We start from the raw sequence: 72,089 nt of genomic DNA, 5'->3' as shown, positions 1-72,089 counted from the left end.
ATATGCTGAGCCCTGTATATTTCAATACAAGGAGCAGCGTAGGAAAGGCGGATGTGTTCAGGGCATGGATCAACACCTGGAATTATGACACTAGGATCTGGCCACTGGGGACTGGGACAGGCTGCTTTCTGGCAAAGGTGTGCTTGGTAAATGGGAGGCCTTCAAAGCAAAATTTTGATAGTACAAAGCGGGTGTGTGTTTGTCAGAATAAAAGGTAAAGACAGAAACTGTAGGGAACCTTGGATTTCAAGAGATATCGAGACCCTGGTGAAACACAAAATGGAGTTGGATAACGGGTATAAGCAGGCAGATTCTTATGGAGTATAAGAAATGCAAGAGAATACATAAGAAATAAATCAGGATGGCTAAAAGAAGGCATGAGATTGCTCTCGCAGAAAAGCTGAAGGATAATTCTCAGGGATTCTAGAGATAGGTTACGAGCAAAAGGATTGCAAGTGACAAATTCGGTCCTCTGGAGGACCAGAATGGCAAACCACATGTGGAAGCAAAGCAGATGGGGGAGATCTTAAATACTTATTCAACTCTGTTTACTGCATCTGTATTTACTAAGGAAACTGGCATGAAGTCCATGGAATTAAGGGAAACAAGTAGTGAGATCATGGAAACTGTACAGATTGAAAAGGAGGAGGTGCTTGCTACCTTGAGGAAAATTAAAGTGGATAAATCCCCAGGACCTGACAGGGTGTTCCCTCGGACCTTGAAGGAGACTAGTGTTGAAAGTGCGGGGGCCCTGGCAGAAATATTTAAAATGTTGGTGTCTACGGGTGAGGTGCCGGAGGATTGGAGAGTGGCTCATGGTGTTCTGTTGTTTAAAAAAGGATCGAAAAGTAATCCAGGAAATTATAGGCCGGTAAGTTTGATGTTGTTAGTGGGTAAGTTATTGGAGGGAGTACTAAGAGACAGAATCTATAAGCATTTGGATAGACAGGGACTTATTAGGGACAGTCAACATGGCTTTGTGCGTGGTAGGTCATGTTTGACCTATCTATTGGAGTTTTTCGAGGAGGTTACCAGGAAAGTGGATGAAGGGAAGGCAGTGGATGTTGTCTACATGGACTTCAGTAAGGCCTTTGATAAGGTCCCGCATGGGAGGTTAGTTAGGAAAATTCAGTCGCTAGGTATACGTGGACAGGTGGTAAATTGGATTAGACATTGGCTCAATGGAAGAAGCCAAAGAGTGGTAGTAGAGAATTGCTTCTCAGAGTGAAGGCCTGTGACTAGTGGTGTGCCACAGGGTTCAGTGCTGGGTCCATTGTTATTTGTCATCTATATCACTGATCTGGATGATAATGTGGTAAATTGGATCAGCAAATTTGTTGATGATACAAAGATTGGAGTTGTAGTAGACAGAGAGAAAGGTTTTCAGCACCTGCAGAGGGACTTGGACCAGCTGGAAAAATGGGCTGAAAAATGGCAGAAGGAGTTTAATACAGACAAGTGTGAGGTATTGCACTTTGGAAGGACAAACCAAGGTAGAACATACAGGGTAAATGGTAAGGCACTGAGGAGTGCAGTAGAACAGAGGGATCTGGGAATACAGATATAAATTCCCTAAAAGTGGCATCACAGGTAGATAGTGTCGTAAAGAGAGCTTTTAGTACATTGGCCTTTATTAATCAAAGTATTGAGTATAAGAGCTGGAATGTTATGATGAGGTTGTATAAGGCATTGGTGAGGCTGAATCTGGAGTATTGTGTTCAGTTTTGGTCACCTAATTACAGGAAGGATATTAATAAGGTTGAAAGAGTGCAGAGAAGGTTTACAAGGATGTTGCCAGGACTTGAGAAACTCAGTTACAGAGAAAGGTTGAATAGGTTAGGACTTTATTCCCTGGAGCGTAGAAGAATGAGGGGAGATTTGATAGAGGTATATAAAATTGTAATGGGTATAGATAGAGTGAATGCAAGCTGGCTTTTTCCACTGAGGCAAGGGGAGAAAAAAAACAGAGGACATGGGTTAAGGGTGAGGGGGAAAAGTTTAAAGAGAACATTTGGGGTGGGCTTCTTCACACAGAGAGTGGTGGGAGTAGGGAATGAGCTGCCAAACGAGGTGGTAAATGCAGGTTCTATTTTAACATTTAAGAATAAATTGGACAGATACATGGATGGGAGGTGTATGGAGGGATATGGTCCGTGTGCAGGTCAGTGGGACTAGGCAGAAAATGGTTTGGCACAGCCAAGAAGGGCCAAAAGGCCTGTTTCTGTGCTGTTGTTTTTCTATGGTTTCTACTCAGGAGGTGGACAAAGAGTGTATGGGATTGTGGAAAAGCGGCATTAAAATCGTGGGCCCTGTACAGATTAAAGAAGAGGAGATGTTTGTTATCCTGAGGCAGATTAGGCTGGATAAATCTCCAGGGCATGACAGGGTGCTCCCTCAGACCCTACGGGAGGCAAGTGCAGAAATTGTCAGGGCCCTAGCAGAGATAATTAAATCATCCTTAGTGACAGGAGAGTAATCAGAGGATTGTAGGATAGCCAAAGTTATTTCACTGTTCAGCATAGAACATAGAAATCTACAGCATATTCCAGGCCATTCAGCCCACAATGTTGTGCTAACCATGTAACTTACACTAGAAACTGCCTGGAATTTCCCTAGCGCATAGACCTCTATTTTTCTAAGCTCCATGTACCTGTCTAGGAGGCTGTTAAAAGACCCTATTGTATCTGCCTTGTCCACCGCTGCCGACAGTGCATTCCACACACCCACCACTCTCTGTGTAAAAAGACTTACCCCTGACATCCCCTCGGTACCTACTTCCAAGCACTTTAAAAAGATGCCCCTCGTGTTAGCCATTTCAGCCCGGGGAACAACTTCTAGCTATCCACACGATCAATGCCCCTCATCATCTTATACATCTAAAAAAGGCTCTAAGCATAAACAAGGAAATTATACATTGCTTTGAGGATTTGTTGGAAGTATTCAAAATTATGAGGGTATAGATAGGGTAAATGCCAGCAGCTTTTTCCACTGGTGTTGGGTGGGATGACAACCAGAGGTCATGGGTAAGTGACTTCCCCATTTATACAACACAATACAATACAGCACAATACAGGCCCTTCGGCCCACAATGCTGTGCCGAACACTACTTACTTTAGAAATTATCTGGAGTTCCCCATAGCCCTCTATTTTTCTACGCGCCATGTACCTATCCAGGAGCCTCTTAAAAGACCCTATTGTATCCGGCTTCATCACAGTCGCCGGCAGCCCATTCCACACACTCACCACTCTGTAAAAAAAACTTACCCCCTGAGGTGATATCACGTGTCAGGACGTGACTGGACAGAGTTCCCAGCATGCGCAGAAATGAAGAATGATCGAGAAGCCTGGCAGTGTAAACCGTGGTTTTGTTGCTGTTAAATTAAAGTTCAAGTCTGCCAGAATATGGTTTGTTATCAGTAACCCACGGTAAGTATAAAGAACACAACACCCCTGATATCTCCCTCGTACCTATTTCCAAGCACCTTAAAACTGTGCCCGCTCTGCAGATTTTCTCTTGTTTGTGACTGGAGGCTGAACAAAGGTGATTTTCTCAACAGCTGATGTAAAAGATTTTGTTCCCTTTCTCCGAGTTCCCGATCCTTGCATTTAGACAGCTGGAGCTCAGCTCTGTCTGAGAGATCCATCGGTTCCCATTCCCTCATCAGCCGGAAGCTCCCCGGGGCCCGTGTACGGATGGTGGGGCTGAGAGAGAGGGAAGAGAGCAGGACTGTCCCGGGATTGCGGGTCACGGAGTCCGGAGCTCACAGCAACTACCCGAAGTCGGTGTTGAAAACGCCCGCCCGGTGAGACCCCCAACCCGGAGATCCCTTCTTACCTCAACCGATCCTCCTGAGGCCCTCTGTATGCTGTGCGCATGCGTGCATTCGAACGTCATCAACCCAGACGCCTGCGCATTTGATCGGCGCTTCAGAGGCAGCGAAACTTTAGACGCAGGGTTTTATGGGTAATCACGGTGCCATTAACAGTTTCTGCAAACACCGGTTTCATGTCCATATCTCAGTTTTTTTGTGTGTATAGAAAATTCAGCAGCTGTTTTAACGCAGAAAGCGGCTGCCATAAGCAATATAGTCAATATCAACGTGTATCTAATGCCAAAGTACAATCCTCTTACAAATACAGATATGAAACACAATAGATTCTGCAGTTGCTCGAAATACAGAGACGCACACACACAAAATGCTGGAGGAACTCTGCAGTTCAGGCAGCAGCTAAGCAGAGGAGTACACAGTCTAGGCATGCTGAAGGGGCTCGGCCTAAATGTTGTCTATTTATTCTCTCCACATTTGCTGCCTGATCTGTTGATTTCCACCAGTAATTTGAAAAAAATAACCAACTTTTTTTCGATCAAGCAGTTTCCAAATGTTTCTGATCTTTCACTTGTTGCCACATCATGCTGGTCTCATTTCTCTTCCTCCTCGTAAACTCCAGACCCCATCTCTCTCTTGAGACCCAGAGCCCTGAATCAGGCTGGCAACCCTTTGGTTTCTGACTCTGCACACTCGCTGGTCTGCTGCCAAACTTTAGAGGTACATTGCAACAACCCATCTGTCTGAAGCACAGTCCTTTGAAATGAGTGAAAATGACCCAAACATTGAAAACAGCAGGGAAGAAAGAGTTTAACCAACTTCGTCCTGAGCCCTGGGGAAAATCAAAACCACAGTGAACTCATCGTCTTATGCAGACTGGAGAAAATCATGCAGGAAATTCATGCAGGTGTATAGGATGATTAGAGGCATTGGTCGTGTGGATAGTCAAAGGCTTTTTCCCAGGGCTGAAACGGCCAACATGAGGGGGCATAGGGTTAAGGTGATTGGAAGGAGGTACAGAGGAGATGTCAGAGCTAAGTTTTTGTTTAAACAAAGAGTGGTGTGTGTGTGGAATGCACTGCCAGCGACGTGGCAGAGGCGGATAAAATTGGGTCTTTTAAGAGACTCTTAGATAGGTACATGGAGATTAGGAAAATGCAGGGCTATACGGTAGGGTAATTCGCGGCAGTTTCTAGAGTAAGTTACCCACAACCTCGGGCCAAATTGTCTGTAATGTGCTGTAGATTTCTATGAAGTTTATAAAGTTTATGAAATTCAAGGGAAGTCTCCTATCCCGCGCAGTGGTGACTGGCTGCAATCTGTCATCACAGGGAGGGTGAGAGGGGAACGGCAAGGATAGATTTTCATATACTGATATGGAACAAAAACATGGGCAGGGACCAGACGGGCTGAGTGGCCTCTCTGGTGTACATTGTGAGTGTGGTAGAGACAGTAAGTACCTGAGACACGGGATATGACAGAGAACTGATTTATCTTTCAAAGATCCACAATATTAAACATCAATCTAGTTTAAGGCTAACATCAGCAGAATAGATTCCTCCAATGCTCAGTGACCAGGGTTCAGTCCTGGGTGCGATGAGCAGCCGCAAGAACTGCAGAATCTGTCAGTAACAATCCCTCATGAACCTGCAGCTGCCTGCAGTCACCGTGATTTAACACAGAGCTAATTTGACCTTCCTCCCTGATGTGAAGTTGCTGGTGTTGCAGCAGCTGGGATGATTGAGTAAATCTCTTTACTCACTCCGGACAGAAATGTGGTCTCTATTTATTGTGAACTCACCGGAGCATCACAAGGTGGGTTAACTGAATGAGTCCCTTCACACACACGGAGCAGGTGAACGGCCGCTTCCCAGTGAGAAGCTGTTGGTGTATCTGGGATGTCCCACTGGATCCCTTCCAAAATGAGAGCCAGTGAATGACGTCACACTGCTATAACGTCATGGCAATGTATCCAATCAGATCACGGACATGGACACGTGATCGGGCTCTCCTTGTAGCGAGTGGGGCGCTGTCTTCTCCAGCATCTCCGTCTCCACATTCAAGGATCGGCGGCATTCAAGCGCTGGTGAACTGACAGATACAGCGGGACTAACGTGCTGTTGTGTTTGAGTTTCCCATGCACAAATCCTTTGCCATTTCTGCCCTGTTAATAGTTTACAAAGCACGTCAAGTGGGTGAAGGACATTTCAGCTGGGATAATTTTAGTCTCCTGGTGACGTCTGATAGAAACTCTGTCACAGCTCAAAACAGTTTGGAGGAACAACACCTCATCCTCTAACTGGCCACAGTTCAGGCATTCCTGCACAATATCAAACTCTCCGCAAAGCAAAGGGAAAAAAAATCAAACACCAAATGTGCAGAGAGAGAAATATCGTGCAAGCAACTACAGTGCACGAGCGTGCACGGCCACGAGACAGTCGTCACTGTTGTCTCGGTTCAGCGCAGAGACGAGTAAACCGGGGAGGGGTTCAGGGGAGCGAGGGAGTGACGGGCGCGCTGACATGTGGCGGGAGGGGAGGGGATGACGGAGAGCGGGAACTGTATAGGGGAGTGAGGGGTTGTCGGAGACGGCGTGGGCGTACGGGAGGAGGGGTACCGGAGGCGGGGGATTGTTTGTAGGGATGGGAGGGTGCGACAGATACGCTAAAGTGTATAGCGAGTGGAGGGGTGACGGAGGCTCTGAACTGGAAACGGGAGAGAGGAGTTCACAGAGGCTGATTGCGGCGCAGGGCAGGTAGGGGTGACGGAGTTGGGGAGGGCTGTGGAGGCGGGTGGAGGGTATGCGAAGTGGTGTAGCGTTGGTAGAAATGGTGGAGAGGGGCGACGGAATGTCCATCTCTCACCGATTTTCCTCCCCTCTCTAGAGGTCGATAAAGGATACACACACAAGTACTTCCAACCTGAAATGTTTGTTGCGCTTTGTGGAGACCCGCTGCTGACTCGCATTGAAAGGAAACGACATGGGGAACGATTGTCTAGTTCGATAACTCTGCATCCTATCCCAGAGAATCCTCCGCAGTAATGTGCATATCCCTGACGTGAGGTGGGTCCTTACCTTCCAGGATCATGCACCCGGCTTCTTCAATGCTGTAATAACTTTTATCACTGGCTTTCTGGGACATTGTTTGTGGTTAGAGAGAACACAAATGCATTGCTGAAGTCCCCAGTAGTGTCATCTGCTGGGTCTCTCAATAACGTGCAGTGTAGCCCCCCAGGCTCTGGAAGATTATCCACCTTAACTCTCTTTAAGAGACAGGGCACGATCTCCTTATTGGCGCAGTACAAATTTAAAAGGCATTTTCGATACGTACAGGATACTGAAAGTTTAGTCACAGACTTTTCCAGTCGGGAAAATACCCTTCAGCCCAGGTGCCAAAGCGATTGAGATGTACATTCAAGCTGATTCCTTCTTCAGAGGAGATGGGTCAGACGTAGGCAGACGAAACGAGTTTAGGTCGTCACCTGGTCCACATAGAAGAGCTGGGCTGAAGGGCCCGTGTGAATGTTAAAAGGGAAGGATCTCGTCCGAAATATCAAATCTATATATCTCAATAAATCCTGGCTGACCTGCTAAGCTTCTTGACATCCACCGAGATGCAACACAAAGCGTGATAGGAAGTCATTCCTGCCTGTGGCCATCAAACTTTACAGCTCCTCCCTTGGAGGGTCAGACACCCTGAGCCAATAGGCTGGTCCTGGACTTATTTCCTGCATAAATAATTTACATACTACTATTTAACTATTTATGGTTTTAGTACTATTTATTATTTATGGTGCAACTGTAACGAAAACTAATTTCCCCCGGGATCAGTAAAGTATGACTATGACTATGGCTATGACTATGACTATTATGCATTCTGTTCTGGTTAGCATTCGGTAGAAAAGATGTTTTGTGCTGGAAGACTGCAGAGGAGATTCACCGGAATTGCTGGGTAGATGTCATGGGGTGAGATCGGGTTGTGTTGATGTCTGGTGTTAATCTACAGAGGGACCTCGGGATCCAGTTCACAGCTCCCTGACAGTGGCTGCACAGGATAACGGGATGGTAAAGAAGGCGTACGGCCTGTTTGCTTTCAGTAGTCGCGGCACTGAGTTCCAGTGTCAGGTTGTTATGTTGCAGTTTTATGAATCACTCCGTGAACCGCATCTGGCCTGTCAGAGGAAAATGAGGATGCTTTGGACGGTGAGTAGAAGAGGCTTATCAGGGTGCTGCCTGGATAAGGGGAGACTGGGCAACCTAGGGATGTTTTCTCCGGAGTAGCGGACGCTGAGAAAGGCCACACAGAAGAGTCTGGGAATATGGGATGTACAGACAGAGTGGACAGACGGCATCTATTTTCCCTGAAGGAAGAAATGTCTATTGTCAGAGGGCATGCAGTTAAAGTGAAAGGGGGAAACCACATCACATGCAAGAGAAAACCTTCCGATGCTGGAAATCCAAAACAACACACACACAGTGCTGGAGGGACTCAACAGGCCGGGTAGCATCTATCGAAAAAAAAGTGCAGTCGACGTTTCTGGTCGAGACTCTTTTACTCCTTTTCCGCACTATTTATTTATTTATTTGTTTATTTGTTTGTTTATTTATTATTATTTTTTTAAATTTCGTGTCATTTAGTACCATTTCCGTCCACTCCTGCTGTAACGCTGACTCAGAATGTTTAAAGGAGATGTTCTTTACAAGTTGTTTTTTTCATTCTCATCGTGGCGGGTGTCTGGAAGGATTGCCGAATGTGATGGTGGAGGCCGATTCGATGGAGGTTATCAGATACCACATGAAAGTGTAATAATGGAAGGATGTGCACCTTGTGTAGGCAGAAGGAACTGGTGTAGTTAGTCATGAAGTTGTCAGTTCGGTTGGTTCAGAGTAACGCACTGGGCAGGAGGGCCTGTTCCCGTTCTGTACTTTTCCATGCAGGCGACACCACGGCTGTGCGACGCGTTGCCAGGTGGTTCGGGCGTTGGGCTCACCACCTGATGGTCGTGGGTTCGAGTCTCGGCCAAGGCAGCGTGTTGTGTCTTTGAGCAAGGCACTTAACCACACACCGCTCCAGTTCACCCAGCTGAGAATGGGTACCGGCAAATGCTGGGGGTTAACCTCACGATAGACTGGTGTCCTATCCGGGGGTGGAGGGGGGGGGAGTACTCGTACTCTCAGTCGCTTCCCGCCACAGAAACCGGCATAAGCACCGGCCTGATGGGCCACAGGGCTCGGGACAGACTTTAATTTTAACTTTTAACACCACGGCTGGCGTACTCTACATCTCTGGTCGCCCGCCTCAGGCAGGACGTGATTAATCTAGAAAGGCGCAGAAATGATTCACGTATTTGGATGCCGGGACCGGAGGACACGAGTCAAAAGGATACTGTACAGTGATTGTGCAATGATCCCAACACCGGGGGCGATGCAACATCGATTCTCCCCTCCGCCACCACAGGCCTTACAGTCAGATTCAATTGTAGGGTGATGTTAATGGTGGCAAATGACACAAATAGTCTATAATGAAAACGGAGTGACATAATTCACAAACACCGTCATTGAATTGTTGTGTTCGCAATAAAAGGTGGTGCATGACGAAATGACCAGAGTGTAAGGGAATTATTTTTAGGTTTCCTCAAAATGGAAGTAAAGGTCTGTAGCTAATTCCCTAATGCTCAGAAAAGTCCACGGAAAGTAATAATTTATGACGTGACGCAAAGGGATCTCCATGACAACGGTCAGTAGATCCGCCGTTGCCATGTCCACCAGGTAGCGGGTGGTGCAGGTAGAGAGGCCGAACTTTCCACGGGACAGGATGACAATCGTCACTAAATTCACCGCAGGGAGAGAGAAGGGAACAGACACTGGGCTTTATTGAACACGTTCTCCGGGAATGGATGCAGGTTCGCGTTTCAACCAATGGTCAGGAGTGCTAGTGGCCTTGAGCAGCTCCCCATTTAACAGGAAACACGGATCAGGCTGTGTCCGAACTGCCTTCTTTATTGTGGAGATAAGACGATTTGTGGGTAATCGTCAGGAACAACCACGATCAGTATTCATCCCGCTTCCAGTTACTGATGAGGCCAGTTTCACTGTTATAACCTTGACGGCCCAGGCCCTGAAAACCCAGCATCCGAGAGAGGGATCTGGAGCGAAGCAAAACACACAAAACCCCAGAGGAACTCAACAGCTCAAGCAGCATTCATGGAATAGAACGAATACTCGAGAGGTTCCGGACCGGTCTGAGAGGTGAAGCAGGAACAAATTAGTAACCAGATGCTGAGCGGCTCCAGTAATGGATTAACTCCACGGAGCGGTTCTATTCGATGATCCGTGGACACTGGTTCAGGGGATTAGACCCATTCTTTAAACCAACGGCAGTGGGATCTGACTGCGACAGACTTCACAGGGAGACGCGAAATATAGGTCGAGAGGAGCATTCTAATCAATAACACAGAAACCGTGAACATCACAATGTGAAACCTTCCCAGTCACGCCGTCACGGAGAACCGCCCGTCCCCAGGACTGGAACGAATCTGGAGACGGTCATACTGAAGCCCTGCTGGTCACTCCTTCCTGAACAGCTGCCTGACCCAACACTGATACAACAGTAGGCAAGGTCCCACTGTGTAGCTCCCAGTCACCGCTTCCCTGTGAACTTCCTGCTCAAAACACTAGGGAAGTTTTAGACAATAGACAATAGCCAATAGGTGCAGGAGTAGGCCATTCGGCCCTTCGAGCCAGCACCGCCATTCACTGTGATCATGGCTGATCATCCACTATCAGTATCCAGTTCCTGCCTTATCCCCATAACCTTTGATTCCGCTATCTTTAAGAGCTCTATCCATCTTTCTTGAATGCATCCAGAGACTTGGCCTCCACAGCCTTCTGGGGCAGAGTATTCCACATATCCACCACTCTCTGGGTGAAAAAGTTTTTCCTCAACTCCGTTCTAAATGGCCTACCCCTTATTCTTAAACTGTGGCCTCTGGTTCTGGACTCACCCATTAGCGGGAAGATGCTTCCTGCCTGCAGCGTGTCCACTCCCTTAATAAACTTATATGTTTCAATAAGATCCCCTCTCATCCTTCTAAATTCCAGAGTATACAAGCCCAGTCGCTCCAATCTTTCGCCATATGACAGTCCCGCCATCCCGGGAATTAATCTTGTGAACCTACGCTGCACTCCCTGGATAGCAAAAATGTCCTTCCTCAAATTTGGAGACCAAAACTGCGCACAGTACTCCAGGTGTAGTCTCACCAGGGTCCTGTACAGCTGCAGAAGGACCTCTTTGCTCTTGTACTCAATTCCCCTTGTTCTGAAGGCCAGCATGCCATTAGCTTTCTTCGGCCGAGAGCTGGACAGGTGATAGGCAAAAGGGGATACGAGAGGATCATGGGACAGGAGGTCCGGGAAGAAAGACAAGTGGGGGAGGTGACCCAGAGGATGGGCAAGGGGTATATTCAGAGGGACACAGAGAGAAAAAGGAGAGTGAGAGAAAGATTGTGTGCATAAAAATGAGTAACAGATGGGGTACGAGGGGGAGGTGGGGCCTTAGCGGAAGTTAGAGAAGTCGATGTTCATGCCATCAGGTTGGAGGCTACCCAGACGGAATATAAGGTGTTGTTCCTCCAACCTGAGTGTGGTTTCATCTTTACAGTAGAGGAGGCCGTGGATAGACATGTCAGAATGGGAATGGGATGTGGAATTAAAATGTGTGGCCACTGGGAGATCCTGCTTTCTCTGGCGGACAGAGCGTAGATGTTCAGCAAAGCGGTCTCCCAGTCTGCGTCGGGTCTCACCAATATATAAAAGGCCACATCGGGAGCACCGGACGCAGTATATCACCCCAGTCGACTCACAGGTGAAGTGATGCCTCACCTGGAAGGACTGTTTGGGGCCCTGAATGGTGGTAAGGGAGGAAGTGTAAGGGCATGTGTAGCACTTGTTCTGCTTACACGGATAAGTGCCAGGAGGGAGATCAGTGGGGAGGGATGGGGGGGACGAATGGACAAGGGAGTTGTGTAGGGAGCGATCCCTGCAGAATGCAGAGAGAGGGGGGGAGGGAAAGATGTGCTTAGTGGTGGGATCCCGTTGGAGGTGGCGGAAGTTACGGAGAATAATATGTTGGACCCGGAGGCTGGTGGGGTGGTAGGTGAGGACCAGGGGAATCCTATTCCTAGTGGGGTGGCGGGAGGATGGAGTGAGAGCAGATGTACGTGAAATGGGGGAGATGCGTTTAAGAGCAGAGTTGATAGTGGAGGAAGGGAAGCCCCTTTCTTTAAAAAAGGAGGACATCTCCCTCGTCCTAGAATGAAAAGCCTCATCCTGAGAGCAGATGCGGCGAAGACGGATGAATTGCGAGAAGGGGATGGCGTTTTTGCAAGAGACAGGTTGAGAAGAGGAATAGTCCAGATAGCTCAGGTTGGAGGAACAACACCTTATATTCCGTCTGGGTCGCCTCCAATCTGATGGCATGAACATCGACTTCTCTAACTTCCGCTAAGGTCCCACCTCCCCCTCGTACCCCATCTGTTACTCATTTTTATGCACACATTCTTTCTCTCACTCTCCTTTTTCTCCCTCTGTCTCTCTGAATAAACCTCTTGCCCATCCTCTGGGTCACCCCCCCCCCTTGTCTTTCCTCCCGGATCTCCTGTCCCATGATCCTCTCGTAACCCCTTTTGCCTATCACCTGTCCAGCTCTCGGCTCCATCCCTCCCCCTCCTGTCTTCTCCTATCATTTTGGATCTCCCCCTCCCCCTCCAACTTTCAAATCCCTTACTCACTCTTCCTTCAGTTAGTCCTGACGAAGGGTCTCGGCCTGAAACGTCGACTGCACCTCTTCCTATAGATGCTGCCTGGCCTGCTGCGTTCACCAGCAACTTTGATGTATGTTGCTTGAATTTCCAGCATCTGCAGAATTCCTGTTGTTTGCTTTTTTCAGTGCCTGCTGTACTTGCATACTTGCTTTCAGTGACAAGGTCCCATCAAATCCCTCCTCGTCACCCCTTCCAAGAGAGCCACCTGTCTCTAGCACTGGTACAACTCCGGGCAGGGTCCCACTGAAAGCCTGGTTGTCACACTTCGCTGCACATCTACCTCTCCCCAGCACTGATACAACGCTAGGCAAAGTCCCACTGAGTCCCTTCTGGGAGAGCTGCCTGCATCCAGCACTGGGCCAGCTGTAGACAGGTGGTCACCAAAGAACCAAGTGTTTTCTCCGGTCAATAACTCATAAACAGTCAACGCCACAATGTAATCACACTTACTCAGACATTCCGGTGGCGCTGCCCGTCCCCAGCTCTGGTACCACTCCGGTCAACGTGCCACTGAATGCAAGAACAACATTGGAGTCGATCCCACGGGCCAGAGGAGAGGCAGAGGTTTAGTTTGTTATGTCAATAAATATGAAAATTCAGAATGCTGATTTGACAGGATCGATATCACTGACTGATATTACTGCAATGACGGAGACTGAAAGCTTGTAAAACGATCATCAACAGTTTCACACCGGTTAACACACAAAAATACCAAACATGAATTGCTCTGCTCACTCGCCAGGAACTCCAATGACGGCAATGAACACGGCCAATGTTTTCTGCACACTCTCGTACCTGTCCAGCGTTGTAGACATTGTCTCTGTCCAGTGATTTGTCCCCCTTTGCTCAAACGATCTCCCGGAATGAAATATTCAGACAATACATTCCTGGGGTTTTAATACCATTCAGCGACTCCACAGGGACACATTCCAACAGATGTAAAAATAAAGATTTTAAAATTATTTATAATTAATTATTTATTAATTATTTACAGTCTTGGAGGGGCAGGTCCAGCTGCAGCTTCTGCCGGTGAATGTTGTGCCGGGCTGTCGATGCGACCCACGCCGATCTTAGCAGCTCCCTCCTATGCTTGTTCTGTCGCTGCAAACAGCGGCAGCGGCGTGAGCTCTCCAGGGCAGAGCTTGGGTGGAAGGTATGGAGATCTTAAGATACCCAGTCGTCAAGATCTACCCGCACCCCGGTCTCACCGGTGTAGTCCAGAGCAAAGCGAAGCACTGTGTTTCTACCGGCTTGGCTTCAGGAGCTGCCGGACGGATGTCCTGTGACGCCCAGCACGTTAAAGGCGTCAGTCCGGATTTTCTCTCTGGGTTTACACCCGTCCCCTTCGTCCTTCCGGGGCTGCCACAATCCGGTGGGGTAATTACATATAGCTGGGGATTTGGCTCACGAGCACCAGGGCGTGTCCACACGCCGGTGGGCCTGCGTGCTACGAGTGCGTGGGCCGAACCCTCACCGTCTTCTGTAGTCCACCCCGGGACTGAAGGGTGTTCAGGTTTCGTGTGTGGCCAGTGACAAGAACAACATGGGGCTAGGTCTTGGAGAGGCAATGTACTTGCAGGAAAAGAGTTACACATTCAACTCTCCTTTTCGTGAGACTGCTAGTCAGTGACGGAACCACTACTTGACACAAGACTATAAGCCGGAAGATCAGAAACAAACCACTGATTCTGATCCTCCATTTCATCATGGCTGATCCATCCTCCCTCTCAGCTCCACTCCCCGTGTCCCATCACGCCCTGAATAATCAGGTATCCGTCCACTTCTGCCGTACATACACGCATTGCCTCGGACTCCAAAGATTTGTCACTCTGACTAAATAAATTCCTTTTTACTTCCGTTCTAAAAGGCTGGTCTAAGATACTCAGCACAAGAACTCGCTTTTCTACATTCACTCTATCGAGGCCTTCCCCGCTTTCTTTTCTTCCATGGTCTTCTGTCTTCTCCTATCAGATACCCCTTTTCCAGCCCTTTATCTCTTTCACTATCCAACCTCCCAGTCGTTTACTTTACATCCTGCCCCTCTCCGGGATTCAGCGATAAACTTCCACCTTATCCTTACTCCTTCCCTTTCTCACTTTCATACCGTGACATTCTGCCTTTCTATCTTGTTTAGATTAATGGTCTCGGCCCGAATGGTCCACCGTTTACTCGTTTCTACAGTTGCTGCCTGGCCTGCTGAGTTCCTGCAGCACTTTTTTTTTGTGTTTCTTGGATTTCCAACATCTGCAGACGTTATCATGTTGCTTTTAAACTCATGCGTACTTCAGTTACCCTCTTCCTGTCAGATGGAATCAATCTGACCATTCTCGTTGATCTCGCTGTCACAGTCCGGTCCGTGGACTCCGGACTCCAGATCTTCCGGCTGTCCCTTGTTTCAGTTGTGCTTAATTACAGGCACCTGATGCTCGTATTGAGGCTGGGAATATAAGTGGCCCTGGGTTCGTGTGTGGTTGCTGGTTTGTATTGTCAGTATCCCGTCCTCGCCTCTGTGGGGTAAGTCAGAACGACTTTGCCGTTACCCTGCGGTGGGATCTGTCCCTTCCTGTCCTTGCCTGCGTTGGGTAAGCCAGGCCGTCTTTGCCATTACCCTGAGACTGGACTGTTCTCTTCCCTTCCCCTTCCTTGGGAAGCCTTGCCTGAAACCTGTGTCTGGAGCCTTGCCGGCAACCTTGTCAAGTTCTATAACCGGAGCGAGACCGGAGCCTCGCTGTGTCAAGCTAAGGAGCTGTCTATTGTTGAGTTGGAAATCTCTCTCTGTGTCCACGCCTTCGCTAGGTAGGTCCGGCCATTTGCCGCTACCTAGTATTAGGAACCGTCTCGTCGTGTTCAGCATTTTGTGTATGAGTCCCGTCCTTACGTCCTGTTCCCAAGGAGGGGTCTGGCTCTGTGCTCCATGTTTCTGTCTCTCAAGTCCAAGGCTCCGTGTTCCTGTGCTCCAGACCTAGGCTCTGTGTTCTGCGCTCATGTCGTCCCAAGTTCAAGGCTCGGCTGTCCTGAATACCAAGTCAAGGCTTCGTGTTCTCGTCCTGTCCATGTGCGTCGTCCTGTATTGGAGCTCCCTCGTCCTGCCCAGGAGTCCCTCATTCTGTCCTGTAGCCTCGCCTAGTTCTGTCTCCCAAGACAACGTCATGTCTTCGCCTAGTTCCCGATGTCCGAGCCCGAGTCAAGACCCAGTATCTGGGTCCTTGTCCAGCCTCTGGCTCGGAGTCCAAACCCAAGCCTCGCCATGTCCTCGCCTCGAGGATCCCAAGTCTCGTCATATCTTCGCCTCGAGGAACCCAAGCCTTGTCATGTCCTCGCCTCGAGAAATACAAGCCTGGTCATGTCCTCGCCTCGAGGAACCCAAGCCATGTCCGGTCCTGTGGCCACGTCATGTCCTCGGCTAGTTCCGGGCTCCGAGCCTGAGTCAAGTCCCAGGTTCTGGGTCCTTGCCCAGTCTCTGGCTCGGAGTCCAAGCCCAGGCTCTTAGTTCCCAGTTTGTTGTCCTGGTCCGGCTTACCTAGCCAAAGTCCTAGCCCAAGTCTGTGTTCCTGTCCCATCTCCTAGTCTGAGTCCAGTCACGCGCCTAACTCTAGTCCCTAGTCCTGTCCTGTTCCTAGCACTTCAGTGTCTGTGTCTTCATCTGGGTCCGCTCCCAGCGCCCCCCCCCACCCCTTTATGACTCTTGCTCATTAACAAGGCATTGTCCCCCACAGAACTGCAGCTCACTTCAATTCTTTTGATTGTGTTCTTGTTTTTTTTTTCTCACCGTTTTGTGCAACGCGAGTCAATTGTGCGTGAAAATCTCAGTAGATGAGCAGTTTCTGAGATACTCAAAATACCCCGGCTGGCACCAACAATCATTCCACGGCTGAAGTCACTGAGAACACATGTTTTCCACATTCTGTCCTTTGAAATGATCAACAACTGAACTTCTTGACATGCGGCATATTTTTATGCATTGTGTTGCTGTCATTGGATTAACCAGTTATCATTAACGGGTTCGTGTACAGATGTGCCTAATAGAATGGTCACTGTCTGTATTTCCCATTTATACAATACCTCCCCCATCTCGAATATGAACACGGATGGGATCTAGGCCTAATTATTGCAATTCCCCCTGTTTTCCAACAACAAGTTGTCTCTGACATGTCAATGTACCAAACACTGTGATGGTGGTGTGGTGTGGGAGTCACTGTTCCCTCTGAGCTCCACGGGTGCGCGGCCGCGCTGTGACGTAAATGCTCCCGCGCACGTGGCCTCTGTTGCAGCGCGGATGGAATTGCGAACAGCTTGAAAACACTTCCGAAACGTGAAAACTTCCCTTTGCTGTACTGTATTTTATACTACCTTCAATTGATAAATAAAATCGAAAATATGTGATTTATTTACATTTCCTTCTAAATATTCATAAACGACACACTGAAAGTGCCGCACAGCTTTCAGGCCCTGTAAATGTTTCCTGTTGCGAGCAATGGTTGGTCCACGCCCCTGTAAAATAAAATAGAAAGAGGGAACTTTGAAGCCTACACAACGTTACAACCTATGCACATTAATCACGATTAACCAATAGATTTCAATAAGTTTCAGCACCAACGAGAGGGAATACGTTACTACCAAACGAGTTCTTAAAAACTCCTCCTCTCCGCTAGACTGCAGTTCACCCCTGAACAAGGCGCAGAACCTGGTTAGCTCGACCCCCACTACCCACAATCAGGTCTCTTGAAGGCATGAGAACAGATAGTGGATTGTTCTATGAGGAGCTGGCAAATATCACAAGTCCTGGTTATACTCAGGCATACACTCTCTGACGAGTATTGATAATGGCACCCGTGTTATAAACACAATGGCAATGGCAAACCACTTCTTAGAAAAAATTGCCAAGAGCAATCACGGTCCTGGAAAGACCATCTTCGCAACCTCATACAACAAGGCACGTAACGACAACGACAACAACAGTACATTACCGAACTTTCAATTGCAGAAGGGATACTAAGGCGAAATAGGACGGACAAAACTGTTTGACCCGGATGATCTATGGCGTCAAGGAAATAGTAAAGTAAACACAGAATAAGTTCATTTCGCCTCGTTTGAATAAGAGATGAGTTTCAAGTAGTTAACAATACAGAATGAATGTGGAACAGCGAATGCTCAGAAATCTGATTACAGTAATTTTTGATGATTTTCCTTGAAAATTCACTGCGAATGCTTCCACAATCTCCTCAGCCGCCATTTGCAGAAACATCGGGTGAAGTCCATCTGGTTCAGGTGAGTTTTACAACTTCGGACCTCACAGCTTCCCAGTCACTTTTTTCTTAGTCAAGGCAATTTCAACACCTGTCACAGATGCGTACGAATTTAAACATATCCCTCGTGATTTCCACAATGATGACTGACACAAAATACTTTGTAAGTTCATCCGCCATTTTTACTTCCGCCAATGCTACCTGTCCAGCGATCTTGTATTCACTCTTGCCTCTCTTTTAGTCTTTATATATCTCAAAACAAAAGCATCCTCTTTTATATTACGGCCGTCTTACCTACAAATTTCTCATTATTCTTCTCTCCTTATTACTTTTTAGTTAGTTGTTACAGTTGCTTTTTTAAAATCTGCCCAATATTTTTGTTTCTCACTAATTTTGATTACACGGTATGCTTTCTCTTTTGCTTTATTTTTGTCTTTTACTTCCAATACTGGTCACCTTGCCTCATCCTCCTTTTACACCGTGGATCTTGGCATTTTTCTGAACTCTGAAGTAAGTTTGAGAAATTATGGGAATATTGACGAGTGGAACTGTGGGAAATTCGCTCTTAAAGGAATTAACGAATTCCTTCAGCACATTGGATCAACTTTCTGAGCATTTCCAGCGGGAACCCAATGCAGATGAATATGTTATTGGAAGCGCTGTACTTTCCGTGCAGTATCGCACCAGGGGGAAAGCTCCTCACCGCCCCGAATCGACTTCAGCTCTATGCTTCTTGCAGCTGGAGTCGGACCCTTCCGCATTCTGTGCTTCAGTGTTCCCGGACCGAGGGACTGAGGTTCGCATTATTTACTCCTTCACTGCTGGGGCCGTCACTGTCAGTCCATCCCGACTACCCTTCAGTATGTAGGTGAGTGGGTAATTCGGAAATCTACCCACATCGCCAATGAAAATTAAGGGCTGGAAAAGAGGTGATTATTCCATTATATAGACTGTTGCTGAGATCTAATGTGGGTCACCTCATATCCGATGCTGTTTTCTTCACGTCAAACGGATGTCGCAGTTCAAAGGATTATTATTACATTGGTAGCTGGTTTGTTTGAATTTTCTTGTGAGGACATGTTTATGAAACTCAACATGTTTTTGCAGATTCAGTAGAAACAGAGTCAATCTATTTTTTTTGCGTTGTTACTGGATGAAAGTCGGATTTTTTTTTCACTGCATTCGCAGGTATTAGATAAATGATGGAAGGCGATGGTATTCGCTGCTATTTAGATGAGTGAGAGGAGACTTTATCTGCTTGTTCAGATAAATGAGTAGAGCGGTGACAGGTTTTATACAACATATGAGACATCTTGACAGGAATGTGGAGAATTTGTTTGCTGCTGCAAGGGGAGCTGAAACTGGTGAAGATAGGTGAGATTATTTTTACGAAGTGGGGCTAATGTGTCTTTGAATTCTCTTCTTCAAAAGAAAAGAGAAGCAGAGTTTTTTTCGTGTTTAATTCCGCAGAGCACAGATTCTTGACAGGCAAGTGAGTGAAGTGTTGCAGGCTGTGGCCGGTTTGGGCCGCTGAGATCACAGTTCATTTGTGATGACAGAATCACAGAAAACAGCGGAACAGAACTGAGAGTCCGAACGCCCTGCTACAAGTCAACAGGGCCAGCATCAATCTCAGACAAACAGGCCCTGTGTAATTAATGTTTACATCGTTTTCTATTAGTCAATGAGGGGAAACCGTTGATGTATACACAAAGTAAATACGCTGTCAGACAAATTCACCAGCGGGAAATGATCCAAATCTCATCTGATGGCGCTGTGATCCTGCAATTTGTTTCCAGTCAGTGAGTAATAAACTGAAGGAGAAGGGTATCCTTATCTTGCTAACCACTTTGACTGGTAGTTATCTCTGGGAGATGGTAATCTTGGCACAGCCGCTCCCGAGTTGTCCATTACCCTAATGTTACAACGGCGGACAACTGTTAACGATCGCATTTAAATGGGCCAACTTAAAATCAGAGCAGGTCCAGGCTACGGGGGCACAGTTAAATCTGGGAAAGGGAATGTCCACTGTTCAAAAGAGAACATTATTCCAAATTTATAATGTTTCATCAGAGTTGAGAGCGCCCTTCCTTCTGCTGTCTCTGTGCAATAAACACAGCGATCTTTGCCCTGCGCTGTCGCTGGAGTTTATAATTTGACAATAAACTGATCCCAAGGTGAACAATAACTCAAAGCGACAGCACCAACCGAACGGAACCGGGATGCGGGTTGTGATTCCTCTCTGGAGATGGTTAAAATTCGCGCACTGAAGTATTAATTCTGGGTCGGACCACAAGTTAGAAAGACTGATTCAAGCAAGATGAGTCTTTGTGTGGTTTAACTCAAGTGTTGTGGAACAAGGTTTGGCGTTACATGCCGAACAGGGTGAAGTTCAGGTTTATGAGCGTGTTTTCAACTGAACATTGCTCAGCGTGTGCCCATAAAATTCAGATACTCGGATTCGCTGAAACCAGAGACAGGAGTTCTGCATCAGGTAGGAACAAGGAGTGTATTCGGCAGTGTTATGGTGTTTCAATAAGCCCACTTGTAACGGCAGTATTTCTAATATTTCTACCATATGAATATTATCATTGAAATTGCGCGGCATTACGGATCTGTGTGCTCGATTATTCTGTGTATGTGTTTTTTTTTAGGGAAGACGAGGTAGATCTGGCAGTGATATTTGTATTAACAAATATTGTGGTAATTCTCACTGGCCATAAATTAAAATAGCAAATTCTGCACTCGTTTGGTACTTTACTATGAACCTCCTGTACCTAATAATGTGGCCACTGAGTGCATGCCCGGGATCTTCTGCTGCTTTCCCCGTCCGCTTCAATGCTGACCACTGCGCTGTATTGGCTGGTATTCGATAAAGACGGGGATTTTATTGTATTCGCTGTTATTTAGATGAAGGAGAGGAGATTTTATCCACTAGTGGTTAGATAAATGAACTGAGCCTTTGCTGGGGACACTGAACATCACGCGGAGACTAGACAGGAATGTGGAGAACATGTTTGCTGCTGTAGGGGGAGATGAAACAGGTGAAGATAGATGAGGTTATTTTACTGAGGTGGAACTAGTGTGTCTTTGGAATTCTCTTCCTCAAAGGGAAAGAGAAGCAGAGCTTTCTTTCAATGTGTTTAATTCCACTGAACACAGATTATTGACAGTCAAGGGAATGATTTGTTCCAGGCGGTCGCAGGGATGTGTCACTGAGATCGCAGTGCGCCTGCGATCATAAAGAATGGCGGAACAGGACAGAGGGAGCGAATGTCCTATAACTATTTCAACATGCCAGCAGCGCAGTCTGAGAGATCAGAGAAAAAGTGAATTTAATGTCTGGTGTTTCTCCATCGATCTCAGACGAGGAACGGTTGATGTATTTGTAAAATAAGTGCGATGCCAGGCAAATTCGCCATCGGGAAATAATCATAATTTCTTATGATTCTACTGAGACATGGTAGCTTGTTTCCAGAAAGTGAGTAATAAACTGAAAGGGAAGGGCGTTCTATCTTGCTGTTGAATTTCACCGGTTGTTATCTCTGGGAGTTGGTTATCTCGGCACAGTTGCTCCCCAATCGGCCCATTACTGTAATGGTACAACTGCGGCCTTCTGTTAAAACTGGCTTTCTAAACAAGCTGACATTGACTTACCTCCTTCAGGCAGCACTTACAGAATGCCCAGTGTTAAAAAAAAAACTCCAAATGCATAATATTTTACAAGAGTTGACAGCGCCCTTCCTTCTCTTCTCTCTGTGCAATAAACCCACAGCGATCTTTGCCCTGAGCTGTCGCTGGAGTTTATAATCTGACAATAAACCGGTCCCAAGGTGAACAATAAATTAAAGCGACGACACCAGCAGAACCGATCCAGGATGCGGGTTGGGCTCCCTCCTGGGGCAGATCAGATTTTCGAGACAAAGGTAATCATTGCATGGCGCACTGAAGTAGTACTTTTGGCTCGAACCACATGTTAGACAGGCTCATTCAAAGAAAATGAGTCTTTGCGTTTTTCACTACAGGCGTTGTGGAACAGGGTGCGGCGTTACGAGCTGAATAAACTGACGTTCAGGTTTATGAGCATGTTATCAACTGATCATTGCTCAGGGTGTGATCACTTACTGTTAGGGACATAACATTTAGATGCTTGGATTCACTGAAAACAGACTCGGGGTCCAGCACCAGCTAAGAACAGGAACTGTACTGGGCTGTGTTATGGTGCTCTAATAACCCTATTCGTCACGGCAAGTATTTCTGACTTTTCTACCGTATACATACTATCAGTTGCTCTTCCCGGGGAAGCTGAAACAGGTGAAGATAGATGAGGTGGAACAGTTTTCAAGGGAAAAGACAAGCAGAGTTTTTTTCCCCAATATGTTTAATTCCGCAGCGCACAGATTCGAGAATGACAAGGGAGTGAATTATTCCAGGCGGTCGCAGGGATGTGCCACTGAGATCCCAGTCCTGTTGTGAATGGCAGAACAGGACTGAGGGGTGAATGTCCGGTTACTAATTCAACATACTAGCAGCGCACACTGAGAGATAAGAAACGCAGTGAATTTAATGTTTTTTTTTCCCATCGTTCTCTGAGGAGGAACGGTATAAGTATTTGTAAATAAATGCGATGCCGGTTGATGTATGTGTGAAGTAAATGGTTTGCCAGGTAAATTCGCCGCCGGGAAATGATCATAATTTCATACGATTGCTGCTGTGACATGGTAACCTGTTTCCAGTCAGTGAGCAATAAACTGAAGGGGAAGGGCGTCCTTATCTCGCTGTCGACTTTGGCCATTTGTTATCACTGGGAGACGCTTATTTCGGCACAGTTGCTCAGTTACTGTAATGGTCCAACTGCGGACAACTGTTAAAAATGGCTCTTTATAAACAGGGTGACCTTGAAGTCAGCTCCAGGCAGAGGGAGCACAGTAAAATCTGGAGAAAGGGAATGCTTCCTGTTCAAAAGACATTATTCCAAATACATAATATTTCATCAGAGTTCAGAGCGCCCTTCCTTTCCCTGTCCCTGTGCAATAAAACCAGGGCGATCTTTGCCCTGAGCTGTCGCTGAGGATTATCATCTGACAATAAACTGGTCCTAAGGTGAACAATAAATCAAAGCGACGGCACCAGTGGAGCGGACCAGGAGGCGGGTTGTTCTTCCTCTCCGAAACAGTTCAAATATTCGAGAGAAACGTAACCTTTGTACCGCTTGCACTGAAGTATTAGTTCTGGCTCGGACCACTTGTTAGAAAGACGCGTTCAATCAAAATGAGTCTTTCTGTGGTTTAACATAAGCGTTGTGGAACAGGGTGCGGCGTTACAAACTGAATAGGCTGAAGCTGAGGTTTATGAGCGAGTTATCAACTAAACATTGCTCAGCGTGTAATTACTTACTGGTAGGGCCTATGAAATTCAGATGCTCGGATTCGCAGGAGTCTAGCACCAATTAAGAACAGACACTATAAGCGGAAATGTCGTTGTGTTTTATTACGGTAGTATTTCTAGTGTTTCTACCAGTTCAGTATTGTGGATTAATGAATTCGTGTATTTTTTTTTATTCTGTGTTTTTTTTTAAGCAAAGACGCTGTGTATCTGTCAGTGATAAAATAAAAATCCCAGCAAGAAAACACACCGGCAGTTTAAATAAATATGGAAGGCTACTCTCAGTGGGCATTTTATTTTGTCCATCTTGTAGCTAATGATGTGGGCACTGAGAGAGTGTTCGGGGTCTCCTGCTGCTCTACCCCGTCCACAATCAATGTTCGGCGTTCAGTGACGCCCTTCTGCACCCCACTGTTGGACGCATGGTTATTTCAGTTACTGTCGCCTTCCTGTCAGATTATATCAGTCTGGCCAATCTCCTTGATCTCTCTCATTAACAAGGCGTTTTCGTCCGCAGAACTGCCGCGATTTTGTGCGTGCAAATCCAAGGAGAAGGGCATCCAATTTGATAACTTTTTCGCTGCTAAAATAAAGAACTATATAAAGGAAATGTGTCATATAAACAGATAGTATTTAAAATGATTAGCAAACTGAGGAACATCTGTAGCGGCCAAGTCTAACCAAACCAAGTTGTCATTGCTGGCGACACCCACGGACTTGATATACTTGTATGACGCGCCCTCGGCTCCAATAAAGGTTGTTTCAAAAGTCAAAGGTATGTACTCGATCCTTTATTAGCAATCAGCAAACGTACAACCTTGAAGCAAAGACGCGTACAAGTACACAAGTGTAACCTCCGCGTAAACGAGCCGATGATTACAGAAGATACGCCCCCCGGCTGAATACTGCGCCGAACAAAGCATAAATATGTAACTGATCCCTTCGCGTTTACCCCCCCCCCCCCCCGATGTGACCAGTTACCATAAAAAGCATCATAAATATACAAGGCAGAATACAATGCAGATAGAGAACAGATGCATGGCTCCTGCACACAGGCTCAGCTCTGATACAGGGTTTTCCACCTGAAATATTAACAGACTGTCTGTTTCGTTGAATAATTCTAGTATTTGGTTTATCTATTTTAAATACGTTTTTGTCAGCTTGCTCTTTTGGATGCATGGCGGGTCTACATTGTGTTTAACAAGTGTCATGTAACTCTGATAATAGCCATCTGAATCCTCAAAGAAAGCTTGACCGGAGTTTAGGCGTTAATTATGGTATAAAGTCCTGCTGGAGAAACTATAGTGCTTCAGGACAAAATGTCGCGAAGTTGTGGGTGATTTTGCGTTGTTCAGGATGTCAGAGGGTTTCTATATAGACTCAAACCGTATATTGCCAGAAGCGTCAACGCCAGGCGATGTTAAACTGAAATGAGACGGGGAGAATCAGGTGTGACTGAGAAATCTGTATAATTCAGTGACAAGAGGAATAGATGTCCCATTGGTCACAGAAATGTTTCACCCCACACTGCTGTAACAGCTGTCCATTATTCACTACAGCGCCACCAGTGGTAGGAGGACCAAAGCAGTCTGCTCAACCTGTCTAACCATTCCATTGACACATCACTCCCGGTCCAAGACACAGGATTGGTTCCTAAAACAGAAATGCCTACAAATTAGCGAACAGATACCCTGGAGAATCCTGGCCCAGTGTACAATCCATGGAGAGAGTGGAAATGGGCATTGTGTGGCTGTGGGTAGCTGGACGTGGGTAGGTCAGGCCATGTCGAGTGTTCGGTGGATAGGCCCAAGATGGTTGGAAGAGAGCGACTCAGTTAAAGTGCTCTCATTTACACCTCAAATAATATCTGAATATTCTGTTAATTTTGTTTGTTACAAAGCATAAAAATCTGACCAGAACTGTCCTCAAAATGGATAACGGAGCGAGCAGTGGAGGAGTTCCAGTGATGTCAACATCGGGAAAGGACACGGGTATGTTGGCGAATTATTTTAATTTATAAATATTGCCTTGACTACGTGTCTGGATTTAATTCAATATCGGCAAGTCACAAAATATTTGTGAAAACTGAGCAGAGATGAGAGAGAGAGTTACTATCTCTGGGGGAAACACAGTCACATGTGGAAGGGGTACAATTACCGTCTGCTCCTGCTCCTCCAGAAGATTGAGATACACATTAAAACAGTGAGGTGTTCCAGAGCACAGGAATTCTGCAGATGCTGGAAGTTTCGAGCAGCACAAAGACACACAAAATTTTGGCTGAACTCAGCAGGTCAGGCAGCATCCATGGAGAGGAATAAACAGTTAACGTTTCAAATCAGGACCACAGGGAATAGAAAGTAATCTGACAATATCTAGAATTTCTTGTCCCTTCATTTCCAGTCTGATGAAGGGCCTTGGCCCAAAATGTTGATTGTTTATTCTCCACCGTAGATGCTGCCTGGCCTGCTGAGTACCTCCAGAAATTTGTGAGAAATCCCAGAGATTTTCCGAGGAAGGGGTTGACCAGAATTGCAGACAGTAACCCAGGGCAAAGCAGTGGTGATGGGCAGTACCAGGAGAGTGATGGTGATGGGTTACTATATTCTCAGAAATAAGCAGAGTCCTTTCCAAACACGGAGGTATATTCCCGGGGACCCGAAAGAGCAGCCTTCCACAGATGGAACTATACCCCTCCCACACACCCGGTGCCCCCCAGCACGCACGCCCCCGGCCCAAGCCCGTTCCTCTCCCCCCCCCAACCAATGTATATATATTCGGACTGTATTTGGTGATCTTGTGGGCACGAGGCCAAGTGGTTAAGGCATTGGACTAGTGACCTGAAGGTCGTGAGTTCGAGCCCCAGCCGAGGCAACGTGTTGTGTCCTTGAGCAAGGCACTTAATCACACATTGGTCTGTGATGACACTGGTGCCAAGCTGTATGGGTCCTAATGCCCTTCCCTTGGACAACATCAGTGTCGTGGAGAGGGGAGACTTGCAGCATGGTCAATTGCCTGTTTTCCATACAACCTTGACCAGGCCTTGACCAACCCTGGAGAGTGAAGACTTTCCAGGTGCAGATCCATGGTCTCGTAAGACTAACAGATGCCTTTATTATTTAGTGATCTTCAGGTTCCAGGGAGAAAGTCGCTGCCCAATATGGGGTCGGTAATGTCTTTAATTTTCACCATTGTGCTTCACAGGTCCGAGCTCAGCGATCACCGAGCTCCTGGCAGGCTGGAATGATTCCCAGCTGCTGCAGCTGACGGATTTCTACCGGGACAGGCTGGAGCAGGCGATGGAAGGAGGGGTGCACGGAGTGAGCCTGGCGTTAACGGCCGAGAATCAGTTCAGTGGAGAGGAACATCGGGTGAGTGGGAGGGAGAATGGATTTGAATTTCCACACATCACAGATGGGTGTCGGAACTCTGACTCAGCGGATAATGAAGCATAAAAACAAATCAGAAATGAATATATATAATTATTAAAACTGTGAATCTGAAGAAATGATTAAAAAAGGTGTAAACACTCCAGTGGCGGCTTAATGTTCAGAGCGAGGGGAGCAGGTAACAATTGTATGAGGTTGCAATAAAGGAGTTTAAATGGAAATATGGCAGGAACTTTCATTCTGGGAAGACTGTACAGCGTGACGACAGGATGTCAGTGAGAACTGGGGCATTATTAATGGATGGCACAGGAGCTCGAATGTGTTCTGTTCTGGGTGCAGATGATTCCGTTACAATCTGTAACTGCAAACAGTGTGAATCGGGGAATACTGTCATGTTGTAATGTGTAATCACTGAATAAACTTCCACTGGGAAAGGCAAAGGAAAGGCGTCAAGTGTCAGCCAGTAATCCGCTGTCATGTTGAACACTGGCGGATTCAGGAGATGAATCACATCGTCTTCTCTGCAACTTCTCTGTGACTGTTCATTCTGTTATAAAAACCCTCGTGACTTATCTCTTCATCTGTGATAAATATTTTCTGATTTCTGTTTTACACTGTCAAATCTGGTGAGGAATTATTGATGGATTTGGAGCCACGTCAATGAAGCGGTCACAGACCAGCCAGGATCTCATTGACTGGTGGACCAGGTTCACGGTGAATGTCTCTCCGTGTGCTCTGCACTCAGAATGTACAGTCCATGTCCAGACAGGATCAGCACCCGTCCGGGTGACTGCTCAGTGTGATCCCATTACAGAGCACATCATTTACTTCTCATTCTCTGTGTGAATCTGTCAGTCCCCAATATGTTCACTGTTACTCTACACAGAAAATCTCTGATCTCGCTGATAAGGGAGAGCGGGCGGACAGCTCTAAACTCCTCCTGAGCCTGGTGATGGAGAAAGGCTCCCACGCCCGGAGGGTGATGTGGGAAACCTTTGTGAAAATGCGGAATTGTGTCCCAAATTTGGAGAAAATACTGAAGGAAGTACAGATATATGGTGAGATAATATCAGCGATTAATTTAAATTTGGATCACAACACAGCACACTTTACAAATTTACAAAAATGATTTCCTCAATTTGTTTAAATTCATCAGGTTGTGATCCCTCCCATCGACCAATTCCCGCTCAACTTTTACTAGAGTTTCTCAGTGAGCTGAAAGGTAAGTGACCGTGCATTGAACATTGCAGAGTATAACACGGGGATAAGCCATTAGGCCTATCATATTGTGCCGAAACAGCTAAGAAGTAAATCAGACACACCCAAGCTCTAATCTCTGCTTCCTACACCATGTCCATATGCGTCCATCTTCCTTACATCCATGTGCCTCTCCAAATGTCTCTTAGAAGTCTCTAACAATTTGCCTCTACCACCTTTCCAGGCATCCATGACTCTCTGATTTAAAAAAAAAACTATCCCTCACATACCTCTTAATCCAACCCCCTCTCACCTTCACTGCAGGCCCTCTAGTAATAGACATTTGAACCCCAGGAAACCTATTCTCTCTGTCCACTCTATCTAAGCCTCTCATAATGTTGTCAACCTGTGTCAGAGCTCCCTCGGCCTCCGATGATCCAGAGAAAACAATCTAATTTTCTCCAACCTCTCATGGTAGCAAATGCCCTCTAAACCAGGCAGCATCCTAGTGAATCTCGTCTGCTCCCTCTCAAAACTTTCAAAATCCCTCCGGTAGTGGGACGATTGGAACGGTTCGCAATGGCCCAGATGTGGCCGAAGCAGAGTTCATAATGTTGAAACCTGACCTCTGTTTCCACCAACGGTGGGACTTTACATCGGGTCGTTAAGTTGTTGAGCCACAAGGATCTGACCAGGTAAATGTTGGCACTGTGACAGAGAACACAGTGAGACACAGGGAAACATGTTTCCTAGAGGGAGAGATTTCAAAGAACATTTTGAGGAAAGAGGCAGAGAGCTGGCGAGCTTGACTAAAGTGGTCACACCGCTCTGGGACCTGCAACTACAGATCCCCACCGGAGTCTGAGTGGAGAAGGAGGCGATCCGGAGAATGGAAAAAAAAACACACCAAACAGTCAAAACCTTCTCTTCCCAGCCAGCCTCCTGAACAGCCTCATCCTTAACCATTTTCCAAACTCCCCCAGTTCCTGCAGATTATCCTTTCTTAGAGTTGGGCGTGCACTGAAGTTCCAGTCACAGAATAGTAACAATAGCAGCACTTTAGTTAGAAAAGCAGGTAACATCCCAACCGGTCTGTTCAACCACAGAGCAGCATATGAACACTGCTGTGTTCACATCTGCACTCCCTGGTGCAAACACTGCTACAGTGTTAGAGAGGGTGAGATTGGGGGACAAATTCCTCAGCTCAGTCTACAGAAGCTGAAATTCCTGTCTGCCGGTGTTGTGTGATGGACACTGTAGAAGGGTGAGAGATGGGAATTAGGACATTTAAACCGAGAGTTGTGGGATCGCGGCAAGGAAGGTGCAAAGGACTGATACTATCTGTAAATAATATTAGAATTTGTCAAATTGTGACCATCTGGATGGGAAGCTCACTACATCCATAAGCCCATCACGTCAGTGAAAATAGAGCCCGGGGCAGTGCATGGGCTCAGAGATTGTGGGGCTTCATCATCGCAGACTGCGTTGGACAGAGGAGAGAGCGTAAGAAAGATAAATATCACAAAACTGATTAACATTGCATCAGCCCATGTTTCACTGATTATTCGAAGCTCTTAACAGAAATATAAGGAATCTCGGCCAGAATCCTGGTTCAGTCTCTTTCATTTACAAGAACAAATCCCAAAGACAATAATTTAAATCTGGGACCAGAGATAGATGAATCAGGAAGTTTACAAACTACTCATGTCTTTGTCACCTCTGTTAATGATGTTCCAGTCCACATCCGGTCAATGAAAACTCTCAGTTTCCCTGCACCATGGGTTTGGTAAATCGCCACAAGCTTGTTCTTCACTAATCCTCATGTTGTTTGCCGAGGGAACAGACACGACAGTGAATTTCCCACAACCATTTCTGAATATCAAACAGATACACTCCCTGATTATTGAAGAACATCATTTCTCCCATTCTCACATTCTCTAAAGTAAATATATACACAATCAATGTTTTCCTACGCTCCCAATCACAGCCAAATACATTGAATGGAAATCCCAAACACTCCTGACAGGGTCCTAAAACACTGTGAGACCCCAGACGTTCCTGACAGGGTCCTGACACAGTGTGACACCCGACACACACCTAACAGGGTCCTGACACATTGTGAGACCCCACACACCTCTGACGGGTTCCTGACAGACTGTGAGACCCCACACACACCTGACAGGTTGCTGACACACTGTCAGAACCTACACACCACTGACAGTGTCCTGATACACTGTGAGAACCCACACACACCTGAGTGGACCCTGACACACCACACACTCCTGACAGAGTCCTGACACAATGTGAGAACCCACACAAACCTGAGTGGACCCTGACACACCACACACTCCTGACAGAGTCCTGACACAATGTGAGAACCCACATACACCTGACAGGGTCCTAACACACTGTGAGATATTATATATCCTTGATAGGGTCCTGACACACGGTGAGACACCACACACTCCTGACAGGGTCCTGACACACTTTGAGGCCCCACACACCCCTGACGGAGTCGAGACATATTGTGAGACCCCGCACACCCCTGACAGGGTCTTGACACAATGTGAGACCCTACAAGACCCTAACAATGTCCTGACACACTGTGAGACCCCATCCACTCCTGACAGGGTCCTAACACACTGTGACACCCCCAACACGTCCCTGACAGGGTCCTGACAGACGGTGTAACCCCACAGACTGCTGACAGCGTCCTGACAGATTGCGAGTCCCCAAACACCCCTGACAGGTCCCGGACACATTGTCAGACGACACATATGCATGAAAGGGGCCTGGCACACTGTGAGACCACACACACCCCTGTCAGGGTCCTGACACACTGTGAGACCCTGCACAACTTTGACAGGGTGCTGACACACCGTGAGACCCTGCACAACTTTGACAGGGTGCTGACACACTGGGAGACCCCACACTCCCCTGACAGGGTCCTGAAACACCGTGAGACCACAGACATCCCTGACAGGGTCCTGACACAGTGTGACACCCCACACACCCCTGACAGGTTCCTGACAGACTGTGAGACCCCACACACACCTGACAGGTTGCTGACACACTGTCAGAACCTACACACCACTGACAGTGTCCTGATACACTGTGAGATCCCACACAAACCTGATTGGGCCCTGACACACCACACACTACTGACAGAGTCCTGACACAATGTGAGAACCCACACACACCTGACAGGGTCATGACACACTGTGAGATATTACATATCCTTGATAGGGTCCTGACACACGGTGAGACACCACACACTCCTGACAGGGTCCTGACACACTGTGATACCCCAAACGTCCCTGACAGGGTGCTGACACACTGTGAGACCCCACACACCCCTGACAGGGTCCTGACACACTGTGAGACCCCAGATGTCCCTGAAAGTGTCCTGACATTCTGTGAGACACCACACACCCCTGACAGGATCCTGACACACTGCGAGACACCACACATCCATGAATGGGTCCTGACAGACTGTGAGACCCCACACGTCCCTGACAGTGTCCAAACGCACTGTGAGACCCCACACCCCCTTGCCAGGGTCCTGACACACTGTGATACCTCGCACACCCCTGGCAGGTTCCTGACAGACTGTGAGACACCACACACACCTGACAGGGTCCTGACACACTGTGAGAAATCACACACACCTGACAGTGTCCTGACACACCATGAGACGCCACACACCCCTGACAGGGTCCTGAGACACTCTGAGACCCCAGACACCCCTGACAGGGTCCCGACACATTGTGAGACCCCACACACCCCTGACAGGTTCCTGACAGACTCTGAAACCCCACACACACCTGACAGGTTCCTGACAGACTGTGAGACCCCACACACCCCTGACAGGTTCCTGACAGACAGTGAAACGCCACACACACCTGACAGGTTGCTGACACACTGTCAGAACCCACACACCACTGACAGTGTCCTGATACACTGTGAGAACCCACACAAACCTGATTGGGCCCTGACACACCACACACTACTGACAGAGTCCTGACACAATGTGAGAACCCACACAAACCTGATTGGGCCCTGACACACCACACACTCCTGACAGAGTCCTGACACAATGTGAGAACCCACACACACCTGACAGGGTCCTGACACACTGTGAGATATTACATATCCTTGATAGGGTCCTGACACACGGTGAGACACCACACACTCCTGACAGGGTCCTGACACATTGTGATACCCCAAACGTCCTTGACAGGGTGCTGACACACTGTGAGACCGCACACACCCCTGACAGGGTCCTGACACACTGTGAGACCCCAGATGTCCCTGAAAGTGTCCTGACACTCTGTGAGACACCACACATCCCTGACAGGGTCCTGACACACTGTGAGAACGCACACACCCCTGACAGGGTTCTGACACACTGTGAGACCCCACACATCCATGACAGGGTCCTGACAGAGTGTGAGACCCCACACGTCCCTGACAGTGTCCAAACACACTGTGAGACCCCACACACCCTGGCAGGGTGTTGACACACTGTGAGACCCCACACGTCCCTGACACGGTGCTGACAGACTGTGAGACCCCACACATCCATGAGAGGGTCCTGACACACTCTTAGACACCACACAACCATGATAGGTTCCCGACACACTGTGACACCCCAAACGTCCCTGACAGTGTCCTGACACACTGTGAGACCCCACACACTCCTAGCAGGGTCCTGACACACTGTGATACCCGACACACGCCTGACACGGTACTGACACGCTGTGAGACACCACACGCTATGACAGGTTTCTGACACACTGTGAGACCCTGCACACGTCTGACACGGTCCTGGCACACTGTGAGACCCAACACACCCCTGTTAGGGGACTGGAACTCTGTGAGACCCGACACACTCCTGACTGGGTCCTGACACACTGTGAGACACCACACGTCCTTGACAGGGTGCTGACACACTGTGAGACCCCACACATCCCTGACAGGGTCCTGACACAGCGTGAGACACCACACACCCCTGACAGTGCCCTGACACACTGTCAGAACCCACACACCCCTCACAGTGTCCTTATACACTGTAAGAACCCAAAAACCTCTGATACGGTCCTGACACACCGTAAGACCCCACACACTCCTGACACAATGTGAAACCCCACAAGTCCCTGACAAGGTCCTTACGCACTGTGAGACACCACACACTCTTTTGGGCGTCCTGACATACTGTGATAACCCGCACACCCCGACAGGTTCCTGACACAATGTGAAACCCCAGAAGTATGACAGTATGACAATGAGACCCTACACAACCCTGACAGGGTCCTGACACATTGTGAGACACCACACACCTCTGACAGGATCCTGACACACTGTGAGACCGCACACAACCGGAGAGGGTCCTGAGACACTGTGAGACCCCAACCGTCCCTGACAGGGTGCTGACACACTGTGAGACCTTGCAAACCCTTGACAGGTTTCGGAAAGACTGTGAGAACCCACACACACCTTGCAGTGTCCTGAAGCACTGTGATACCCCAGACGTCCATGATAGTGTCCTGACACACTGTGAGACCCCACACACGCCTCACAGGTTCCTGACAGACTGTGAGACACGACACAGACCTGACAGTGTCCTGACACACTGTGAGACCCCACACACCCCTGACAGGGTCCTGACAGACTGTGAGACACCACACACTCCTGACAGGGTCCTGACACTGTGAGACCCCAGAAAACCTTGGCGGTGTGCTGACAAACTGTGAGACCACACACACCCTGACAGGGTCCTGACACACTGTGAGACCCCACACACCACTCTGTGTCCTAAATCACCCCTGACAGCGTCCTGACACACCGTGAAACCCCACAAGTACCTAGCATGGTCCTGTCACACTGTGAAACCCCACACACCCATGACAAGGTCCTGACACACTGTGAGACCACACACACCCCTGACAGGTTCCTGACAGACTGTGAGACCCCACACACCCCTGACAGGGTCCTGGCACACTGTGAGACACTAAACGCCACTGTCAGTGTCCTAGATCACCCCAGACAGTGTCCTGAAGCACTGTGAGACCAGAGACATCCCTGACTGTGTCCTGACAGACCATGAGACCCCACACACTCCTGACAGGGCCCTGACACACTGTGAGACCCCACACACACCTGACAGAGTCCTAATACACCGTAAGACTCCACACACCCCTGACAGGGTCCTGACACAGTGTGAGACCACACACGTCCCCGACAGTGTCCTGACACACTTTGAGACCCCACACGTCCCTGACAGTGTCCTGACACACTCTGAGACCCCACATGTCCCTGACAGGGTCCTGACAAAATGTGAAACCCCACACAACCTTGGCAGGGTGCTGACAAACTGTGAGACCCCACACACCCTGACATGGTCCTGACACACTGTCAGATGCCACACACCCCTGACAGGATTGTGTCCCACTGTGAGACCCCACACACACCTGACAGGGTCCTGACACACTGTGAGACACCACACACCCCTGACAGGGTCCTGACACACTGTGAGACCCCACACACCCCTGACGGGTTCCTGAAACACCATGAGACCCCACACGTCCCTGACAGGTTTCTGACACAATGAGATACCCCACACACCCCTGACAGCGTCCTGACACACTGTGAAACCCCACAAGTCCCTGACAGCGTCCATACACACTGTGAGACACCATACATTCTTGACAGCGTCCTGACATACTGTGATACCCCGCACACTTCTGACAGGGTCCTGACACAATGAGAGACGCCACACACCCCTGACAGGGTCCTGACACACTGTGAGGCAGCACATACCCCAGACAGGGTCCTGACACACTGTGAGACCCCACAAGTACCCAACAGAGTCCTTACACAGTCCTTACACACTGTGAGTCCGCACACATCCCTGATAGGGTGCTGACACACTGTGAGACCCCACACACCCCTGACAGGATCCTGACACACTGTGACACCCTATACGTCCCTGGCAGTTCCTGACACACTGTGACACCCCACACACATCTGACAAGGTCTTGACACACTGTGAGAACCCATACACACCTGACCGGTTCCTGACATACTGTCCGGACCCACACACAACTGCCAAGGTCCTCACACACTGTGAGACCCCACACACTCCTGACGGGGTCCGGACACACTGTGAGACACAACACATCATTCTCAGTGTCCTAAATCAGCTGGGATGGTGTCCTGAAACACTGTGAGACCACAGACGTCCCTGACAGGGTCCTGACACATCGTGAGACCCCACACACCCCTGACGGCGTCCTGAAACACCATGAGACCCCACACGTCCCTGACAGGTTCCTGACACACTGTGAAACCCCACAAGTCCCTGACAGGGTCCATACACACTGTGAGACCCCACACACTCTTGACAGCATCCTGACATACTGTGATACCCCACACATCCCTGACGGGTTCCCGACACACTGTGAAACCCCACAAGTACCTGACAGAGTCCTTACATACTGTGAGTCCGCACACGTCCCTGACAGGGTGCTGACACACTGTGAGACCCCACACAACCCTGACAGGGTCCTGACACACTGTCAGAACCCACACACCCCTCACAGTGTCCTTATACACTGTAAGAACCCACACACCCCTGATACGGTCCTGACACACCGTAAGACCCCACACACTCCTGACACAATGTGAAACCCCACAAGTCCCTGACAAGGTCCTTACGCACTGCGAGACACCACACACTCTTTTGGGCGTCCTGACATACTGTGATAACCCACACACCCCGACAGGTTCCTGACACAATGTGAAACCCCAGAAGTATGACAGTATGACAATGAGACCCTACACAACCCTTACAGGGTCCTGACACATTGTGAGACACCACACACTTCTGACAGGATCCTGACACACTGTGAGACCGCACACAACCGGAGAGGGTCCTGAGACACTGTGAGACCCCAACCGTCCCTGACAGGGTGCTGACACACTGTGAGACCTTGCAAACCCTTGACAGGTTTCGGACAGACTGTGAGAACCCACACACACCTTGCAGTGTCCTGAAGCACTGTGATACCCCAGACTTCCATGATAGTGTCCTGACACACTGTGAGACCCCACACACGCCTCACAGGTTCCTGACAGACTGTGAGACACGACACAGACCTGACAGTGTCCTGACACACTGTGAGACCCCACACACCCCTGACAGGGTCCTGACAGACTGTGAGACACCACACACCCCTGACAGGTTCCTGACATACGGTGACACACCACATGTCCCTGACAGGGTCCTGACACTGTGAGACCCCAAAAAACCTTGGCGGTGTGCTGACAAACTGTGAGACCACACACACCCTGACAGGGTCCTGACACACTGTGAGACCCCACACACCACTCTGTGTCCTAAATCACCCCTGACAGCGTCCTGACACACCGTGAAACCCCACAAGTACCTAGCATGGTCCTGTCACACTGTGAAACCCCACACACCCATGACAAGGTCCTGACACACTGTGAGACCACACACACCCCTGACAGGGTCCTGACAGACTGTGAGACCCCACACACCCCTGACAGGGTCCTGGCACACTGTGAGACACTAAACACCACCACTGTCAGTGTCCTAGATCACCCCAGACAGTGTCCTGAAACACTGTGAGACCAGAGACATCCCTGACAGTGTCCTGACAGACCATGAGACCCCACACACTCCTGACAGGGCCCTGACACACTGTGAGACCCCACACACACCTGACAGAGTCCTAATACACCGTAAGACTCCACACACCCCTGACAGGGTCCTGACACAGTGTGAGACCACACACGTCCCCGACAGTGTCCTGACACACTTTGAGACCCCACACGTCCCTGACAGTGTCCTGACACACTCTGAGACCCCACATGTCCCTGACAGGGTCCTGACACAATGTGAAACCCCACACAACCTTGGCAGGATCGTGTCCCACTGTGAGACCCCACACACACCTGACAGGGTCCTGACACACTGTCAGAAGCCACACACCCCTGACAGGATCGTGTCCCACTGTGAGACCCCACACACACCTGACAGAGTCCTGACACACTGTGAGACACCACACACCCCTGACAGGGTCCTGACACACTGTGAGACCCCACACACACCTGACAGAGTCCTGACACACTGTGAGACACCACACACCCCTGACAGGGTCCTGACACACTGTGAGACCCCACACACCCCTGACAGGTTCCTGAAACACCATGAGACCCCACACGTCCCTGACAGGTTCCTGACACAATGAGATACCCCACACACACATGACAGCGTCCTGACACACTGTGAAACCCCACAAGTCCCTGACAGCGTCCATACACACTGTGAGACACCATACATTCTTGACAGCGTCCTGACATACTGTGATACCCCGCACACTTTTGACAGGGTCCTGACACAATGAGAGACCCCACACACACCTGACAGGGTACTGACACACTGTGAGACCCCACACACCCCTGACAGGGTCCTGACACACTGTGAGGCAGCACATACCCCAGACAGGGTCCTGACACACTGTGAGACCCCACACATCCATGACAGGGTCCTGATACATCATCAGACCCACACACCCCTGACAGCATCCTGACACACTGCGAAACCCCACAAGTACCTGACAGAGTCCTTACACAGTCCTTACACACTGTGAGTCCGCACACGTCCCTGATAGGGTGCTGACACACTGTGACACCCTATACGTCCCTGGCAGTTCCTGACACACTGTGACACCCCACACACATCTGAAAAGGTCTTGACACACTGTGAGAACCCATACACACCTGACCGGTTCCTGACATACTGTCCGGACCCACACACAACTGACAAGGTCCTCACACACTGTGAGACCCCACACACTCCTGACGGGGTCCGGACACACTGTGAGACACAACACATCATTCTCAGTGTCCTAAATCAGCTGGGATGGTGTCCTGAAACACTGTGAGACCACAGACGTCCCTGACAGGGTCCTGACACATCGTGAGACCCCACACACCCCTGACGGGGTCCTGAAACACCATGAGACCCCACACGTCCCTGACAGGTTCCTGACACACTGTGAAACCCCACAAGTCCCTGACAGGGTCCTGACACACTGTGAGACCCCACACACCCTTGACAGGGTCCTGACACACGGTGAGACCCCACACACCCCTGACAGGGTCCTGACACACTGTGAGACCCCACACACCCCTGACAGGGTCCTGACACACTGTGACACCCTTTACGTCCCTGGCAGGTTCCTGACACACTGTGACACCCCACACATGTCTGACAAGGTCTTGACACACTGAGAGAACCCATACACACCTGACCGGTTCCTGACATACTGTCCGGACCCACACACAACTGACAAGGTCCTCACACACTGTGAGACCCCACACACTCCTGACAGTGTTCGGACACACTGTGAGACACCAAACGCCACTGTCAGTGTCCTAAATATCCCCAGACAGTGTCCTGAAACACTGAGACCACAGACATCCCTGACTGGGTCCTGACACACCATGAGACCATACACACTCCTGACAGGGTCCTGACGCACTGCGAGACCCCACATGTCCCTGACATGTTCTTGACACACTCTGAGACCCTGCACACATCTAACAGAGCCCTGACACACTGTGAGACCCCACGCAACCCTGACAGCGTCCTGACACACTGTGATACCCCGCACACCCCTATAAGGGTCCTAAAACACTGTGTGACCCACACGTCCCTGGCAGGGTCCTGACCCACTGTGACACCCCACATACTCCAGGCAGGGTTCTGACAAACTGTGAGACCCCACACACCTCTGACAAGGTCCTAAAACACTGTGAGACCCCACACACCCATGACAGGGTCCTGACAAACAGTGCAACCCCACACGAACCTGACAGGGTCCTGACACACTGTGAGACCCCACACACCCCTGACAGGGTCCTGAGACTCTGTCGGATCCCACACACTCCTGGCAGGGTCCAGACAGGGTCCAAACAACCATGACAGGATTCGAACACACTTTATGATCCCACACACCCCAACCACCCACCCACAGTGCAGGTGCTGATCAGCAAAGCTACCACTTTGTATTTTGAATCAGTGATGGTGAGAGGGGAGGGGGTGTTGTGATTCCCCGACCTGTTCCTTTTACAGAATGCCCACTACCCTTTTCTCCATCTCTATACGCCACATCAACACTGGGGATTAAAAGTTTCTTCCACAGGAATAAATAACAGCTGTGACAGTAGTGGGAGGTTGTCCAGTACGGGACATTTGGGGGACAGTGAACTATCGGGGAAATTCTCACCTTCACAGCACAGTTAATTGTGAAATGTGATGATCTGGTGTTTATCTGGACCAGGCTCTCTGTCCAGTCAGGGGTCTGTTAATGGAATTTACTTTACTGTACGGGCATCCATTGATGAATCCAATTAATGCAATAGCTTTGAGCTAACTCTTGTGTGCTTAAATACTGAGTTCTGAGTTGAGGCATCTAACAGTTTGTCCACTGCCTGTTCCCATGGAAGATGTTCAACAGAAACACAAGGAGACTCTGCGGGTACAAACTGAATCACTGAGAGTCAACACGATCCTGATGAGGGAGAAGGTGAAGGTTTTCCAGCTGGTTGATCGATACGCTGAGCTCACGGTCATTTCTACTGTTAGAGATCGGAGACTGGTGGAACATGAGCTGCTGGCAAGAGGCAGAGACCACGAGGAGTGGAGAGAGGAACATCTCCACAGAGAGCTGGAAAAAATCCGGACTGATCAGCTGTTCCAGAGCAGCTTTTCCCGGAGTAAATCCAAATCTGGGAGTTCGGCAGCAGTGGCCGGAGTCCCGGGGGTCGGGAAAACAACAATGGTACAAAAGATTGTTTATGACTGGGCCACAGGGAAAATATACCAACAGTTCCAGTTTGTCTTCAGTTTCAAATTCCGGGATTTAAACACATTCACTTGTCAAATAAACCTGAGGGAACTGATTCTGGATCAGTATCCTTACTTTGGGAATTTGCTCGGAGAGGTCTGGAAGAACCCAGAGGGATTGCTGTTTATATTCGATGGTTTGGATGAATTCAATGACAAAATTGATTTTGCTGACAGTCGGAGAGACACAGAACCTCGGTCCACATGCACAGATCCTGAATTCAAGTGCAAGGTGTCTGACATTGTGTACAGTTTAATCCAGCACAAGCTGCTCCCAGGGTGTTCAGTGCTGGTGACCACCCGTCCCACTGCGTTACATTTATTGGAAATGGCAGAGATCAGTGTCTGTGCTGAAATCCTGGGATTTGTTGGGAAGGAACGGGAGGAGTATTTCATCAGGCATTTTAAAGATCAGACGGTGGCAGCAGCTGTTTTCAAACACGTGAAGGAGAACGAGATCCTGTACACCATGAGCTACAACCCCTCCTACTGCTGGATCCTCGCTCTGGCACTGGGCCCCTTCTTCACACAAAGAGTCAGGAACCCGCAGCGAGTTCCCAAGACCATCACCCAACTGTACTCCTACTATATTTACAACATCCTGAAAAACCATGGCCGTAAGATTGAGAAACCCCGTGATGTGTTTCTCAGTCTTGGTCAGATGGCCTTCAGAGGAGTGTCCCAGAAGAAAATTGTGTTTACAGATGGAGATTTGATCAAATATAATCTGCAGCCTTCCCAGTTCCTGTCCGGGTTCCTGATGGAGCTTTTGGAGAGAGAGGATTCTGCCCGGTGTGTGGTGTACACATTCCCACACCTCACCATCCAAGAGTTTGTAGCTGCTATCGCACAATTCCTGAATCTACATCCCGAGGATATCCTGAAATTCCTCACTGAAGCCCACAGCACGACAGATGGGCGATTTGAGGTATTTCTCCGTTTTGTTGCTGGTCTCTCCAACCCAATGACAGCTCGGGGCCTGGAGGAGTTTCTGGGCCCATTTCCTCATCAAACAACCTGCCGGGTGATTGACTGGGTGAAGGAGGAGGTTAAACGTCAGAGTGGAAACACATGGAGTGAAGCTGGTAGAAGGAGCCTCCTGAACACATTGCACTACCTGTTTGAATCTCAGAATCGTGGACTGGCTCAGGCCACACTGGGATCTGTGGAAACACTTTCATTCAGTGGAATAACACTAACCCCGATTGACTGTGCTGTCCTGTCTCATGTCATCGGACTCTGTGATACAATAAAACACCTCAATCTGGAGAGATGCAACATTCAGTGTGAAGGAATCCAGCGGCTGGGACCCGGGCTGCACAAGTGCCAGGATTTAAGGTCACTTGATTTATCTCTCAGTCTGAACTGTGAAACTGTTGTTTCATGTTGTTTCATGTTTCATGCGTTGTTTCAATGTAAAGGAATTTGGGTAAACCTGTGATAAATCAGATTGTGATGAATTGTGACAAATGCCATCCCCCTTCCTCCTGTGGGATTCCTCTTACCCGTTACCCTTCTCCTGTGGGATCTCTCTTATCCCTGCCCCTTCCGACCCTCTCATGTCAGGAACACGTTTCTAACCATCGGGGAATGAGACGGAATATGTGGAGTTTACAGGGTCACACCGACAGACTAAATTACTGACATTCGGTGAATAGCCTGGAGCTGGGCAGTGAGGGACATTGACAGTGATGGGAACTCCGATCAGTGATTTACAGAAGGGTTTAATGTTTCCTGAATATCCGAGTGAGAGAAATTCCCTCAGACCCACGGTTTGAATCACTTTGTCTGTTTGTGTTTAGACTGAGTGGTAATGAACTGGGAGATTCAGGAGTGAAACTGGTGTCCGTGGCTCTGAGGAACCCGGAGTGTAAAATACAGAAACTGGGGTAAGTACCAGACTGTGGGAGATTGTGTTTACAGTCACTGGGTGTCTGACACTGAACATTAATGTGATCAGTAATTGTGTTACTGATAAACACTGGGGATTTGTACCGTCTCCTGTCTCTCTGTGTCCTTCACCCTCACTCTCTCTCATCTCCAGGCTGTGGAATGTCGATCTCACAGATTCTGGTGCCGAGGATCTCGTCTCCGCTCTGAGTACAAACCCATCACTGACGGAGCTGGAACTGGGATCAAACTCGCTGACAGACAGATCTGTCCCTGCTCTCCATCGCCTCATACTGACCCTCCCGAGTCTGGAGCGGATCGAGTGAGTGCTTGTGTTAATGTACAATGTAATAAAATATCAGCGGATCCGTGGGTTTTCTGGTGATATTTGTCTGTGAGTGTTGTTGAAACATTAACCCCAGTCCCCTGTTACTGACACTGTTGTGTATTCTGTTTATTTCATCTTTATTCGCTCATTTGTTTCAGTCTGTGGTTGAATCGGTTCAGTGAGACCGGGGAGGAGGAACTGAGATCTCTGCAGGAACCCAGACCCGGACTGACAGTGACCGTGTGAACATCTGAATGTGTGAACATTCCCGCCCGCGGGATGCCGACATTTTGGCCGATTCCCCGCCCTCCCCTTTAACTCCCCGCCCCCCACCTTCCCCTTACCTTTAATGGCCGGGCGCCAGGTTTAATTCCCAACGGTTTTTAACGGAACTGGCTTCAGGCTCGCGCTGTGTGTCGTTCACTGTTCTCCCGTGGTGACGTATTTCTGTCTCCTGTCCAGCGGCGCTACTTCCGCCGGATGTGCGGGACCGAGACCCCGGGGAATGACACAGACAGGAAGAGCCCGGGGGCCGGGGCTCAGTCTGGGACACCGGTGTCCCGGGGTGGGATTATCCCGGGAGTACGTAATGCTGGCTGGCCTGCTGCGTTCACGGGCAACTTTTACGTTTCATGCCGGGGAATTACACGGACAGGAAGGGCCCGATGATGGCGGGTTTTTTTCTGAGACACGGGTGACTCCTGACCGGCGTGGATAACTTCACTCACATCATCTCTGAACTGATTCCACAACCTACGGACTCACTTTCAAATAATTTACAACTCGTGTCATTATTATTTAATATTTTATTTGCACAAATTTCCCTTCCTTTGCACGTTGCTTGTTTGTTAGTCTTTGTTTTTATATAGTTTTTCATAAATTCTGCTATATTGATTAATTGTCCTGTAAATGACTGCAATAAAATGAATCTCAGGGTAGTATATGGTGACAAATAAGAACTTTGATAATAAACAGCACGCATCAAAGTTGCTGGTGAACGCAGCAGGCCAGGCAGCATCTCTAGGAAGAGGTACAGTCGACGTTTCAGGCCGAGACCCATCGTCAGGACTAACTGAAGGAAGAGTGAGGAAGGGATTTGAAAGTTGGAGGGGGAGGGGGAGATCCGAAATGATAGGGGAAGACAGGAGGGGGAGGGATGGAGCCAAGAGCTGGATAGGTGATTGGCAAAAGGGATATGAGAGGATCATGGGATAGGAGGTCCAGGGAGAAAGACGGGGGGTGGGGGGTGGGAATCCAGAGGATGTGCAAGAGGTATAGTCAGAAGGAAAGAGGGAGAAAAATAGGGAAATAGTATATAAATATGTCTGGCTCCCTCCACACTGTCCCATCACACACGCCCGGGGTCAGACACAGCGTGAAACTCCCTCTACGTCATCCCATCACACACTCCTGGGGTCAGACACAGAGTGAATCTCCCTCCACACCGTCCCATCACACATTCCTGGGGTCAGACACAGAGTGAATCTCCCACCACACCGTCCCATCACAAATTCCTGGGGTCAGACACAGAGTGAATCTCCCTCCACACCGTCCCATCACACACTCCCTGGGTCAGACACAGAGTGAATCTCCCACCACACCGTCCCATCACACATTCCTGGGGTCAGACACAGAGTGAATCTCCCTCCACACCGTCCGATCACACACTCCCGGGGTCAGACACAGAGTGAATCTCCCTCTGCTCCGTCCCATCACACAATCCCAGCGACTCTCTTGTCCATTCGTCCTCCCCATCCCTTCCCACCGATCTCCCACCCAGCACATATGCTTGTAAGCAGAACAAGTGCTACACATGCCCTTTCACTTCCTCCCTTAACACCATTCAGGGCCCCAGACAGTCCTTCCGGGTGAGGCGACACTTCACCTGTGAGTCGGCTGGGGTGATATACTGCATCCGGTGCTCCCGATGTGGCCTTCTATATATTGGCGAGACCCGATGCAGACTGGGAGACAGCTTTGCTGAACACCTACGCTCTGTCCGCCAGAGAAAGCAGAATCTCCCAGTGGCCACACATTTTAATTGCACATCCCATTCCCATTCTGACATGTCTATCTACGGCCTCCTCTACTGTAAAGATGAAGCCACCCTCAGGTTGGAGGAACAACACCTTATATTCCATCTGGGTAGCCTCCAACCTGATGGCATGAACATTGACTTCTCTAACTTCAGTTAATGCCCCACCTCTGCTTTGTACCCCATCCCTTATTTATTATTTATTATCATTATTATTTTTCCCTGTTTTGTCTCTGTCTTTTTTCTCCTTCTGTCCCCCTCACTATAGTGGGTTCACTTCCCCCTTTCTTTCTCCCTAGGCCTCCTGTCCCATGAAACTCCCCCTTCTCCATCTCTGTATACCTTCTGCCAATCACCTGTCCAGCTCTTGGCTCCATCCCTACCCCTCCTGTCTTCTCCTATCATTTCGGATCTCTCCTCCCCCTCCCATTTTCAAATCTCTGACTATCTCTTCTTTCAGTTAGTCCTGACAAAGGGTCTCGGCCCGAAACGTCGACTGTACTTCTTCCTATAGATGCTGCCTGGCCTGCTGCGTTCTCCAGCATTTTTGTGTGTGTTCCTTGGTTAATGTGGCCGCCGGGGATGGAGTGAGACACTGACTTACAATGGCCACTGTCGCACACATAATTTAGGGTGAAGGAACATGCGGTGCCGGTGGATACAATCCCGGGATCGAGTGTGTTATTGATTGTAATAACAGTAATTTGTGTTTAATATAGTCTTGGGTATTACATGTATGTTTTAATTCTAATAATGTTGTCATTGAATAAAGTAATGTATACATTTCAGATATTCACACATACACATATACATGTGGGTTTTGAGGAGGAGGGGTGAGGGGTTTGGGAGGAAGAGGAGTGACGGGATGAGGAGTGGACTGATGAGACAGTGACCGTGGCGAAGTCACTGACTCAATAGGGGACGAAAAGGGGAGGAGAGAGTTCCTGTCACAAACTGGTGGTGACATGGATAATATAGAGACGGGGTGAGGTGGAGTGAAATAACAAGAAGGGAGCTGGAGTGATGGGACCAGGAAGGAGGGAAAGTAATGGGACGAGGTGGGAGGGGATCTGATGGGACGGGAAGGGAAGGAAGTTACAGGACTAGAAGAGAGGGGTCTGATAGGACAGGGTGGGCAGGAACAGGATGAGGAGTGTGGGGGGAGTGACTTACTCAATAGTGCAGGAAGAGTGGGTGGTTACGATCCTTTGCAAATTAGACAGACGGCAAGAAAGTGGGGTGTGGATGGGGGAAAGGGGGAGCGAGGGGTCGGGACGCGGTCAGGGCTGATGGGACGGAGAGTTGAGTGTCGTAACGGATGCAGAGGGGAGTGACTCACTCAACGACGGAGGGGAGGGAACGGGTGGGGGAGCAAAATTTCCCATCAGAAAATGTTCTCCCCCCAGGATGTGGTGGGTGGCTGGGGAAAGGACAAGTGGACAGAGAGGGGAGGGTGTCAGGAGTGACGGGGTGAGTAGGGGAGAGACTCACTGGGTAATAGAGAGAGAGGGGGTGATGAGGAGAGGCGAAAATTGGCATCGCAAAATGGCAGATAACCAGTGTAAGTGGCACAACATCGAGGTGGCGGGGAGAGGAAAGCGAGGGGAGGGAGGGAAGGTGTTTGCGAGTGATAGGATGGGAAAGGGGTTGACAAGATGGTGAGTGTGAGGGAGTGACACACTTCGTGGTGGAGGAAGAGGGAGGGAGGGTCACACACTCTCACAAAATGGCTGTCGGCAGAAGGTTAAATGGAGAGTCGGGAGAGCGGGGGTGGGGCGGAGGGATGAGGAGTTGAGATTGAATCAACAGGGAGGGAAGTGAGTGGAAGGCGAGAAAAAGAGTGTGACCATTTCTGCGATGCTGGGAGAGCGATTGTCTATGATACCCATCACAAAATGGCCACCAGCCAGGGTGAGACGGGCGGTGATAGAGGGGATAGCGAGCGGAGTGTTTCAGGAGTGACCGAATGCCGAGGGTGGGAGAGAACGACTCGTAACAAGGGAGCTGGAACTGGGGGGTACCCACGGGTAGGAATGTGACTACGGGAAGAGGCTAGCACCCTTACCCTCCCCACCCCCCACACCCCCGTCTCCAAAATCCCACCTTGATTATTCTTTCAGGCCGCTCGGCCCGAATCCTTCGGGCTGTCCCGTGGAGCGGGAAACGTGTTGTCACTGGGGCCCGTCAGAGGCCGGGGTGGGCGCCGGTCCGCTGGAGAAGATGGAGGCGAGGTCCGGCGGTGCGGGCTGGTTAGCGTGGATCACCACCATCCTCTGCATTGGGGGAGAGGGAGGGATCAGATTGAGGAGGGCAGGGGAGAAAGAGAAGGTGAGGAGAGGAGACGAGATTCACTGCCCACTCCCTCAGCCTCTCTCTCCCTCCGTCCCCTCTCTTCACCCCCTCTGTCCCTCCATCTCTTCCCCAACCCCTCTCTCTCTTCCCACCCTATCCTCCTCTCCCCACCCCTTTCATTCCCTTTCTGCCCCCATCTCCCTCTCTTGCTCCCTCCCGTCTCTCCCCACCCTCTTTCCATCTCCTTCCATCTCTTCCACCCACGTCCCATCCCCCGCCGCCCACCCCCCGGTGCACAGGAAGATCCCACTCACACCGGAGGCCGCGCGGCGCAGCACTGGAGGTTCCCGCAGTTGACGATGGCCGTGAGGACGGACATCACCAGGGAGACCAGGCAGTTAACCAGCAAAATCACCGTCACCCCGCTCACAAACCTCTGCCAGACGGAGAGAGGGAGACATGGGATGAGAGTGAGAGAAAGGGAGGGGCTTGGGCCGGGGAAGAGAGAGACAGAAGGGGCGGGGAGAGGGTAGGATTGGCAGCGGGAGTGTGGGGTAGGCGGAGGTGGGAGACCCAGACGGGGAGGAAGAGATTGGGGGGCGATGGGTGAGGAAGAGAGGGGGTGGGTGGGAGAGAGATGGGGAGAAAGAGGAGAGGGGGCAGAGAATAGTTGATAGAGGGAGAGTTAGACCGGGCAGAGAGAGGGAGGAGAGGGAGTGGTGGAAGTCAGAGGGTAGAGAGAGAGGGGGGAGGGAAACGTGAGAGGCAGAAGATGAGGGAGAGAAAGGTGGAGAACAGAGGGGGGAGAGACGGAGAGAGGATGAGGGACAGAGAGGGGTGAAAGAGGTAAAAGAGGGAGAGGGGTGGGATATCAAGAAGGGTGAGGGACAGAGAGGGGTGAAACAGGGGAGAGAGGGGTGAGAAACGGAGAGGGGGAAAGGGGGGGTGAAAGACCAAAGTGAGCAGAGAGGAAAAATAGAGTGTGGGAGAGTTGAGAGTGTGAGAGAGAAGAGGGGTAGTTCCGAGAGAGGGGTGAGAGAGGGAGATATAGTGAGGGGGAAGAGGGAGAGGAAGAGATGGCCGGTAAGGAGGAGCAGGGGGAGAGTTTGGGGTACGGGGTAGAGTCGGGGGAGAGGGAAGGAGCGCGTTGTGTGGGGAGAGAGGGAGAGTGTGGGAGAGGGAGATGTGTTTTGAAGTGTTTGGGGGGGGGAGAGGAGTGAAATCTGTGTTAACTCTTGTCTCAGATCTTTATCTTTCAATTAACGGGACGCGTTTACAGGGATGTGGCCGTGACTGGAGGGACTGAGTTACGGAGAGAGATCAGGCAGGTTGGGAATTTATTCCCGGGGGTGTCGGGGTGACTTGACAGGGGTGTGTAAAACCACCAGGGGCACAGACAGGGTGAATGAACACAGACTGTTTTCCCCAGGGTCGGGGAATCCAGAACCAGAGGGCACAGGTTTTACAGATTTAACAGGGGACTCGAGGGGAATTTTTTTTTCACTCAGAGTGTGGTCCGTCTTTGGGACGAGCTGCCAGGGGAAGTGGTCGACGGGGGGATCGGGGAGGAGAGGGGAGAGGGGAGAGTGGACGGTGCAACAGAGGGGACGAGGGTTCAGAGGGAGCTTGGCGTGGAGAGAGGGAGCGCTGCTGGGAGGGGAGCAAGATAGAGCCACGGGAGAGGGGGAAGGCCAAGTGGAGATCTCCGTGGGTTGGGAGGAGGATGAGGGCTGAATCGCTACCGTGGGTGTGTGTGTGGTGCGGGGGACCGGCATCCGGTGCAGCAGTACCCAATGCGGACGTTTGGCGAGTACAGGCGAGAGCGCAGATCACATTCGCAAACAGGCAGGAGATAGTCTGTCGGATACAGAGAGAGAGAGAGAGAGAGAGAGAGAGAGAGAGAGAGAGACTGAGAACAGACAGAGAGAAGGGGGAGTGGAGAGAGAGAAAGTAGAATGCGGGAGACAGAGAGAGAGCGACAAAGAGAGAGAGAGAGGGGGATACAAGTTTGAAAGGGTCTGTGGAAGTGAGAGAGAAGGGAGACCACGTGGAGAGGGAAAATAGCGAGGTAGGGGGAGAGAAAGTGAGGGAGTGAGTGTGGAAAGGGTGAGGGAGGAGGGGCAGAGAGAGAGTGTGGAGGAGAAATTGTAAAGGGAGGAGAGAGGGAGAGAGGATGGAGGGGGGGTGAGAGTCAGAGAAAGATGGAGAAGGAGAGAGGGATTGGGTGGCAATGCGGGGGGGGGGGAGAGATAACAGACGGGGGGATGGAGAGAGAGAGACCATAAGACCATAAGACAAAGGAGCAGAAGTCGGCCATTCGGCCCATCAGTCTGCTCCGCCATTTTATCATGAGCTGATCCATTTTCTCCTATTTAGTCCCACTGCCCCGCCTTCTCACCATAACCTTTGATGCCCTGGCTACTCAGATACCTATCAATCTCTGCCTTAAATACACCCAGTGACTTGGCCTCCACTGCTGCCCGTGGCAACAAATTCCATAGATTCACCACCCTATGGCTAAAAAAATTTCTTCGCATTTCTGTTCTGAATGGACGCCCTTCAATCCTTAAGTTATGCCCTCTCGTACTAGACTCCCCCATCATGGGAAACAACTTTGCCACATCCACTCTGTCCATGCCTTTCAACATTCGAAATGTTTCTATGAGGTCTCCCCTCATTTTTCTAAACTCCAAGGAATACAGTCCAAGAGCGGACAAACGTTCCTCATATGTTAACCCTCTCATTCCAGGAACCATTCTAGTGAATCTTCTCTGTACCCTCTACAAAGTCAGCACATCCTTTCTTAAATAAGGAGACCAAAACTGCCCACAGTACGCCAAGTGAGGTCTCACCAGCGTCTTATAGAGCCTCAACATTACATCCCTGCTTCTGTACTCCATTCCTCTAGAAATGAATGCCAACATTGCATTCGCCTTCTTCACTACTGACTCAACCTGGAGGTTAACTTTAAGGGAATACTGTAGGAGGACTCCGAAGTCCCGTTGCATCTCAGAACTTTGAATTTTCTCCCCATTTAAATAATTCTTCCAATTTATCCAAGTCTCTCTGCAGACTCTCCGTTTCCTCAGCACTACCGGCCCTTCCACTTCTCTTCGTGTCGTCAGCAAACTTAGCCACAAAGCCATCTATTCCATAATCCAAATCGTTGATGTACAATGTAAAAAGAAGCTGCCCCAACACGGACCCCTGTGGAACACCACTGGTAACCGGCAGCCAACCAGAATAGGATCCCTTTATTCCCACTCTCTGTTTCCTGTCAATCAGCCAACGCTCTATCCACGTATGTAACTTTCCTGTAATTCCATGGGCTCTTATCTTGTTAAGTAGCCTCATGTGTGGCACCTTGTCAAAGGCCTTGTGAAAATCCAAATATACAACATACAATGCATCTCCCTTGTCTAGCCTACTGGTAATTTCCTCAAAAAATTATAATAGGCTTGTCCTTAAGGAATCCATGCTGAGTTCTGCCTATCTTGTCATATGCCTCCAGGTACTCTGTAACCTCATCCTTGAGAATCGACTCCAACAGCTTTCCAACCACCGATGTCAAGCTAACAGGTCTATAATTTCCTTTTTGCTTCCTTGCCCCCTTCATAAATAGCAGAGTGGTATCTGCAATCTTCCAGTCCTCTGGAACCATGCCAGAATCTATCGACTTTTGAAAGATCATCGCTAATGCCTCCGCAATCTCCACAGCTACTTCCTTCAGAACACGAGGGTGCATTCCATCTGGTCCGGGAGATTTATCTACCTTTGGACTATTCAGCTTCCTGAGTACTTTCTCTGTCGTAATTGTGACTGCGCACACTTCTCTTCCCTGCTACCCATGGGTGTCCAGTATACTGCTGATATCTTCTTCAGTGAAGACTGATGCAAAATACTCGTTGAGTTCCTCTGCTATCTCCTTATCTCCCATTACAATTTCTCCAGCATCAGTTTCTGTCGGTCCGATATCTACTCTCACCTGTCTTTTACTCTTTACATACTTGAAAAAGTTTTTAGTATCCTTTTTGATATTATCTGCTAGCTTCCTTTCATAGTTAATCTTTTCCCTCTTACTGACCTTCTTAGTTTCCTTTTGTAAGCTTTTAAAAACTTTCCATTCCTCTGTCTTCCCACTAATTTTTGCTTCCTTGTATGCCCTCTCCTTTGCTTTAACTTTGGCTTTGACTTCTCTTGTCAACCACGGTTGCATCCTCTTTCCATTCGATAATTTCTTCTTTGTTGGAATATACCTGTCTTGCACCTTCCTCACTTCTCGCATAAACTCCAGCCACTGCTGCTCTGCCGTCCTTACCGCCAGTGTCTCTTTCCAGTCAACGTTGGCCAGTTCCTCTCTGATGCCACTGTAATTTCCTTTACACCACTGAAATACCGACACATCAGATTTCGGTTTCTCTTTTTCAAATTTCACAGTGAACTCAATCATGTTATGATCACTGCCTCCTAAGGGTTCCCTCACCTCAATCTCTCCAATCACCTCCGGTTCATTACACAATACCCAATCCAATACATCTGATCCCCTACTGCGCTCAACAACAAGCTGATCGAGAGTTGTCTAGAAAGTTTGTTTGTCCTCAGATCCCAGATTATTTCTGCCGTGAGACCCACGGAGCAGCGAGATAGTGAATCACTCATACATTTTCGTGTCCCTCCAGTGAATATTCTGGCGATTGTGATCCTGTCCCGGGGAATGTGCGGCCTCTCCACCCGCACCACTCGCTACCTGGTGGCCATGGCAACGGCGGGTCTATTGACCATCATCTTTGCGGTCATACTGTGGCGGGTCAGTTATTATTACTTCCCCGGGACTTTCCTCAACATCTCTCCCGTGTACAGTGCGATCTCTGTCTCGAGAGAGGTAGCCGCAGAATACTCTGTCTGGTTCACTGTCACTTTTACGTTTGATCGGTTTGTCGCCATTGATGCCAGAAGTGGAAATCTAAATATTGCACCGGGAAAACTGCGGCTGTGGTGCTGACAGCAACCGGCATTTTTTTTTTTGTTTTGAGAATGTGCCCTCATTCTTTATGTATCAACCTGTGAAAGTGGTTGACAATATACCCTGGGACTGTATTACAAAACCGAGCTACTATACGGATCCCGGGTGGGTGGCATATATCTGATTTTTTTTTTTTTGCCATTCTGACGCGATTACTCCCATTCTTCTTAATACTGATACTCAACGGTCTGACAGTCAGACACATTTTAGGGACCAGTCGTGTTCATAAGGGGCTGAGGGGTCAGAACAAGACACAGAACCGAAGTGACCCGGAGATAGAGAGCAGGAGGAGGTCTGTGATCTTACTTCTCACCATCTCCGGATATTTTATCACCCTGTGGTCGGTGGATGTTGCCGAGTTCCTTTATTACCTCATTGCCGGGCGGCATCAAACTAAATACGCGATTTGTAATACATACTTGATCACGTTGGAGAGATGCTGATGATATTAAGTTGCTGCAGAAACACTTTTATTTATGGGGTGACACAGTCCAAGTTCAGAAAACAATTCATCAGAGCAGTGAAATATCCGTTCACGTCAATTATTCAACAAATTAATAAACAAAATATCTAAGTTCTTCCCAGTTGCGTTGATAATACTTTTGCACGTGACACTGCACAACTGTCCGGTCGGAGAACCTGGCAGCTAGGAGAATAGAACTGGTTTAGAGCCCAAGATAGACACAACCTGGGAACAGACCCTTCGGCACAGGCAGTCCACGACATCCACATCCTGCCAATTACTGATCACAGCCTACCTTTTATTTCACCATAATCCTGATCTCGGCATCGCCGTACATCTCTAGATAAATAATTCTGCTCCTGTGCAGTCACACGAAGAACGGGTGGAATTTACACTGAACGCCCGGGAGATCAGGTCGGGCGTGGTCCATGCTCGGATTGAGTGTCCAACTTGGGCACATCCCCGAACACGTTATGAGCTGAGAACATTCACGTGTACAGAGATCCTAACTTCATCTGTCGAGTTCATCTGTGTCAGGTCTTTGGTATAAAAACTGTGATGTTTATTCACACGCACAATATCTTAAGTTCCATTTATCATCTGCGAAAAGTCTATTTCTAAAGGTAGAAGCGTGCATGACATCAATCTTCCTCATTTCCCAAAGTGTTAGTTAGGTGATAGTAAAAATAAAAAGTGAACCCGACAAAGTAAAAGCTGACGGTAGACTTTTTAGTAAGGATTTAGGCGAAGGCCCGATGGTTAAATCAAACTGTCAAATGGCATCGGATAGACAATAAAATTATAGGGTATAAGAACAGAATTTTGAAATTTCTTCCTTCAACTTCTCCACTTTTCTTTCTTAGGTGATCTGTCCCAAACATCTCAATCAATCCCCAACCCCAAACGTCTTCCTTCTACCAAAACCGTTAGCCCCTTCAACAATCAATAACTTTTGATTATGTAAGCCCAATGAATTGGCTTCTGAACCCTCTGTGGCATCAAATTCGGGTCCTCTTCAAATCAATACCAACATTGCATTTGTCTTCGTTCATCCGACTTAGCCTGTAAATTTGCCTTCACCGATTCCAGAACAAGGACTCATAAGTTCACAAACAGTTGTTTTTTCCTATTGCCGCCCCCCTCCCCCGTTAGAGCCTTCTCCACATATGAATAGTTCGCTCCAAAGTGCACCCCCTTAACCTCCATACACTGTATTCTATCTGTCACATCGTTGTCCACTCTGTCCGGCTGACCCCGAGCCGGCAACTCTTCTGGTCTGTGCAGGCAGATACTGCCCATCTGAATCCCATCCGTCAGCAAACTCTCCACTGCTCAAAGGCTCGTTTATCACCAGTTCCCCGGCTTATCTCTGTTCCCCTAATATAATGACGCTACACCAGCTATCTCCCGGCCATTCGATTTATTACTTATTATAAGGAGGGTGCAAAGATCCTTGAAAATGTCACAGCAATCTCTGTTCTTGTCTCCCGTAATATCCTCGGATAAAGATGATCAGGGTATGAGAACATTAATAAAGAAATCCAACACAATATCCATTCCAATGTAACTAAGCCCCATACGGCACCGTCCCCTCCAGAGAACTCGCCATCTAGGTCCGTTTCGCGAGTAAATGTAGAGGTGATATATTCAGTTAACTCTGTGGTTGTGCACACGGATCACCTTTCAAACGAGGTTGTAATTCTGTCGGAATGAAAGGATGCTGTGAAGGGGGGAATGGATAGCCACGGGAGGGCTGTGGGACAGGTGGCAGGAAAGTAATGCGTTGGGGGAGGGCAGGGGTGGCCTGGGCGCGGTCACACCCAACACACCAGGCAAAGACATATAATTCTATATAATGTGTTTACTGATCGTTGCAGAATGTCGCTTCCGTGCTTCATGCTCCCTATCCTCTCCCTATCCCTTTTCCCATTCATGAATTCCCTCACTCTGCCCCCTTCCACTTCTCAGTCCACAATCCGAGACCCATATCAGACTCAAGTTTATGATCACTCACGTATGTCTTGATTTTTTTTCCTTTGTAGCAGTAGAGTGCAATACATAAAATTGCTATAATATTGTCTCAGGAAAAAGTCTCAGGCACCCCACCTATTTGAACATATATACCTCTATATACGCCTAAGACTTTTGCACAGTACACTAAAATCCACGATTTAGGTCTCTCTTATCTGTTTACTAACAGGAATGTTTCATGCCACCTTATGCCTTGTTAATGTATTGACATGATTCCTGCAATGCACAGGGAACTGGCTTTATCCAGGCTGACTATACTTAGACAGATCTACTCATGTTTCCTGGCCATGCCCTTAATTCCCATTGGCAATGCAGCTGGTGGAATTATCCCAGCACTGTTCATTACTCTAACCTGAACAGTCTGCGACCAATGTCTTCTTAAAAGCTTCGCACCTATCTGGCGGTCCTTTACTAATATAACATTTGCAAGCTCCTTCCTTATGGCATCGAATTGAGCGTTCGCACTATTGAGGGATTTGAACTGAACGTCGGTCTTTGTTTTGTCTCTCTGACAACCTGTAAACCAGTAGAGTGGTGTGCACTGATCACAAACGAGTTCCCCACTGGCGCAGAGGCCACTTGTTCAGTCTCATCCCCCCTCAAGCGATCGACTGCAACCATTTGACATTCAGTAGCACCTTCCCGGTACTTTCAAAAAACATCTGCAGAGACATTTAAGACATTTTACCCAGTGTAAACAATGAACACTTCGGCGGTCAAAGGAGGACAAATTCATGAATTATTACACCCTATTATTTTCAGTATACATTCTCTCAATCCCCTTCATCTACTTTCTGTTAACCATATGGTGTCCTCTTGTGTGATCGCAGCGTTGTGATCACCCCTTTCGGATTTATAAGTTTTTCACAGAAGACGTCGCTGTTTGTTCCCCCGTTTCCGATACTCTGTACATCGTGTGAACTACCGTGATTTCCTCCCGAGTCGATCATACAGTTCGTCTCTATTTCATGTCCGTCAAATCACTGATACCCCAGTAAGGTACGTCACCAGTCCTACCATCCAGAGCCCCTCCTTATTTAGCCCTGTTCAGACATTTCAGCCGTTGTTTTAGCTGGACCAGATTCCGCTGCCGGCGTTGGTAGATTTCCTCCCGGTTCGCTACGGCCCACAGGAAATGCCGATGCCAAGAAAAATCCATTTGAGATCTTTCGGCTCCATGCATAGATGCATTTCAAAGGATCTGTTTTGTCGTCTGCTCGTCTTTTGCTCTAAATATATCTGTAGAAGCCTTCGGAATTCTCCTTCACCTTACCTGCTATAAGAATATCGCGCCTTCTTTCAGCGCTCTAGTTTTCTATGCATTTTTATACACCTCGTACACCTCATTTGTTCCTGTTAACCAGGTCTATGTAGGGAAATACGGTGGGCGTTTGGGGTAAGGTCTCTCCTCCTGGATCGAGCCATAGAGGGGGCATCGTCAGTAGGAAGAGGTGGAGACAAGTGTCCGCACGTGGTAGGAGGATCCGGATAGGGGAGGGTGAGAAGCAGATGCGGTGCTGATGGTGGTCAGAAATTCGCTGCCTGGACAGAAGGGGTTGTCTCAATGTTTAATACCCTGTGATACCTCGGCATCGGGTCTTCTCCGAATCTCACTGCATTTCTCTTCATAGAAGCCGTTTGATCAGATTAATTCTTCCAGTATCTTTTTATTGACGCATACACATACGCCCTCCCCTAAATGAATGTATTCCCACCTGAATTCTTGCGGAATCCGTTGTATGTTTGTGTAACTAAATGGCTGTTTGTGGAGATGTAAACAGTGCGCATTCACGAGCAAGATACTGAGAATGGGTAGATAATTCCCTGAAGTTGACGGAGAAAATGATTCTTCCATAATACTGACAGAAGTGGGGAAATGGGGGGTTGCAGCCTGCGGTGACATCGTATTCCCAATGGTCATGTTAAACCGACTAAATCGTCAGTGCAGTTGGTCAGTTGCTGGTTTGAAGTCCGAAAAGAGCATCGTTCTTCTCTGTCAATGCGGGGTCGGTGTGTTTAAAGTTTCCCTGTGCGCAATGCATACCGTCGATCTCAGATACATTTTCAAACACATTTCAGTTCAGTTCAAATTTGCAGCATATTCGATACTGCTGTTCCTTCCCACACCAAGTCATTATGTTTATACTGACCTTGGCGATATTTTATAATATATAATATATGTTATATCCTATACGTCATAAAGTAAATTTATCATGTATCATAGTCAACCAGTTCTTCCAAACGTCCCGCATTGCTCTCAATGTAGGACATTAGTTTGATATCTCGAACTCACTGGCTTTATCCCACTTTCATGTATTCACCTCTCTCTCTCGCTCTCTCTCTCTCTCTCTCTCACACACACACACACACACACACACACGCACGCACACACACACAAACAGACACCATAGTTACTGACTTAGTCACGCTGGGGCACCGAGGACTGCCGTAGAACGAGGGATCTGGGAACACTGATCCATTATTCCTTCAAAGTGGCGTCACAGGTCGTAAATGGAGCTTTTGGCACATTGACCTTCTTCAATGAAAGCGGTGAGTACATGAGATGATATCTTATGTTGAAGTTCCATAAGATATCGTTGACGTCTAATTTGGAGTGTGTTGTGCATTTCCGCTCAGCTACGTACAAGGGGCATTGCATAAGATTGAAAGAGTGCAGGGAAAATTTACAGGAATGTTGCCTGGATATGAGTATCTGGCTTACTAAGAAAGATCGAATAGGTTGAGAGCTTATTCCTGAAAGCGTAGGAGAATGAGGGGAGATTTGATACAGATGTATACATTTGTAAAAGGCACAGATGGGCTAGATGCAACAGGCTTTTTCCACTGAGGTTTGATAAGGTGAAGTGTGAAAGGTGAAATGTTTCAGGGGACAGTGCTGTTAAGAAGGCATATCGAGTGTTGGCATTCATCAACCGTGGGATCGAGTTCAAGAGCCGTGAGGTAATGTTACGGCTATGTAAGACCTTGGTCAGACCCCACTTGGATTATTGTTTTCAGTTCTGGTCACCTCACTGCAGGGAGCAGATGGATAATAGAGAGAGAGAGTGAGAGAGAGAGAGAGAGAGAGAGAGAGAGAGAGAGGAAGAGAGAGAGAGGGAGAGAGCGAGAGAGAGAGAGAGAAGAGGAGATTTACAATGATGTTGCCTGGATTGAAGGTCTTACGTTACGAAAACAGGTTGAGTGAACTCGGCCTTTTCTCCTTGGAGTGACGGGGGATGAGCGGTGACCTGATAGAGGCGTATAAGATGATGAGAGGCATTGATAGCCAGGGGCTTTTTCCCAGGACTGAAATGGCTAACAGGAGGGGGCATAGTTTCAATGTGTTTAGAAATAGGTATCGAGGGGATTTCCGGGGTATTTTTCTTTCACACCAGAGTGGTGGGTGCGGGGAATGCACGGCCTGCGGCACTGGTAGAAGCGGATACAATAGGGTCTTTTAAGAGCCTCTTAGATAAGTACACGGAGCTTTCTAAAATAGAGGGTTATGTGCTTGGGAAATTCCAGGCAGTGTCTCGAGTAGGTTACATGGATGACACAGCATTGTGGGCCGAAGATTCTGCAATGTGCTGTTGATTTTTATTTTATATGTTCTGTGCAACGTGATGGGGAACGTCTTCATCGGATGGTGGTGGGAATATGTAACAATTTACAAGAGGTTGCGGATTCTGTATCCCCATGTATCAATATATGAATTAGTAGGTTATGTTTAGCTCTGGTGTGGTTTCAGATCGATAGGATTAGCCAGAGTAACAGTTCAGCACAGACTAGCCGGGCCGAATCGTCTATTTTCAGCAGTGGTGTTATCTGATTCTAAATTGAAATTGAACCGACACAGACATCTTCTCCCAGCACGTTCTGACACGAGAGTGCTGTTTCCAGCGCGGCTACAAATAAATGTACTGTATATGCAGTATATGTAAATCAATGATGTATAAAGTTTGGAAAAAATATAATCCCTCCATACCTCCCTCTCCTGTCTTCTCCTATCTTTTTCGATCTCCCCCTCCACCATTAAGGGCAATATCAGGAACAATACGAAGATGAGGTATCTGCCGGATATACGCAGCCGGGATCAATCAGTTCCTTGTTCAGTAAAAGGAACATGACAGTGCCTGAGTAGGACAAGGGTTGGCTAAGAAATACCCCTTACTGAAAAGATAAAAGAGAAACCAAAACGATTGATTTTTAAAGTGTGGCTGCAGGGAATAGACGCCCTTAGCATAAATGGTGATCCATCTGTAGAACCACAGGAAATGGTCGAACTGTTAAATGAACGCATCTCATTTATAATTACATGTGAGACGGACATTGTGAGTTCACTGGAGGGGTCTATTGCATGTGAGAACAAATCAACATTAGAAGGGTTGGAGGTCTTCATGAATATGGTCTCCAAATTTGAGGAAGGACATTCTTACTATTGAGGGAATGCAGCATAGGTTCACGAGGTTAATTCCTGGGATGACGGGACTGTCATATGTTGAAAGATTGGAGCGATTGGGCTTGTATACACTGGAATTTAGTAGGATGAGAAGGGATCTGATTGAAACATATAAGATTGTTAAGGGATTGGACACGCTAGAGGCGGGAAACATGTTCCCGATTGAGGGGAAGTCCAGAACCAGAGGCCACAATTTGAGAATAAGGGATAGACCATTTAGAACGGAGTTGAGGAAACCTTTTTCACCCAGAGAGTTGTGGATCTGTGAAATGCTCTGCCTCAGAAGGCAGTGGAGGCCAATTCTCTGGATGCTTTCAAGAAAGAGTTAGGTAGAGCTCTTAAAGATAGTGGAGTCAAAGGATATGGGGAGAAGGCAGGAACGGGGTAAAAATTGTGCATGATAAGTCATGGTCACAGTGCATGGCGGTGCTGGCTCGAATGTCCGAATGGCCTTCTCCTGCACCTATGGTGTATTGTATATTGTCTATCCTAATATCCTCGCCTCCTGTATCCTCTGGGGAAACAAAGCACAGATTGTTGTGCCCTTGGAAGCGATCTTTGTGCCCTCCTTATCAAACAGTAATGAATGCAAAGGATGGCGGATGGACAATGTTGTGTCGCAATGTAAGACACAGATAAGCCGGGAACTACTGTAGATGAGCTTCACAACAGTGCAGGGTCAGACAATGGATGGGATTCAAATGGACAGGATTTACCTGAGGAGACAAGTGGTGTCGCCGGCGGGGGGTCAGTTTGACTGAGTGGGCAATGCAGTGACAGGTGGAATACAGTGCATGAAGTTGTGGGGTAGGACTTAAGAAAGAAAGATTAATGCGCAAAGAAGTTTCTAATTGCGGAGGTAATTCAGAAAAAAAAAAGATTCATATGAAGTGACGAGTCCCAGCTCTGGATTTACTGAAGTCTAACGTGCAGGGCAATTGCTTAGTAAAGAAGCGAATGCAATTCCGGCAGAGGAATCGCATTTGATGCCACCGATGGCGTGGAGGACCGGTACGAGGGTGAGGTTAAAGAAAACAGTTTGATTGTTAATTGGTGAGGGGGTTCACAGTTTCTTGGTGAATAGACTTGGGTTGAGAAAGAGATTACCTGAGAAAGAACAGCAGAAGAGCTCGATGGAGCGAATGGCGGATTGTGCTTCTGTATCCTGTGGTTTAATGGTCTGATTCCGAGTCGTTCGACCGTCTGTATTGACCATCGGGCCTTCGCCCAAAGTCTTAATAAACCGTCTATCGACAGCTTCTGTATCCTGTGGTTTAATGCCGTGTCATTTGACCGTCAGTGTTAACCATCGGGCCTTCGACCGAAGCTTCAATAAACTGTCTGTCGACAGCTTCGATCGCTTTGCCTTCATGAACGGTCTTGTTACCTGCTAAAAGACACCCAGGGAAATGAGGAAGGAAGACTTCCTTCCTCACAACGTCATGCAAGTCACCATCAGCTACAGACTTTCTGCAGGTGATATTTGGACCCTGGAGAGACACTGCCTGTGCAGGGGGACACATCACAAAGCTGATACCAACTGACTGGACAGGCACACTCACAGCTGAAGTGAGGATCTCTGTACACGCCAGTGTTGTCTGCTCATAGCATTTCAAAGAACGGGCCGATGTTGGAGGCAATCAGCTAAGTCTCTTTGTGGCGCTGTCTGTTCATTCTGCGTACAGGCCAGGCTCGATCTGATTCCCGGAGCGCTCAGTGTGGATTCCGCCCGTTCTCCTAGTGACGGCAGTATTTCCGCTAGTTTCCAGTTGTTCCGTTTCCTCTCCGTCACCGAGTGCAACGGCTTTTAGGCCACTCGACCGGTGAGTATTTACACCGGAGGGTGGGATTCGTTATCGAAAGTGGCGTGGCGGTGACGACAGCCGGAATATAGCGAAAGAGAATAAAACAATAAAAGGTAGGTTGAGTTTAATAGTTGATTAAGGGTTACGTGGTGGGCTGTGGGTGCGGGAGGGGATGTTTCCGAGCTGCGTCTTTCTCGGAATCTAAACCAATTTTATTCTCGCATGTGCCACGATCTTCGGTGCCCGCCGGTTCGGTAACGTCAAGACAGAAAGAAATCAGCGACCGCCTCGGAGAGGCATTAGATATTGCGTTTGTTAATCATTTGAGTAATTGACGTGAGAGGATATTTCGCTGCGCTGATGAACTGCTCTCTGAACTTTGTCTGCGTTACCCCATAAATAAAAGTGTTTGTACAGCAACTTAATAACATCAGCATGTAACCGCTGTGTTCAACTATGTATTCCGTAACGTTGTAACTATTCTGATCCAACCCGGCGATGGTGTAATAAAGGAATTCGGCAACACTCACCGACCACAGGGTGATGAAGCTGCCGGAGATGGTGAGAAGTAAGATCACAGACCTCCTCCTGCTCTCCATCTCCGGGTCACTGCGGTTCTCCGCCTTGCTCTGACCCCTCAGCCCCTTACGGACGCGACTCGTCACTAAAATGTGTCTGACTGTCAGAGCGTTGAACAGTAGTATAACACGAACGGGAGCAATGGCGTTAAGACGATAGAAAACATTCTATATCCCACCCACCCGGGATCCTCAAAGTAGGCCGGCTTTCGAATGCAGTCCCAGGGTATGTTGTTAATCACGTTAACAGGACGAAATATAAAGAAGATGGGCTCATTTTTAAAACAGAGCAGAACGCCGGTTGTTATCAGAATCACAGCCGCAGTTTTCCCGGTGCAATACTTTGCTTTCAGCTTCTGACAACAGATGGCGACAAACCGATCAAACGTAAAAGTGACGGTGAACCAGACAGAACAGTCTGTGGCTGCCAAACCTACGGCGTAGATCACACTGCATACGGGGGTGATGTCCGGGAAAGTCCCGGGGAAGTAATAATAACTGACCCGCCACAATATGACCTGAAAGATGATGGTTAGTAGATCGGCCGTTGCCATGGCCACCAGGTAGCGGGTGGTGCAGGTGGAGAGACCGCACTTTCCCCGGGACAGGATCACAGTCGCCAGTAAATTCACTGGGGGAACAGCAAAAAAAGAATGAGTGAATTGCTGTCTCGCCGCTCCATGGGCTGGATTAGCTGAAAATTGACAACAATAAAACATTGCGAACAACTCATTTCTGGAGTTTTAAAAGTTGTAAAACGGTACGGTGCTCGGTACTGGAATAGGATCACTGTTTTGGAAGTAGGCAATGTCAACTGATCACGGAGGGCGCTTTGTAGAAATCAATATCATTCCCCCATCATCACTTTATCGGCTGATTTGTAAAGCCTGGATACCTCGTCCGCTTTCTCAGTGATGGTGATCGCCGCGTTCCCGTCAGCTAAACTCTGCCACTCTCCGCGTACCGAGAAGCTCGGTCCCTCCACTTCTTTCCATTGACAAATTTCAATGTAAATTTAGTTTTCTAGTTCGACTGCCTTCGCTTCCCCCTCGGTTTCAGTTTGCACACAGGGGCCTCGGCTGGCATGCTTCTTTTAAATTCTGCAAGTAATATTTACCGGGGCTCCTACACCCATTCCTTTCTGATCGGTGACAATGTGTCCGATCAGAAAGTTCCAATCTTCTCTGACCGGATGAACGTTTCAGATATTTTGCTCGTTAGTGCTTAAAGCAACCAATTCCTAAAGCGCAGTTACATGGAAACATCTGCCTGTTTTAGATGTCGCTCCAAAGCACTGCAGTGTTTCTCTAAATGATTCGATGCTTATTGTTCCAGAGCCGACTATGGCCTTTACCTTACCCTGTCTGACCTCTAACGGAAACCGCTGTATTGGCTCAAAACTCCCGCATCACTTCACGGAACAGGACATGGAAACAAACCCTGGTGCGCTAAAGCGCGCACAGACCCTGATTTAAATGTTGGAAACTCCGGATGGTTTGGAATCTAAGTCACGTGATGTCTACCTCTCTCCCCTGAATCTCACCGGCGATCCGCTTCCCACGTTTCTTTCACATTTGCAGCAATTTCTTAAAGCACAGCGTAATGCCTTTAGATTTGAATTTAAAGCAAGTTACACTATTGATATGGAATAATACCAAGTAGCCCATAAAGCTACCGTGCGATTATAAAGGATTACATTAACAACGGCATCACAAGGCATCCGTTAGTCTTGCGAGACCATGGATCTGCGCCTGGAAAGTCTTCACTCTCCAGGGCGCAGACCTGGGCAAGATTGTATGGAAGACCAGCAGCTGCCCATGCTGCAAGTCTCCCCTCTCCACGACACCAGTGTTGTCCAAGGGAAGCGACATCACAACGCTGTCAGTAACTGGACGAGTCCAAACACTGTACACACAGAACAGCAAAAGATAGTTCTCCTATGTTCTTACCAGGAACACCAATAACGGCAATGATCATGTGCCATATCTTTCTCACGCGGTAGAATGTTTCAAGCATTCTGTGTGAGATTCAGCCCGTCTCCCAGCTGCCCACGATCTCGCTGAAGAAACTCTGAGCTGATGAATCTCCACGCTCATTCATTTATACTCGCTCCAGCACACTGAATATTCAATACTACACAAGGCTGACGTGTCTTCCAACAGCTGGGGTACAAATAAACATGATGTCATTCAAGTAAAATCCCAATTGTGATGAGGTATGGATAGCTTGAAACAAAATTGCAAAATCTCAATGACGAAATAATTACGATCCGAGAAGACAGTGAATATGTTTGTGAAACACTCTCAGGCTAAACTCTCGGTTTCATAATTGCTGTTGTGGGAGTAGTTAACCCTTTCCTCTCCAGCTCTGAGGAACGTCTCGGCCCGAAATGTCGACTGTTTGTTTGCTGATTTCCATAGATGCTACCTAATATGCTGAGCTCCTCAATCATATTGTACGTGCATCAAAATAATACAACCCCTGACATGGTAAATCTTCCTCTTCTTCTTGCGCCCTTAACTCCTGGTGGAGTCGTCGGGGCGCCGTCGTGACGAGCTTTGCACCATCTTTCCGGTGTGCTCATCATGTGGCGTGTCTTGCGCATCTGAAACCTGGCGGAGCCCATCCCTCTCCAGGTTTGACCACAGACGATTTCCTCCAGCTAGGTGGCTCGCCTTGGTCGGGAGCACTTGGCCGTTGTAGTTCATCTGTAAACCTCTCCGTCCCGGCCGGGGACTTTATCATGGAAGTCTTTCGCCCAGTGGTGCCTGTTAACACCACCCCCTCACGTGGTTTAGCCCGCCAGCTGACGCGGTTTACCGGGGTATGGCGCTTTGAGCCAACACGTGAGAGATTTAGGAGATGGATGGGGACCAGTGATACCCGTCCACCCTGTCTGGTAGGGAGCAGCATGCCAGATATCAAAGGTATTACCTCTGTCCAGAGCCCCCTGTACCCCTATATGGTAAATCAGCTCCCATCAAATTTCACATCCGTATAAGGCATAGTAATTCAATGCCCATCCACATGGCTCCCGAAATGATGCAAATGCTTAAACCGACAGAGAATCTACATTGATTACAGTTAGAACAACAATGACAATTGTTTTGCGGGTGTACTGAATCGGGAGCGTTGTTGACCGTGAGATACAGAGGTGATAGCAAGTGTGTGAAACCTGTAGAATTTTCTCTATTGCAGCAGAAATATGACCTAAAATGTGTACAGACTTTCATGTACGTTCTAAAAATAGACTAAGAGAACACAATTAAATAAACAACACAAAAAACATTGTGCTTGTTAATTTATTTATCGTGAAAAATGATCCAATTTTACATGTATTTGCTGGAAAGGTATGTGAACCTCTGGGTGAACGCGTCCTACAAAAGCTATTTGAAATCAAGTGTTCCAATCAATGAGATAGGGTTGGAGGTGTGGGTTGTGGAAATTACCTGCCCTATTAAAAACGAAACACAAAATCAGGTTACTGATCGAGCCTGCTCTTCTCAAAGAGGATCTGTTTATCGACATCATGCCTCAATCGAAACGAATTTCAGACCTTAGAAGACGAAGTGTAGAGATATATGACGCTGGAAATAGCTACAGAAGTATTTCTAATGACCTGAGTGTTCAGAAGTCCACAAATAGAGAAACTATCAACAAGCAGAGGAAACTCGGTGCTGTTGCTACTCTCCCTGCGGGTGTGCCTTCTGCAAAGGTCACGCCAAGCGAACAGCGTGCAGTGCTGAAGGAGGTGAGAAAGAACGCAAGGGTAACAGCAAAAGACCTGCAGAAACCTACAACTTGCGGCTCTGTCCATGTGACTACTATAAGAAAAACGCTGAATATGAATGGTGCTCATTGAAAACACCACGGAGGAAACCACTACTCTCCAAACAAAAAAACTAATAACATTGCTGCACGTCTCGAGTTTGCAAAAGGCGACCTCGATGTTCTACAATGCCTCCGGGACAATCTTCGGTGGGTAGATGAGAAAAAAAAAGTTGAACATTTTGGTGATGGAGGATGAGCGGTGACCTGACAGAGGTGTATAAGATGATGAGAGGCATTGATCGTGTGGATAGTCAGAGGGTTTTCCTCGGGTTGAAATGGCTAACACGAAGGGGCATAGTTTCAGGGTGCCTGGACATAGGATAGAGTTATCACACAGAGAATGGTGAGTGCGCGGAATGCACTGCCTGCGACGGTGGTGTAGGCGGATACAACGGGGCCTTTTAAGGGACTGTTAGATAGGTACAAGTTGCTTAGAAAAAGTGCTATGCAGTTGGGTAATTCTAAGCAGGTTCTAAAGTAGGTTACATGGTCGGCACAATACTGTGGGGCTCAGGGCCTGGAATCTGCTGCAGATTTCTATGTAAATGCTCATTGCAGGTCTGGAGGGAAAAGGGCCCTGCACACCAACGCCAAAACACCGTCCCAGGTTTGGTGCCGCAGGGCCTAGACAGCCTCCACCCGCTGAGGGAAAAACGAATTCAAAATTGTACCAAGACATTTTTCAGTGGGATTCTAGTGTAGTAATCCATCACCTGAGGCTTAATGGAAGTTGAATAATGAAACAAGCATTGATCCGAAAGATACGAGTAATTCAACAGCAGCATGGTTTAAAAAGAAGAAAATTCTTGTCCTGTAATGGTCAAGTCAAAGTCCTGAACTTAATCCGTGGAAATGTTGTGGATGGACGTGAAGTAAGTAGTTGATGCAAGGAGGCCTAGCAACGCCCCAGAGTTGAAGCGGTTTTGTCAGGAGGAATGACCTAAAATTCCTCCAGGTCAATGTGCAGGACTGATCAATTGCTACCGGAAAGGTTTGTTTAAAGGTATTGCTGTACAAGGTGCTCACACCTGTATCGAAAGCAAAGGTTCACATACTTCTTTTTCCCAACAAATATATGTAACGTTAGATAATATTTTTTTTCTTTAAGTAAATGAACAAGTATAATATTTTATGTTACTTATTTAATTGGGTTTTCTTTATCCAGTTTTAGGACTTATGTGAAGATCGGATCACATTTTCGGTCATATTTATGTAGAAAGAGATCAAATTAGACAGGGTTCACAAACTTTCCAGCACTGTAGATAGTCATATGTAACTATTTGATATTCTGAATTGCACTTTTTCTGCAAAGATAACACGACATTGTATTTTCTGTTTTTTTTTCGTGACATGCTACCTCGATGAATTATCTGAACTGAGTAGCACAAAAGAAGAGCGTTCGCTGTGTCTACATACTCGTTGCAGGAAAAGGCAGTGGATCATTGGGTATGGGACGGAATTCATCAATTTGTCAGATGGTCAGCGAAGGGCAGATAAGGGTCAATACTGAGGCGCTGGGTGATTACTTTCCATGGGTGAGTAGGGCTGGAATATTCACAAAGAGTGACGGGGTTGTCGAGAGCGCTGATGTAGAGACAGACAAAGAAATGGAAGTTCGAACATCAATGAAGGTGGGAATGTAGTTCAATACATTCCGATTACCTGCCTTTTCTGACTAGGAGGGTCATAATCTATAAATATATAATATTGGTCTGATTAGAACATCTCAATGTTTCTGCTTCCCGTCAGTAAAGGATGTGATTGCAGTGGAGTTGATGCAAAGGGTTTTCACCAGGAAGCTGCCGAACATGGAACATTGCAGAAATTCAGGAATCATACTCTCCTTGAAATGAAGGAGGAATAGGTGTTTCATACAAACCTTAAAACATGATTAGCGACATACATGTAGTGGTAACATTTCTCTATATCAGATAATTTGAATTGAATTGACTTTATTATTTATATCATTCATAAACATGAGGAGTTCAAATCTTTATGTTTCCTTTAAATGTGCAATCTGCAATTATAGCAATTTATAATAAATATTACGTACAACAGGATAGTTAATATAACATAGAAATACAATTACGTGAGCATGAATTAATCAGTCTGATGGCCTGGTGGAAGAAGCTTTCCCGGGGCTTGTTGGTCCTGGCTTTTATGCTGCAGCACCGTTTCCGGAACGGTAGCACCTGGGACAGTCTGTGGTTGTGGTGATTCGGGTCTCCAGTGATTCTTCGGGTCCTTTTTGCACACCTGTCTTTGCAAGTGTCCTGAATACTGGGAAGTTCACATCTACAGATGTGCTGGGCTGTCCGCACCACTCTCTGCAGAGTCCGGCGATTGAGGGAAGTACAGTTCCCATACCAGGCAGTGATGCAGCCAGTCAGGATGTTCTCAAATGTTCCTTTATAGAAAGTTCTTAGAATTTGGGGCCTATACCTACTTATTCAACCGTCTGAGGTGAAAGAGGCTCTGTCGTTCCCTTTTCATCACACAGCCGGTATTTACAGACCACATGAGATCCTTCGTGATGTTTATACCCAGGAACTTAAAGCTGTTCACCCTCCCTACCCCAGATCCATTGATGTCAATACTGGCTAGCCAGTATTCATCCTGTAGTCCAAAACCATCTCCTTTGTTTTTGCGAGTTTGTGGGAGAAGCTGCTTTCTTGACACCACTGTGTCAGGGTGATGACCTTTTCTCTGTAGGCTGCTCATTATTATTTGAGATTAGGCCAATCAGTGTAGTGTAGTCAACAAATTTAATTAGCAGATTGGAGTTGTGGGTGGCGACACAGTCATTGGTATACAGAGAGTAAAGGGTGGGGCTTAGTACACTGCCCTGAGGGGCACCTTTGTTGAGGGTCAAAGGGGCAGCGGTGAGGGAGCCCGTCCTCACCACCTGCCGGCAATCTGAAAGGAAGTCTAGGATCCATCTATACAAGGCACGGTGAAGTCCGAGGTGTTTCAGCTTCCTGTCAAGCCGGGGGAGGGGGGAGGAATTATGCTGTTAATTGCTAAACTGTAATCCAAGAACAGCATTCTCAGATTTGTAACGAAGGTGTGTAGAGCTGTGGGTATTGCGTCATCTGTCGATCGGTTGTGTCGGTAGGCGAACTGTAGGGGATCCAGTCTGGGTGGCATTATACTGCAGATATAGTCCTTTACCAGCCTCTCAAAGCATCTGTTATTATTGCGTCTAATATGAAGGGAGTAGGTTCAGTTGAAGTGTGTTTCTGCCTGTTAGCATAAGTTCTTGACTTTCCTCGTTTCATTCTGATATTAACAAATGGCACGACTTCGATACATTTGTGCCAACCTAGGCTACTGTACTGTCAGTTTTCACAAGCATGTCTCCTCTACATAAAAACAAACGGTTGTGCGTGCTTTGACTGTTCCCCAATTCATCTCACTATAACGCTAAAACCACTGATATTCAAAGTCCTGTTCTCTGTCTTCAGCGCTCTCTACTGCCATCGTGAGGCGGCACTAAAATTACAGGATCGGCATCTCATCTTCCAACTGGACGCCTTGCAAGGATCGGGAAGCTTTCAGACTTAGACTGCTAATTATTGCCTGCCGAATTCATTCATGGAAAGTCTGTACTTCAAGGCCTCGTGCCGACCACTCAGTGCTTATTCGTAAGAGTTTCTTATCCAGTAGTGCTGTTTGTTATTTGGCCTTTCGATTGGGATCGGCTGTCTCTGTTATATAGAGTCTTGGTCTGAGTTCATTCTCGAACTTGCTCTGCACATGGCGTCACCGTCATCCATAGTCCTCTCGTTACATCCACAAGATCATGCGGCTCCTACAGTGTGTCATCCAATCACAAGATCTTTGTGAAGTTCCTCCTACAACTGAAATAATGTCTGACCAGGAAATGGGGGACTTTTGAATGGAACACGACCGAAACCTGATTTGTAGACGTGAACGAACCAACCTTGACTGACTCCCTGCTGCCTTTTGAATTGCGGAGGCAACTAGAATGTAAGTGGCTAACATAGACTATGGCACGTCGAACATGCTACACTGTTGAGAGAGTGGGAGCGGGGGTGGTGAGGGATATCGGACACTTCGAAGCCCAAAGACCGAATCAGAAAGATGTGGGAGCAGGGCTTGGCACGGCTGGACTGTGGCTCCCAATCCTGGTCTCGTCAATTTAAGATGGACGTGGGGGTCTCCGTCATGTAGCCGAGAATATTCCTGGGAATATTTCCACCGGGAAGGAACCTCAGACCCAGGTTAGACTGGAAAAGCTATTATGACTCGTCCTGGAGCAGAGAAGCCGAAGAAGTGTAAATCTAGTCAAGAATAAAAGAAGAGCTTACGAAATATTCAAAAAGCTAGGTAATGACAGAGAGCTAGAAGATTATAAGGCTAGCAGGAAGGAGCTCAAGAAAGAAATTAGGAGAGCCAGAAGGGGCCGTGAGAAGGTTTTGGCGGACAGGATTATGGAAAACCCCAAGGCATTCTAGGATTATGCTAAGAGCAAAAGAGGATAAGAAGTGAGAGAATAGGACCAATCAAATGTGGCAGTGGAAAAAAAAGTGCATGGAACCGGGGAAGATAGCGGAGGTACTTAATGAGTACTTTGCTTTAGTATTCACTACGGAAAAAAGGATCTTGGCGTTTGTAGGAATGACTTGCAGCAGACTTAAAAACTTGAGCATGTAGGTATTAAGGAAGGAGGTGTGCTCGAGCTTTTAGAAAGCATCAAGATGGATAAGTCAGCGGGACTTGTACAAAGCCTACAGCAGCAACGTTCCCCAAATCATCCAACGCTACATCGACGATTGCATTGTTGCTGCTTCCCGCACCTGTGCTGACCTCGTCGAATTATTCAACTTTGCCTCCAACTCTCACTTTATCCTCAAATTTACCTGGTCCGTTTCCGACAGCTCTCTTCTGTTTCTCTATCTCTGACTCCATCTCCGGAGACAGTCTATCCACTGGTATATTTAGCAAACCTACAGACTCACAGCAGTCCGGACGGTACCTCTTTCCACCCTGTCATTTGTACAGAATACCACCCCTACTTTCAGCTCCTCCGTCCCTGCTGTATCTGCTCTCAGGTTGAGGCTTTTCATTCCAGAGCAACTGAGGTGTCCTCCTTCTTCAAAGAAATGGGCTTCCTCTCCTTCAACATCAACGCTGCCTCACCCGCATCTCTTCCATTTCACGCACATCTGCCCTTACACCATCCTCCCGCCGCCCCATCCCGGATAGAGTTCCTCTTGTCCTCATTACCACACCACAAGCCGCATTCAGCACATAATTGCACATAACTTCCACCACTGCCGACGTGATCCCACCACCAAGCACATCTTCCCATCCTCATATAGACCCCGACCAGTTCTGCTCTCTGCAGGGATGACTCCCTATGTGACTCCTTGACTCTCCCCACTGATCTTCCTCCTGGCAATTAACATGGCAACTGGAACAAGTGCAACATTTGCCCTTACACCTCCTCCCTCAGGGCCCCAAACAGTCGTTCCAGTTGTGGCGACACTTCACCTGCGAGTCTGTTGGGGCCATCTACTGTATCCGGCCGTTGAGAGCTCCTATATATCAGTGAGACCCAACGTAGATCGGAAGCCTCTCCCCCTCGTCGAGCACCTGCCACGAAAAGCGGTGCTTCCCATTTCAATTCTACTTCCCATTCCCATTCTGACACGCCAGTCCGTGGCCTCCTCTACTGCCAAGGCGGCGACACACAGGTTCGAGCACTGACACCGTGTATTCCGTCAGGGTAGCTTCCAATATTATGGCATGAACATCGATTTCTCTAACGTCTGGTCATTGCCCTCCCCACCCCCACAAACTCTTCACCATTCCACATTCATGTTTCCCTTTCACACCTGATCACCCCCACCCTCTGGTGCTCTCCCCTACCCACCCCACGTCCTTTTTTCCCCATGGACTTCTCTCTGCTTGATTCAGATTACCCCTTCTCCAGACCTTTATTTCTTTCACCAATCAACTTCCCAGCTCTTTATTTCACCCCTCCGTCTCTCCCGGTTACATCTATCAGCTGCCTCCTTAGCTATTTCCTCCCCTCCCACAGCTTTTTTAAACTGACTTCTCCCCTCCCTTTCCAGTACCGATGAAGGGTCTCAGCCCGAAACAAATGACTGTTTACTCTTTTCCGCAGATGCTGTCTGACCTGCTTAGCTTCTCTGGCATTTTGTGTGCGTTGCTTTGGATTTCCAGCATCTGCAGACTCTCTGGTGTTTGGTATATCCGTTTGAATTGATTGACCCGCGCCTCCACGGAGCGGACGAAAAGGCCGGCATAGCTCGGAATCATACGAGTGCTCATGGCTGAAACCTTTTGTTTGCAGGAAGTGGGAACATCTAAAGGAGAAATTATTGAGAGTGAGGACAAGCTCCGCTATACGGAGGAAAGTGATGGTGGAATGGAAGTCGTTGGGTTTGGTGTCCAGATAGAAATGAGGGAGCTTTGGGAACTTCCTGCTGAGGGATGATGTGTATAGGGACTGGATCTGGGCCAGGCATCTGAAAACATTGAAAAGATCCAAAACGTGAGAGCTATCATGGATGTTATAGGAAGGGAATGAACCATGGGGGATGAAACTGTGGCAGGTTATACAGATATGAGTTCAGTGGGGCGGAACAAGCTGTAACAGGCATGTTTGAGGGTATTGGGTACGAGGTAGAAACGGGAGAAGCCGGGGGCGGGAACTATGAGGGTGTTACAGTGGAAGTTGATCCCCAGAGCTCATAACGTCAGTGATGGTATGGAGACAATGGCCTGGTGCTCCGTGGTGGGGTCCCGTTGGAGGAGTAAGTAAGAGACGGTGTCTGAGAGATGTCGCTGGGTTTCCGTAAGGTAGATCGGTCTGAAAGCAAATTAATCTGTCTGAATTTTAAAGCAATAATCAAGCACTGATTGCACCTGAAATTAGAAGTGAATTCCGGATTTTGCTACACGTCAAGTTATAAATTTTCTTGTAGCGATAACTAAACGGAAATGACTGCTAACCTAACCTTCCTGCAACCTTGTTTTTGGAGAGGGCAACGTGAAGCAAAGTGGCACAACATATTGAGGAATTTCGAGAGAATTTTGGTATTCAAGTAATTGGAAACGACTTGTTACTAATTCAATGTTTTTAAAGTGAGATGGCAATTCTGGATTGCACAGTATGTTTCCAGAAACTCCGAATTAGACGAACGGGCAATTTTAACGTTGGGACTCGATCATAATGTGTTGCTCTAGTGATTGGGACGTTTATGTAAAGTGATTTGCAATGGCGTTAAATTGTCCGGTAAAGTGGGTATAGTTCACTGTCAGCACGTCACATTTATTTTGAGTTAATACTGGGTAGATAGACTTAAGAAAAAATAACTGAATTGGCTATATTTCTGACATCCTTCGTATAAAGACCAGCAAAAATCTTTACGTTTTTTTTCCGTCTAAATGTGCGATGTGTAATTATCGTAATTTATAATAAATCGTGTGTAGTACTACTTCTTAGACAATCTGTACTGTTCTTGCTTATTTTAATATAACGGCAGTCAATGTTTTACGA

At 48.1% G+C, this 72,089-nt stretch overlaps 3 protein-coding genes and 1 pseudogene across 3 annotated transcripts in view; 1 reads left to right on the top strand and 3 right to left on the bottom strand.

The window, feature by feature from the left end:
• LOC134341480 (zinc finger protein 235-like) overlaps positions 1-3,851 on the bottom strand; it is a 9,497-nt gene extending 5,646 nt beyond the window's left edge. The window contains exon 1 of the mRNA XM_063039348.1: positions 3,836-3,851. The gene's annotated coding sequence lies outside the window, so the exon portion shown is untranslated. The remainder of the gene's footprint in view (positions 1-3,835) is intronic.
• A 16,704-nt stretch (positions 3,852-20,555) lies between these two features.
• On the top strand, positions 20,556-42,371 carry LOC134341488 (NACHT, LRR and PYD domains-containing protein 3-like). The gene is made up of 9 exons (XM_063039358.1): positions 20,556-21,822; positions 25,182-25,272; positions 26,483-26,649; positions 27,554-27,725; positions 27,824-27,889; positions 39,403-41,140; positions 41,605-41,691; positions 41,847-42,014; positions 42,179-42,371. Exons 1-9 carry the CDS (start codon positions 21,775-21,777, stop codon positions 42,264-42,266), a joined length of 2,625 nt encoding a protein of 874 aa, XP_062895428.1. The 5' UTR covers positions 20,556-21,774; the 3' UTR covers positions 42,267-42,371.
• LOC134341489 (keratin-associated protein 5-2-like) lies at positions 27,896-39,396 on the bottom strand. Its single transcript, XM_063039359.1, is given in 3 exon segments — positions 27,896-36,963; positions 36,965-37,033; positions 37,036-39,396. Coding segments are annotated over 3 exon segments (987 nt in total). The 5' UTR covers positions 37,477-39,396; the 3' UTR covers positions 27,896-36,486.
• An 18,056-nt stretch (positions 42,372-60,427) lies between the features above and the next one.
• Positions 60,428-62,722, bottom strand: LOC134341490 (probable G-protein coupled receptor 139; annotated as a pseudogene).
• Between the last annotated feature and the right edge of the window lie 9,367 nt (positions 62,723-72,089).

The sequence above is a fragment of the Mobula hypostoma genome, unplaced genomic scaffold, assembly GCF_963921235.1.
Source record: "Mobula hypostoma unplaced genomic scaffold, sMobHyp1.1 scaffold_69, whole genome shotgun sequence".
Classification (NCBI taxonomy): Eukaryota; Metazoa; Chordata; class Chondrichthyes; order Myliobatiformes; family Myliobatidae; genus Mobula; species Mobula hypostoma.
This window is presented reverse-complemented; position numbering and strand designations above follow the sequence as displayed.

Bases quoted from the DNA above. Each gene is read 5' to 3' on its own strand.
- LOC134341488 (XM_063039358.1), top strand. From the start codon at position 21,775: ATGCGGGTTGGGCTCCCTCCTGGGGCAGATCAGATTTTCGAGACAAAG. The intron at 27,726-27,823 runs GTGAGATAATAT...TAAATTCATCAG, and splicing joins GAAGGAAGTACAGATATATG to GTTGTGATCCCTCCCATCGA. The intron at 27,890-39,402 runs GTAAGTGACCGT...TTCCCATGGAAG, and splicing joins GTTTCTCAGTGAGCTGAAAG to ATGTTCAACAGAAACACAAG.